This window comes from Pelophylax lessonae, assembly GCF_965119305.1.
Source record: "Pelophylax lessonae genome assembly, chromosome: 1".
Lineage (NCBI taxonomy): Eukaryota > Metazoa > Chordata > Amphibia > Anura > Ranidae > Pelophylax > Pelophylax lessonae.
The window spans coordinates 3,973,261-4,045,349 of record NC_138768.1 but is presented as its reverse complement, the minus strand read 5'-3'; the positions used below and the strand labels follow the sequence as shown (position 1 = coordinate 4,045,349).

The window sequence follows — 72,089 nt, the reverse complement described above, 5'->3', positions numbered from 1 at the left end:
AATGTTGGCTTGCCCCCCGTCCAGTGTCCTGTCCGAAAGGACGTTCAGCGCAGCAGGGGGGATCGTGACCGATAAGCGCACTCACCTAGCTCATGACAGTGTAGAATACCTCACATTTATAAAAATGAATGAGGCATGGATCTCTGAGGAATTCAACACATGTGACCAGTAGACCAGGTTTCCTCAAAATTCCTCATGACAGGCCACAAATATCCACCAGACCGCCATCCACCCACAGCAATTCCTGGTCCTTGGCTTCGCTAAATACAGCGTCATAAAAGGCATTTCATGTCCATTGAATGGCTAATTTTTGCAGCCTATACAGGCTGACACTTACTGTTCTGTGTATGCTGTGAACGCCTACTGTACTACGTTCCAGCCATCATATACTACGTTCTTTGCTGTCAGTTAAACCCATGTGGGCTAATTTTTGGGGTCTTTTATGGCCGATACTTACTTATATATCCTGTGAATGCCTAATGTACCTTCAGCCACAGAATACTACGTTCTTAGCTGTCAGTTAAACCCATGTGGGTTAATTTTTGGGGCCTGTAATGGCCGACAGTTACTTATATATCCTGTGAATGCCTAATTTTCCAGACTGCAAATGAAAATCAATGGGTCTGTAAAGGTTCCGCCAAATTGTGGAATGGATGCGGACCCATTTTACAGATGTGTGAATGGACCCTATATGTATTAGACAATGTATTTACCGGCTGCTGTCAGTTCTGGCTGATTTATGAAAAAATATATACTGTATTTTCTGGCGTATAAGACTACTTTTGAACCTCATAAAAATCGCTCAAAAATGGGGGGTCGTCTTATACGCCGAGTATAATATCTCCAAGGTAACCTAAGTACAAGTATTACCGGTAGATGAAAATTAGGGGGGTCGTCTTATACGCCCAGTCGTCTTATACGCCGGAAAATACGGTATATATTTTTTTTGCTGTAAAAAAAAAAATTTAGGGCAACTTTTTCAATTGCAATACTTCTGTTATGACATTGTCCATGTGCTGGGACTATTTGTGCACAGCTAGTACGTCTTTTGTGGCTGCAAATATGACCTAAAGGTTTTTAAAGTTCGCCTCCCATTAAAGTCAATGGGGCCCGCCGCAAACTCGCGGTTCGCAGACTTTTGAGAAAATTTGCAGCTGGCATTTGCGAACCGCCCCGGCCGATGTTCGTCCATCACTAGTCCCCATCTTCTGATGGCTCCTTCCAGCAGGATAATGCACCATGTCACAAAGCTCCAATCATCTCACCACTGGCTTCTTCACCATGACAATGAGGTCACTGTCCTCCAATGGCCTCCACACTCACCACATCTCATCCAATAGAGTACTTTTGGGATGTGGTGGTGATGCTATCATGTCACTATGGAGGAAAATCTCTGTGGAACGTTTTCAACACCTTGTTGTATCTATGCCACCAAGAATGAAGGCAAAAGGGGGTCCAACCTGCTACTAGCAAGGTGTACCTAATAAAGTGGCCGGTGAGTTGGGGGGGGGGGGGTTGAGTGTATGGGGGGGGGGTGAGTGTATGGGGGGGGGTGAGTGTATGTCCATGAGCAAACAACCTCCATGTGAGTGACGGCCATGGTGGACAGTCTGTAGGACATTGATGGGGCCACAATGGTATACTTCCCCCCCCCCTGTACTATATATATTGCTCACACTGAGACATATTAGAAAACATGATATAAACCACATAAGAAATGACGGCAATGTTCAGGATCAGTCGGTGTGAGATACCCGGAGAATACACCGGGGGCAGCACAGGACAGAGGAATGGAAGTGGGACTGTCACACTGCGATACAATGTATATTTTGTATCCATGGTGCAGAAGAGGGAGTGCTGGGAGGGCGTTACACTCAGGCGGGGGTGGAGATGATGACACAGCAGGAAATCAAAGTTCACTTTGCTGAGAAAAGGGAGGGGGGACACCAAGGGGGGGGAGAGACGAGGGGAGAGGAGGACTGAAGAGGGGGACAGAGGGGACTGGAGAGGGGGGAAGAGGGGGGACTGGAGAGGGGTAAGAGAGGGGGACAGAGGGGACTGGAGAAGGGGACAGAGGGGACTGGAGAGGGGGAAGAAAGGGGGACAGAGGGGACTGGAGAGGGGGACAGAGAGGACTGAAGGGGGGACAGAGAAGACTGGAGAGGGGGAAGAGAGGGGGACAGAGGGGACTGAAGGGGGGACAGAGGGGACTGGAGAGGGGCACGGATCACAGAGGAGACAGCGGAGGAGAGAGAGAAAACTACTCTACAGATTGCTCAATCCATCCGAGAGGAGAAGAGATTCCATCTACAGAGAGAGAGATTAGGAGGAAGAGTCACACCTGACATACAGACAGAGAGTCAGAGAGGAGAGGAGGGGGGCACAGGAGGGGAGAGGAGAAAAGGAAAGAAGGGAGAGAGGAGACAGAGAACAAGAGAGAGAGGAGGGAGGAGAGGAGTGAACAGAGAGGAGAGGAAATAGAGCGGAGGGGGGAAAGGAGCGAGAGGAGTAGGGAAGGAAAGAGAGAGGAGAGAAGAAGGAAGGGGTGTAGGGAGAGGGAGTAGGGACAGGGGAAGGAGAGGAGAAAGAAGGGAGGAGGGAGAGAGGGGAGAAGAGACAGAAGAGGAGAAAGAGGGGGAATAAGAGAAGAGAGGAGGAAAGAGCGAGGAGAGAGAGGTGAAAAGAGGGAAGAGAGGTGAGGTAAGGAGGAGGAAGAGAGAGGAGTGGGGAGAGAGGAGAAGAAAGTAACAGAGGAGAGAGAGGAGTAGGGAAGGAAAGAGAGGCAAAACGAAGTGAGAGGTGTAGGGAGAGAGAGGGGGTAGCAGAGAGAGAAGGAGAGAGAGGGGAGCAGGGCTCTGAGTCCCGGGGAAGGAAGGGATAGCAGAGTGCAGGTAGGGAGGGCGAAGGTCCGGGAGCTCTGGGCGGACACTGAGGACCGGTCATAGAAGGTCGGAGGAGGAGAGAGAGGAGTAGGGGGGTTCAGCAGAGTGAGAGGGAGGAGGGAGAGAGGAGAGAGAGAGGAGCAGGGCTCTGAGTCCGGGGGATAGTAGAGGTATAGCAGGTAGAGAGGGTGAAGTCCGGGAGCTCTGGGCGGACACTGAGGACCGGTCATAGAAGGTTGGAGGAGGAGACCTCATTGGTTCTGGTGAGTGACAGATTCCCCTCCGATATAATACTTTCCTCCTCCTCCTCCATTCATTACACGTAATACAGAGGAGTGTCACCGATACTTCCTCTTCTGTCCTGCCTGCCATAGCTATTACCTTTTGTATCACTTGCCCCTCCCTCCTAGATCGTTAGCTTTGATGACCAGGGTCCTCTGATTCCTCCTGTACTGTCTGCCCTCATGCTGTAAGGCGCTGTGCACACTGCTGCCACTATATAAATCCTGTATAATAATAATAATGATGATGTCACCACATGGTCACCTGTCTGCCGGACTCTGCACATCACCCTCCATCGCCTGCCCCCGAGGAGTCCTGACTGTCTCCCACCTACTTCCTGAATGGAACATTTCCATTTATTGTACATACATTGTATTGTCAAAAGTATCTTTGCAGCTATAACAGCTTCAACTCTTCTGGGAAGGCTGTGCACAAGGTTTAGGAGTGTCTATGGGAAGGTTTCACCATTCTTCCAGAAGCGCGTTTGTGAGGTCAGGCACTGTTATTGGATGAGAAGGCCTGGCTTGCAGTCTCCACTCTTATTCATCTCAAAGGTGTTCTATTGGGTTGAGGTCAGGACTCTGTGCAGCCCAGTCAACTTCCTCCACTCCAAACTCGCTCATCCATTTCTTAATAGAGCTTGCTTTGTGCACTGGTCCAAATCATTCAGGGGAGGGGGGGGGATTATGGTGTGGGGGATGTTTTTCAGGGGTTGGGCTTGGCCCCTTAGTTCCAGTGAAGGGAACTCTTAAGGCATCAGCATACCAAGACATTTTGGACAATTTCATGCTCCCAACTTGGGATGTCCCCTTCCTGTTCCACCATGACTGCCCACCAGTGTCCAAAGCAAGGTCCATAAAAACACGAATGAGCGAGTTTGGGGTGGAGGAACATGACTGACCTGCACAGAGTCCTGACCTCAACCCAACCAACCCAACCAGACAGCGAGCCAGCCTCCCAAATGCGCATCTAGAAGAATGGTCAAACATTCCCATAGACACACTCCTAAACCTTGTGGACGGCCTTCCCAGAAGAGTTGAAGCTGTTATAGCTGCAAAGGGTGGGGGGGGGGGGGGGGCAACTCAATATTGAACCCTACGGACTAAGACTGGGATGCCATTATAGGTCATGTGTGTGTAAAGGCAGGCGTCCCAATACTTTTGGTAATATAATGTACATACAAAAAATCCAAACATTCAGGAAGCAGTTGTGAGTCAGCCAGGAGCCAACCCCTCCACTAGCCTCCATTCAGTATCCTCCACCCCTCTCTGCCAACCCCTCCACTGGCCTCCATTCAGTGTCCTCCACCCCTCTCTGCCAACCCCTCCACTGGCCTCCATTCAGTGTTCTCCACCCCTCTCTGCCAACCCCTCCACTGGCCTCCAATCATTGTCCTCCACCCCTCTCTGCCAATCCCTCCACTGGCCTCCATTCAGTGTCCTCCACCCCTCTCTGCCAATGCCTCCCATGGCCTCCATTCAGTGTCCTCCACCCCTCTCTGCCAATCCCTCCACTGGCCTCCATTCAGTGTCCTCCACCACTCTCTGCCAATCCCTCCACTTGCTTCCATTCAGTGTCCTCCACCCCTCTCTGCCAATCCCTCCACTGGCCTCCATTCAGTGTCCTCCACCCCTCTCTGCCAATCCCTCCACTGACCTCCATTCTGTGTCCTCCACCCCTCTCTGTCAATCCCTCCACTGGCCTCCATTCAGTGTCCTCCACCACTCTCTGCCAATCTCTCCACTGGCTTCCATTCAGTGTCCTCCACCACTCCCTGCCAATCCCTCCACTGGCCTCCATTCAGTGTCCTCCACCACTCTCTGCCAATCCCTCCACTGGCCTCCATTCAGTGTCCTCCACCACTCTCTGCCAACCCCTCCACTGGCCTCCATTCAGTGTCCTCCACCACTCTCTACCAATCCCTCCACTGGCCTTTATTCAGTGTCCTCCACCCCTCTCTGCCAATGCCTCCCATGGCCTCCATTCAGTGTTCTCTATCCCTCTCTGCCAATGCCTCCCCTGGCCTCAATTCAGTGTTCTCTATCCCACTCTGCCATCCCCTCCACTGGCTTCCATTCAGTGTCCTCCACCACTTTCTACCAATCCCTCCACTCAGGGTCCTCCAACCCTCTCTGCCAATCCCTCCACTGGCTTCATTCAGTGTCCTCCACCCCTCTCTGCCAATCCTATCACTAGTCTCCATTTAGTGTCCACCACCCCTCTCTGCCAACCCCTCCACTGGCTTCATTCAGTGTCCTCCACCCCTCACTGCCAATCCCTCCACTGGCGTTCATTCAATGTCCTCCACCCCTCTCTGCCAATCCCTCCACTGTCCTGCATTCAGTCTCCTCCACCGTTCACTGCCAATCCCTCCAATGGCTTCCATTCAGTGTCCTCCACCTCTCTCTGCTGATCGCTCCACTTGCTTCTATTCAGTTCCCTCTCTGCCAAGCCCCTCCACTGGCCTCCATTCAGTATCCTCAACCCCTCTCTGCCAAACCCTCCACTGGCTTCCATTTAGTGTCCTCCCCCCTCTTTACCAATCCCTTTACTGGCTCCTAATCTCCAAAACTATAAATTTCCAAATACGACAACACACAAAGCTACAATACCAACCTCCTCTCCAAATATCATCCAAACCTTCCTCTCCTCTCCTCCTATGACCTCCTGCTTTCTAGCTCCTTACTCCTTATCTCTTTCCATGCTCGCCTCCAGGACTTCTCCAGGGCCTGTCCCGTCCTCTGGAACTCTCTACCCCAATCTGTTCAACTGTCTCCCACTCTGTCCTTCTTTAGGTGATCCCTGAAAACTCATCACTTCAGAGAGGCCTCTCCCACCTCCATGTAACAACTGAACTTTTTCTTCATCAACCTATCCCTCACAGTTATTACCTTTTTGTATCGCTTGCCCCTCATTAGATTGAAAGCTCCCATGATCAGGGTCCTCCTTTTTTCTCTTGAATTATATTATAACTGCCCTGTCTTCCTTTATATTGTAACTGATAGCGCTATATAAGTCAAGTATTATAATAATTTATTAGTCTGAGGCCCCCCAAAAAACAAAAACAAATGTGATCTTCTCCTTATTATACGCTCTAGGTTCCGCTTTCACAACGCTTGGTATTTAGAGAGCTCAGTAGCACAAGCTGAAATTTCTGCCCAGTGAATATTTCAGAACAGTGACTCAACCCACCTATTTATGACTCCGCCCATAGAGTCCCTGAACGGATTCACCTACTGCTGTGCTCTGGGGATCCTTTGTCTTCAGGGTTATTATGAGAAGAGTGAAGTAGACAAAGGCTTCATATGTCCTTGGAGTAGAATTATGGTCACATGACCCTGCCCTTGTGTATTCTGATCTCTCAATACCCTGCACTGCCATCATCTAACCCACTTGTGTTCACCAGGGGTGACCGCCTTGAGTCCGGAGAGCGTAACCACGCCACGCCCAGCGAGTGTGACCACCCCGCGTCCATCGGATCGGACCATGTCTCGGAAGAGGGAGGTGGGGACCCTGACCGGCCTGTGCCTGCAGAACATCGCGGACAACATGCAGAACGTTTGGATGAAGGATTACATGATGAAAAATATGGAGGAATATCATTTCCTCTTCATTGAAGGACCCTTCAACCAGCTGGGTGAGTACCGCCACAGCTAAGGTGAGCGCCGAAAATCCAGAATTTCCCAAAAATCGGCTAGAAGATAGGGTTGTCCTCCATGTATAAATACAGTATGTTCTATATGCGTTCCACTCACCTTCTCTCCCATCATCCTCCCCTCAGCCGGCTCGCTGGTACAGGAACTGATCAGGATTTTGGGAGAGTCCCACAAGCTGAATAAAGGATGCCTCCACCTCCTCCTTCAGCCTCACCTGTTGGAGCTCAGTCTGCGTTCCTGTGCCGGGATTGTCAATGTCGCCATCATGCAGCTCGTCACTGTGCGCTGCAAGGTAAGAGGCTCCATTGTAATATAAACTATATGGAACCCCATTCAAGATTCATCCTCTATCCTCCACATACTAAGGCCTCCCTCCGAACCATCGTCTATCCTCTATCCTCCAGATACTAAGGCCTCCTTCCAAACCATCGTCTATCCTCTATCCTCCAGATACTAAGGCCTCCTTCCGAACCATCGTCTATCCTCCACATACTAAGGCCTCATTCCGAACCATCGTCTATCCTCCACATACTAAGGCCTCCTTCCGAACCATCATCTATCCTCCACATACTAAGGCCTCCTGGTCCATCCTTGAAGATCCATATAATAAGGCCTCCTGATCCATCCTCCAGATGCTAAGGCCTCCTTCCGAACCATCATCTATCCTCCAGATGCTAAGGCCTCCTTCCGAACCATCATCTATCCTCCACATACTAAGGCCTCCTTCTGAGCCATCTGAAGTATAGAGGATGGTTCAGATGGGAGCCTTAATATCTGAAGTTTAGTGGATGGCTCAGAGGGGGGGTTTTAGTATCTGGAGGATAGAGGATGGCTCATAATGGGCGTGTTAGTATCTAGAGGATAGAGGATGGTTCAGATGGAGGCCTTCGTTTCTGGAAGATAGAGGATGGTTCAGAAAGGGGCCTTAGTATCGGGAGGATAAAGGACAGCTCAGAAGGGGGGCCTTAGTATCTGGAGGATAGTTCAGATGGGAGACGGGTATCTGGAGGATAGAGGATGGCTCTGAATGGGGGTCTTAGTATCTGGATGATAGAGGATTGTTCAGAAAGGGGCCCTTAGTATCTGGAGGATAGAGGATGGTTCAGAAGGGGGCCTTAGTATCTGGAGGATAGAGGATGGCTCAGAAGGGGCCCTTAGTATCTGGAGGATAGAGGATGGTTCAGAAGGGGGCCTTAGTATCTGGAGGATAGAGGATGGCTCAGAAGGGGCCCTTAGTATCTGGAGGATAGACGATGGCTCAGAAGGGGGGGTCTTAGTATCTGCAGGATAGACGATGGTTCAGAAGGGGGCCTCAGTATCTGTAGGATAAAGGATGGCTCAGAAGGGGGCCTTAGTATCTGGAGGATAGACGATGGGTCAGAAGGGGGCCTCAGTTCCTGGAGGATAGAGGATGGCTCAGAAGGGGCCCTTAGTATCTGGAGGATAGACGATGGCTCAGAAGGGGGGCCTCAGTATCTGGAGGATAGAGGATGGTTTAGAAGGGGGCCATAGTATCTGGAGGATAGACGATGGCTCAGAAGGGGGCCATAGTATCTGGAGGATAGACGATGGCTCAGAAGGGGGCCTTAGTATCTGGAGGATAGAGGATGGTTCAGAAGGGGGCCATAGTATCTGGAGGATAGACGATGGCTCAGAAGGGGGGCCTTAGTATCTGGAGGATAGAGGATGGTTCAGAAGGGGGCCATAGTATCTGGAGGATAGAGGATGGTTCAGAAGGGGGCCTTAGTATCTGGAGGATAGAGGATGGTTCAGAAGGGGGCCTTAGTATCTGGAGGATAGAAGATGGCTCAGAAGGGGGCCTTAGTATCTGGAGGATAGAGGATGGCTCAGAAGGGGGCCTTAGTATCTGGAGGATAGAGGATGGCTCAGAAGGGGGCCTTAGTATCTGGAGGATAGACGATGGTTCAGAAGGGGGCCTTAGTATCTGGAGGATAGAGGATGGTTCAGAAGGGGGCCTTAGTATCTGGAGGATAGAGGATGGCTCAGAAGGGGGCCTCAGTATCTGCAGTATAGACGATGGCTCAGAAGGGGGCCTTAGTATCTGGAGGATAGAGGATGGCTCAGAATGGGGGCCTTAGTATCTGGAGGATAGACGATGGTTCAGAAGGGGGCCTCAGTTCCTGGAGGATAGACGATGGCTCAGAAGGGGCCCTTAGTATCTGGAGGATAGACGATGGTTCAGAAGGGGGCCTCAGTTCCTGGAGGATAGAGGATGGCTCAGAAGGGGGCCTTAGTATCTGGAGGATAGAGGATGGCTCAGAAGGGGGCCTTAGTATCTGGAGGATAGTCAATGGTTCAGAAGGGGCCCTTAGTATCTGGAGGATAGACGATGGCTCAGAAGGGGGCCTTAGTATCTGCAGGATAGACGATGACTCAGAAGGGGGCCTCAGTTCCTGGAGGATAGAGGATGGCTCAGAAGGGGGCCTTAGTATCTGGAGGATAGAAGATGGCTCAGAAGGGGGCCTTAGTATCTGGAGGATAGAGGATGGCTCAGAAGGGGGGGGTCTTAGTATCTGGAGGATAGACGATGGCTCAGAAGGGGGCCTTAGTATCTGGAGGATAGACGATGGCTCAGAAGGGGGGCCTTAGTATCTGGAGGATAGAGGATGGGTCAGAAGGGGCCTCAGTATCTGGAGGATAGACGATGGTTCAGAAGGGGGTTTTAGTATCTGGAGGATAGACGATGGCTCAGAAGGGGGCCTTAGTATCTGGGGGACAGACGATGGCTTAGAAGGGGGCCTTAGTATCTGGAGGATAGACGATGGTTCAGAAGGGGGCCTTAGTATCTGGAGGATAGACGATGGCTCAGAAGGGGGCCTTAGTATCTGGAGGATAGACGATGGCTCAGAAGGGGGCCTTAGTATCTGGAGGATAGACGATGGCTCAGAAGGGGGGGTCTTTGTATCTGGAGGATAGAGGATGGCTCAGAAGGGGGCCTTAGTATCTGGAGGATAGAGGATGGCTCAGAAGGGGGGGGGGGTCTTAGTATCTGGAGGATAGACGATGGCTCAGAATGGGGACCTTAGTATCTGGAGGATAGAGGATGGCTCAGAAGGGGGGGGGTCTTAGTATCTGGAGGATAGACGATGGCTCAGAAGGGGCCCTTAGTATCTGGAGGATAGACGATGGCTCAGAAGGGGGAGTCTTAGTATCTGGAAGATAGACGATGGCTCAGAAGGGGGCCTTAGTATCTGGAGGATAGACGATGGCTCAGAAGGGGGCCTTAGTATCTGCAGGATAGACGATGGCTCAGAAGGGGGCCTCAGTATCTGGAGGATAGACGATGGCTCAGAAGGGGGCCTTAGTATCTGGAGGATAGACGATGGCTCAGAAGGGGGCCTTAGTATCTGGAGGATAGACGATGGCTCAGAAGGGGGCCTTAGTATCTGCAGGATAGACGATGGCTCAGAAGGGGGGCCTTAGTATCTGGAGGATAGACGATGTCTCAGAAGGGGGGCCTTAGTATCTGGAGGATAGACGATGGTTTAGAAGGGGGGTATTAGTATCTGCAGGATAGAGGATGGCTCAGAAGGGGGCCTCAGTATCTGGAGGATAAACGATGGCTCAGAAGGGGCCCTTAGTATCTGGAGGATAGATGATGGCTCAGAAGGGGGGCCTTAGTATCTGGAGGATAGACGATGGCTCAGAAGGGGGGCCTTAGTATCTGCAGGATAAAGGAGACTTATTGACCTTTAGTGAATAGGACACGCTGTCTGCCAGTCTCATTACTTCTAGTCTCTCTTATCTTCTCACCAGCACTTGACCTCCCTGGACCTGCACTCCTGTAACCGTGTTCCCGCCGCCTCATTGGCCACTCTCATTGAAGGCTTGCCCCGTCTCACCAAGCTTTGTCTGGCAGACACTCAGTGTGACTCACTGGTTTTCACAGCCATTGGAAGGAGTTGCCCACGGCTCTGTGAATTAAATGTATCCCGCTGTAAGAAAGTTTCATCTTCTTCATTGTTGCCCCTGGTCTACGACAGTAAAAGTGCCACCTTCTGCTGCCAAACGCTGAGGGTCCTCCTCCTGCAAGATATGAAACCAAAGGGCAGCATGGAGGAGTGGGTACAGGTGCTGTGCTTTGTACTGCTGGCATTGCCTGGCCTGGAGGAACTCCTCACCCCTTCCCTACCTGCTGCCCTGAGTCTTCTATACAACGGGAGTTTTACCAAACCTGGCACGTGCTTCGATGGGTTCCCTCCATTGGCAGAGGTCGCCCGGTCTAGGACGTTAGGGGAAAGTAAGATAAAGGGAGTGGCAAACATGAGGAACCATCAGTCGAACTCTCCTGCATCTTCACCAAAGGAAACCCACCAGAGAAGTTCTGAGATGTCGGTGATGCCAGAAAGACTGACCCTTCGCTTGAAGAAGCTGGAGGACCTGGAGGAGGATGACGTGTCCGTAGTTGGGTCTCTATGTCCATTGGTGGAAGAGGTGGCCATCTCTCTTGGAAGCCAACCATTGGGTACCTGGAGTTTAGTGCAATGGCCGCAGCTCACTAAGCTGACCCTGCACTGCCCACAGATGCCGGAGAGGACCTTGGAGGAGTTCCTGGCCACACTGCAGGTCATAGGGAAAAGTCTACGGGTTCTGTCCATACAGAACCTCCTGTGGTGTCAGGATGACTCTCTGCCCACTCTGCTGACCATGTGCCCGAATCTCCAGAGCTTCCAGAGTCACTTCACAGTGCTTCGCCAAAACCTAACGCCCAATGAGCCGGAGCTTCCACCCTGGCCCCGGGACCCGTTGCCCCTCCCCCGCCTAAATGCCTTCAGTTTGCTAATAGAAGGGGAAGGCTTATCTCAGGCCTTCTTCCAGCATAAGCTGGGGGGCTTCTTGGTGTCCATCCTAAAGGGGAGCCCCCAGCTGGAATCGCTGTCCCTCTGCGGGGTCCAGTCCCCCCTTGACAGTGTGTTTGAGGTCGTGTATGGGTCAAGTCCTCCCCGACCCTTGCAGAGACTGAGCTCGGTGTCCCTGTGCGGCAGTAATGTCACCCAGTGGGGGGCGTCCCTTGTCGTTCGCTCCGGGAGTGACCTGAGGACTCTGGATTTGTCTCACTGCAAGGAAGTGACCTGCCGGGACCACCACCAGCTTCAGGAGCGGGCACGCAAGGAGAGACTCAACCTCACAATTAGCTGGCTCTGAAGGTGCTGGCTATCCGACTCCCCCAACCTCCAACTTTAAGGAACCATCCAAAACTGAGGTTCCAGTTATGGCTGAACCCTTGGTAATTCCCCATCGGAAGCAGACAGGCGATTCCAACCCAACCAATCCATTGCTTAGTGTTAGAGTGTGGGAGGGTTGGAGCCTTTGTCCTCTGTTTATGTGTGTCTGTGGACTTCCATTCACTTCATGTCCTGGTGACACAACAGGAAGAACCCTTCCCCAATAAAAAACAGCAGAGGCTCTAGCCTCCCCTTCCTCGACTCGATAGCGATTGAGGCTGCCGCTGTCAAACTCTACATCCAAAAATGCTAGTGGTCTGGCTGTGACACGCCTCCTGTGGTGACAACCAGTTCCGAGACAAGGTCATCCAGTGCCCAGGGCAAAGATACCAAAACTTCTCCCCCCTCCTTCCCTTAGGGTTAGGGTCAGGGCGCCCCCATCCCTGCAATTAACCACTGCGCCCAGGGCAGACGTTCTGTGTGAATGGGGCAATATGGAATGTTCTATTTTCTCTACAGGTCGATTGTTATTCATTCATTCAAAAAAAAAAGGAATTGAGTGGTTCTGGAAAATTAAGGCCACTAGATGGAGTAGAGGCTCAATATTTATTTCCTATGATCCTAAGCTCCATCTAGTGGCTATAATGTGGTCTATTTCTGATTTACTCTATGAATTAATAACATTCGACCTGTAGAAGAAATAGAAGGAGAACTCTTTTGAACCAAAAAAATATACCATTTTTTTTTTTATTACTAACAAGCCCCCATAGATTTGCTTTTAACAAAAAGTTGTGGCTATTTTTAAGCATAACTCTACCCAAAACACTTTCCTGGTTCTGTATGGAGTGGGGTCAGGGCTACAGCAAGAACAAGGAGCATGAATTAAAGCTGAATCTGCTTATATTTTGCCCATGGGTGACCCTGCTCCATGTTTCTGACCCTGCTCCCTATGGGTGACCTTGTTCCAACATGTTGAGCAAGCTTCCCCTTGGTTACCCCGCTTCGCATTAGTAACCACACCCTACATGGGTTACCCCGCTCCACATTGCTGACACAGCTCCCCATGGGTGACCCCGCTCCACATTGCAGACTCAGCTCCTCAATGGGTGACCCCTCTCCACATTGCTGACCCAGCTCCCCATGGGTGACCCCTCTCCACATTGCTCACCAAGCTCCCCATGGGTGACCCCTCTCCACATTGCTGACCCTGCTCCCTATGGGTGACCTTGTTCCAACATGTTGAGCAAGCTTCCCCTTGGTTACCCCGCTTCGCATTAGTAACCACACCCTACATGGGTTACCCCGCTCCACATTGCTGACACAGCTCCCCATGGGTGACCCCTCTCCACATTGCAGACCCAGCTCCCCATGGGTGACCCCTCTCCACATTGCTGACCCAGCTCCCCATGGGTGACCCCTCTCCACATTGCTGACCCAGCTCCCCATGGGTGACCCCTCTCCACATTGCTCACCAAGCTCCCCATGGGTGACCCCTCTCCACATTGCAGACTCAGCTCCCCCCCTCTCCACATTGCTGACCCAGCTCCCCATGGGTGACCCCTCTCCACATTGCTGACCCAGCTCCCCAATGGGTGACCCCTCTCCACATTGCAGACCCAGCTCCCCAATGGGTGACCCCTCTCCACATTGCTCACCAAGCTCCCCATGGGTGACCCATCTCCACATTGCAGACTCAGCTCCCCCCCTCTCCACATTGCAGACCCAGCTCCCCAATGGGTGACCCTTTCTCCACATTGCTGACCCAGCTCCCTATGGGTGACCCCACTCCACATTGCTGACCCAGCTCCCCATGGATACTCCTCAACACATTGCTGACCCAGCTCCCCATGGGTGACCCATCTCCACATTGCAGACTCAGCTCCCCCCCTCTCCACATTGCAGACCCAGCTCCCCAATGGGTGACCCTTTCTCCACATTGCTGACTCAGCTCCCTATGGGTGACCCCACTCCACATTGCTGACCCAGCTCCCCATGGATACTCCTCAACACATTGCTGACCCAGCTCCCCATGGGTGGCCCCTCTCCACATTGCAGACCCAGCTCCCCAATGGGTGACCCTTTCTCCACATTGCTGACCCAGCTCCCCATGGGTGACCCCACTCCACATTGCTGACACATCTCACCATGGGTGACCCCACTCCATATGGACAGCCCCGATGCACATGGGTGACCGTGCACCAACTTGTTGAACCAACTCCCCATAGGTGACCCTTTTTCACATTAGTAACCACACCCTACATTTATGACCCCGCTCCAGGGATCCGGCGCAGTGACATGCAGGGCATCGGAGGCCAATACCTGAAATCTGTGGGTTTGTGTTGACAAGTCCTCCATTGTCTCAGGGTGGAAGAGGAGGGAATGGCTCTGCCACACATAGAATTTAATGGTGGAGGAGTCCCTCCCACCCAGTGCCAGGACAAGGCCCTCAGTACCCGGGGTGAAAGGGACAAAGTGTCCCCATCAAATGTTTAATACTGGAGTAGAATAGGTTTTAGGTCTGACCCATTTTGTACTTTCCTCCAGCTAAAGTGCCTAAGGTATCTGTCCCCTCTGCCCACCCCTTGGCCTGGCTGGCTCTGCTCCCACCTCCCTCCCATTGCTGGAATATCTATACACAGAGACTGAGCGGGAGGAACAGTAAAGTGCAGTCACTGTACAGCATTACTAAGCAGCAGTAATATGCAGATATTGTTACCCCAGTACTCACTATACACAGGTAGAAGGGGAATATTGTACATACATTGCACCTGTCACTTTTATGTGTAATACAATAAATAAAAGACTTATCTCTGATTGTAACGTTTCTGTTGTCCGCTTGTATGGATGTCACCATTTATGTTTTAGGTGGAGCGGGGGAAATGTTAAAACCAATGGTATAATAATAGTCATATTGTGACTCCTAGGGAGCACAGCCTGGGGGTGCATAATGCCGGAGGGAGCACAGTCCAGGGGGACACAGTGCCAGCGGGAGAAAAGTTTACCAATGGGACCAAAATGCAGGGGGAAGGGAGCACAGTTCAGAGGTCGCACATTGCTGGGAGGGAGCACAGTCCAGGGGATGCACAGTGCTGGGAGGGAGCACAGTCCAGGGGGTACACAGCGTTGGGAGGGAGCACAGTCCAGGTTTGCACAGCGCTGGGAGGGAACACAGTCCAGAAGGTGCACAGTCTAGGGGGTGCACAGCGCTGGTAGGGAGCACAATCCAGGGGGTGCACGTTGTTGGGAGGGAGCACAGTCCAGGGGGCGCACAGCGCTGAGAGGGAGCACAGTCCAGGGGGCGCACAGCGCTGAGAGGGAACACAGTCCAGGGGGCGCACAGCGCTGAGAGGGAACACAGTCCAGGGGGCGCACAGCGCTGAGAGGGAGCACAGTCCAGGGGGCGCACAGCGCTGAGAGGGAGCACAGTCCAGGGGGCGCACAGTGCTGAGAGGGAACACAGTCCAGGGGGCGCACAGCGCTGAGAGGGAGCACAGTCCAGGGGGCGCACAGCGCTGAGAGGGAGCACAGTCCAGGGGGCGCACAGCGCTGAGTGGGAGCACAGTCCAGGGGGCGCACAGCGCTGAGTGGGAGCACAGTCCAGGGGGCGCACAGCGCTGAGAGGGAGCACAACCTAGGGAGTGCACAATACTGAGAGGGAGCACAGTCCAGGGGGTGCATGTTGTTGGGAGGGAGCACAGTCCAGGGGGCGCACAGTGCTGAGAGGGAGCACAGTCCAGGCTGTGAACAGCGCTGGGGGGAGCACAGTTCTGGGGGTGCACTGCGCTGGGTAGGAGCACAGTCCAGAGGGTACACATTGCTAGGAGGGAGCACAGTGCTGGGAGGTAGCACAGTCAAGGGGGTACACGTGGTTAGGAGGGAGCACAGTCCAGAGGGTGCGCAGCACCAGGGGGGAGCACAGTCCAGAGGGTACATGGTGCTGGGAGGGAGAACACTCCAGAGGGTGGTAATTAATGGGGAGTACTCGGATTGGGTGGGTGTAGAAAGTGGGGTCCCCCAAGGTTCTGTCCTGGGACCAATCCTGTTTAATTTATTCATAAATGATCTAGAGGAGGGGATATCTAGTACAATCTCAGTATTTGCGGATGATACTAAACTCAGCATGCCAATATCTTCTATGCAGGATGTGGAAACCTTACAAGCGGACCTGAACAAAATAACGGGGTGGGGGAGGGGGGCAACCACATGGCAGATGAGGTTCTATGTTGAAAAATGTAAAGTAATGCACTTGGGCAACAGAAACCAGAAAGCAAGCTACTCACTAGGGGGGGAACCTCTGGGTGAGTCTAGGATGGAAAAGGACCTGGGGGCACTGGTAGACAACAGGCTTGGCAGTGGCATGCAATGCCAAGCCGCTGCAAGCAAAGCCAACAGAATACTGGGATGTATAAAAAAGGGGATTCACTCCAGAAATAAAGAGATTATTCTCCCGCTCTACAAGACTCTGGTCCGGCCACATCTGGAGTATGCTGTCCAGTTCTGGGCACCGGTCCTCAGGAAGGATGTGCTGGAACTGGAGAAAGTCCAAAGAAGGGCAACAAAAATAATTAGGGGAATGGAGGACATCAGCTATGAGGAAAGACTACAAGCACTGAACTTATTCTCTCTGGAGAAGAGACGATTGAGGGGGGATATGATATCAATGTACAAATACCGTACTGGTGACCCGAGCATAAGGAACAAACTATTCAGAGAAAGGGAATACAATAAGACACGTGGCCACTCACTAAAACTAGAGGAAAGGCGGTTTAACCTTAAAATACGTAAGGGGTTCTTCACTGTAAGAGCGGTAAGGATGTGGAATTCTCTTCCACAAGCAGTCGTATCAGCAGGGAGCATCGATAGTTTCAAAAAACTATTAGATGGACACCTTAAAGACCACAACATACAGGGGTATACAATGTACAACATACAGGGGGTATACAATGTACAACATACAGGGGGTATACAATGTACAACATACAGGCGTATACAATGTACAACATACAGGGGGTATACAATGTACAACATACAGGGGGTATACAATGTACAACATACAGGCGTATACAATGTACAACATACAGGGGGTATACAATGTACAACATACAGGGGGTATACAATGTACAACATACACGGGTATACAATGTACAACATACAGGGGGTATACAATGTACGGTTAACAACAAACACACACACACATCATAGGTTGAACTGATGTCTTTTTTCAACCTCACAAACTATGTAACAACACTGAGAGGGAACACAGCCTAGGGGGTGCACAGCGCTGAGAGGAAGCACAGTCCAGGGGGTGCACAGCGCTGAGAGGGAGCACAGTCCAGGGGGCGCACAGCGCTGAGAGGAAGCACAGTCCAGGGGGCGCACAGCCTAGGGGGCGCACAGCGCTGAGAGGGAGCACCGCCTAGGGGGCGCACAGCGCTGAGAGGGAACACAGCCCAGGGGGCGCACAGCGCTAAGAGGGAACACAGCCTAGGGGGTGCACAGCGCTGAGAGGGAGCACAGTCCAGGGGGCGCACAGCCTAGGGGGTGCACAGCGCTGAGAGGGAACACAGTCCAGGGGGCGCACAGCACTGAGAGGGAGCACAGTCCAGGGGGCGCACAGCGCTGAGAGGAAGCACAGTCCAGGGGGTGCACAGCGCTGAGAGGGAACACAGTCCAGGGGGCGCACAGCACTGAGAGGGAGCACAGTCCAGGGGGGCGCACAGCGCTGAGAGGGAGCACAGTCCAGGGGGCGCACAGCCTAGGGGGTGCACAGCGCTGAGAGGGAGCACAGCCTAGGGGGTGCACAGCGCTGAGAGGGAGCACAGCCTAGGGGGTGCACAGCGCTGAGAAGGAGCACAGCCTAGGGGGTGCACAGCGCTGAGAGGGAGCACAGTCCAGGGGGTGCACAGCGCTGAGAGGGAGCACAGTCCAGGGGGCGCACAGCGCTGAGAGGAAGCACAGTCCAGGGGGCGCACAGCCTAGGGGGCGCACAGCGCTGAGAGGGAGCACCGCCTAGGGGGCGCACAGCGCTGAGAGGGAACACAGCCCAGGGGGCGCACAGCGCTAAGAGGGAACACAGCCTAGGGGGTGCACAGCGCTGAGAGGGAGCACAGTCCAGGGGGCGCACAGCCTAGGGGGTGCACAGCGCTGAGAGGGAACACAGTCCAGGGGGCGCACAGCACTGAGAGGGAGCACAGTCCAGGGGGCGCACAGCGCTGAGAGGAAGCACAGTCCAGGGGGTGCACAGCGCTGAGAGGGAACACAGTCCAGGGGGCGCACAGCACTGAGAGGGAGCACAGTCCAGGGGGGCGCACAGCGCTGAGAGGGAGCACAGTCCAGGGGGCGCACAGGCTAGGGGGTGCACAGCGCTGAGAGGGAGCACAGCCTAGGGGGTGCACAGCGCTGAGAGGGAGCACAGCCTAGGGGGTGCACAGCGCTGAGAAGGAGCACAGCCTAGGGGGTGCACAGCGCTGAGAGGGAGCACAGTCCAGAGGGTACATGTTTTTACTCCACCCACTCTACTACAACCAATAACTGAAGAGGCCGCTGTATGGCTGAAATATACATCATATAAGCCGCCAAATGCGGCTTTGATCAGGTCTTTGGCAGCCGTGCAGGCTGGCTGACCGGGTCTCCCGGTGGGACGGCCATATCGGTTGTCATTACAAGACAGCCGACTGTCGGCTATGGATGCCGGTACCGGGGTGATGTCTCTAGCTGCAGGCATCACTCCGGTACAGCATTTTCCCGAAATATCAGCAATATCGGTAACCTCCTGGGCGGATTCCGATATATCGGGGAAAGTGCAGATCGGCCCTCAATATATCGGCTTTGCCGATAATCGATCGATCTCTAACATATACACCTGAGACTTCTGTGTTTTGTTTCTTATTTTATAAAGTTATTTTTTTTTTTTGTTGCAAACAATAAAACACACCCAGAGCTCCATGCAGAGTCATTTATTACAGATTACATCTCATATATAAAATTAACCCCGATTATCGTATCGTTCCTGGTGACCAGGAAATGGCGGTCGCTCCAACCTCCCGGCTGGAAATAAACTTCATTCAGAACATGACCGGAGCCCTCTGCTTTAATTTAACACTTTCACGATGTCCCCAGAAGACCCGATCTCTCTGGGGTTAGATATTTTCCTTATACATGTACACATTGCGGTGGGGGTAGGGGGGCGGGGTCTAGGTATGAAATGGTCGTTGAACGAATGTGACCAACATCCGAGCAGTTCCAGTAAAGATTGCCGTATTCTGAGTAATATGAATGTCTCCTGTGATCATCAGCACCATCTAGTGGTCATAATGTACTTAGAGGTATTTAAAACAAAAAAAACTGTATTATGACCACTAGATGGCGCCTACAAACATAGTAATGGATGAGTTACACTGTGAGGTGAGACAGGTCCTCATGTAAGTTAAGAAAGACAGAGGAGTCTTTATGGTGAATGGGGGAGGGGGGGGAGGTGTATGCAGATCTGGGGGTCACAGTAACCCTCAGCTTTAGCCCTGAGTTATGACTTTTCAGATACAAGATTGCTGGTGTCAGTCGCCATCATTGTCCAGGTCCACCAATCTTATTGGTTGCAGCCTCACACGCCTCCCACAACTTCCTATTTACAGCCGGATCCAGAGCTTTCTCCGAGAGAAGTTCAATCAGACAATCGCTGTCCACATACTTCCCAGTCAGACCTTCGGCCTCCTCCGACACCGCACAGAATATGGTGCTGACCGCCCCCTCCTCCGCCGTCTAGAATGGGGGGAGAAATAGGAGAGTGAGGGGGAATATTATAGATTGAGATGGGGAAGAGAGGGGGTGAGACAGGACGGGAAACGGAAGAGACGGGACGGGGAACGGAAGGGAAGAGACGGGACGGGGAACGGAAGGGAAGAGACGGGACGGGGAACGGAAGGGAAGAGACGGGACGGGGAACGGAAGGGGTGAGACGGGACGGGGAACGGAAGGGAAGAGACGGGACGGGGAACGGAAGAGGTGAAACAGGACGGGGAACACAAGAGGTGAGACGGGACAGGGAACGGAAGGGAAGAGACGGGACGGGGAACGGAAGGGAAGAGACGGGACGGGGAACGGAAGGGAAGAGACGGGACGGGGAACGGAAGGGAAGAGACGGGACGGGGAACGGAAGGGAAGAGACGGGACGGGGAACGGAAGGGAAGAGACGGGACGGGGAACGGAAGGGAAGAGACGGGACGGGGGAACGGAAGGGAAGAGACGGGACGGGGGAACGGAAGGGAAGAGACGGGACGGGGGAACGGAAGGGAAGAGACGGGACGGGGAACGGAAGAGGTGAAACAGGACGGGGAACACAAGAGGTGAGACGGGACAGGGAACGGAAGGGAAGAGACGGGACGGGGAACGGAAGGGAAGAGACGGGACGGGGAACGGAAGGGAAGAGACGGGATGGGGAACGGAAGGGAAGAGACGGGACGGGGGAACGGAAGGGAAGAGACGGGACGGGGGAACGGAAGGGAAGAGACGGGACGGGGAACGGAGGGGGTGAGACGGGACAGGGAACGGAGGGGGTGAGACGGGACGGGGAACGGAAGGGAAGAGACGGGACGGGGAACGGAAGGGAAGAGACGGGACGGGGAACGGAAGGGAAGAGACGGGACGGGGAACGGAAGGGAAGAGACGGGACGGGGAACGGAAGGGAAGAGACGGGACGGGGAACGGAAGGGAAGAGACGGGACGGGGAACGGAAGGGAAGAGACGGGACGGGGAACGGAAGGGAAGAGACGGGACGGGGAACGGAAGGGAAGAGACGGGACGGGGAACGGAAGGGAAGAGACGGGACGGGGGAACGGAAGGGAAGAGACGGGACGGGGGAACGGAAGGGGTGAGACGGGACAGGGAACGGAGGGGGTGAGACGGGACAGGGAACGGAGGGGGTGAGACGGGACAGGGAACGGAGGGGGTGAGACGGGACAGGGAACGGAGGGGGTGAGACGGGACAGGGAACGGAAGGGGTGAGACGGGACAGGGAACGGAAGGGGTGAGACGGGACAGGGAACGGAGGGGGTGAGACGGGACAGGGAACGGAGGGGGTGAGACGGGACAGGGAACGGAGGGGGTGAGACGGGACAGGGAACGGAGGGGGTGAGACGGGACAGGGAACGGAGGGGGTGAGACGGGACAGGGAACGGAAGGGGTGAGACGGGACAGGGAACGGAAGGGGTGAGACGGGACAGGGAACGGAAGGGGTGAGACGGGACTGGGAACGGAAGGGGTGAGACGGGACTGGGAACGGAAGGGCAATAAAATGATAAAATGGGGGGGGGGGCAGGAAGACAAGCGATATGAGCATAGCTGAGAGATATGGTGTGGAGCAGTGGGAGTGTCCGGGAGAAGGGTGAATGGACAGTCATAGTGGACCTCATATCAGTAATATATTAAAGAGGAGACGGATATTAGAAACTCTACCAACCTTGAAGAAGAAGAATCCGATGATGTTGAAGATGACTCGGAATAACAGGTTGTAGTAGCGCATGGCGTCTGTCATCACAATGCCGGGATTAACGCTCGTCACCGTCACACCTGCATTCATATCAAACAGTCACTTAAAATCATCAACATTTTCTATCAATATTGAATTTAATTTCATATTTATTCTGTAAATTACTTTCTTTATATATTTGTGCCCCAGGGATGACTATACAGCTACATGCATTTGCTATTTCCCTCTAGCGTTCTCTAGAATTGTTAGATTGTATCTCAAATTACGTATTACCCATGCTCCATCTAGTGGCCATAATGTGGTATTTTACTACCGCCGATAATAAAAGAAAACTTGTTGCCCAATGTGCACAGAGCCAAAGTACATGTAGAGTCAAGTAGAGGCCCCCATACCTCAGACAATTAAAACGATTCCTTCCCCGCAACCCTGCGGAGGGGTTCTTTGCGTGCCATAGAGGAGAAGGAACTTCCATCCAAAATTTTTTACATTTTTTAGTCTTTTTTGTACCAATTTCCATTCTGATATTTTTTTTATATAGCTTAAGTTTAGCAGTAAAACTGGTGACCTAAAACAATTACTTCATCAGCGCCCCCTCATGGTCATCTCCACGGCCGGGGGGGGGGGGCATCACTCACCAGTGGTCTTCAGCCTCTCGGCCAGCTCTCTGGCACAGATGACATTCATGAGTTTGGTGCAGTTGTAGGAGTCGTTATGTCTGTGTTTCTCCAGGTTCTTTCCATACAGGTTGCTGATGTCTATGTGGCCCTTGTTGTGCATGAAGGAACCCAAGAAGACGATACGGCTCGGTGCTGAACGTTTCATGAGGTCTGCAGGGAAGGTGGAATATGGATAGTTATAGTCTATGAAGATCAGGCAGTACCAGGACAAGGTCATCTAGCACCCAGGGCAAGGCTGTAGAACTGCACCCCTTCCCCCAGTGTTAATGCAGGCCGTAGAATGGGTTTACTGCCCTGTGTCCTTTCTCTGCTTCCTTGCTTTACTGTGCCCAGGGCAGCTGCCCCTCCTGCCCACCTCTTGTCCCGGCCCTGACATCAGGCCATTAACTCTGATTGCTATGCTGCAAAAATATCCTCACCGATGGCCCTGATGGATTGAGAGGCAAGATCACTTAAAGGGTAACGCCACTTTGGTCTACAGAACAACCCCAGATATGTCATTTTCTACTTGTGTGATTGGCTCACTGATTTTCCCAGAAGTCTGCACTAAGATACAGGTCAGATTTTAGGCATCCCCTGCAATAAGAATCCCCTGCAATAGGAAATTTTAGTTTTGATCAGTTACTTCCCCAAGGGTTAAATACTTCTAAAAGGATGCAGACCCTGCAACTTTCCTCACACTGGAGAGTGCACCGGGTGATTATATAGAACTACCCATTGAGAAATCAGACCCTCCCATTCAGGAATCAGACCCTCCCATTGAAAAGTTAGACCTTTCCATTCAGGAATCAGACCCTCCCATTGAAATGTTAGACCTTTCCATTCAGGAATCAGACCCTCCCATTCAGGAATCAGACCCTCCCATTCAGGAATCAGACCCTCCCATTGAAAAGTTAGACCCTCCCATTCAGGAATCAGACCCTCCCATTGAAATGTTAGACCTTTCCATTTAGGAATCAGACCCTCCCATTGAAATGTTAGACCTTTCCATTTAGGAATCAGACTGTCAGGAGACTAGCCAGAGTTGAGTTGACTGTAGGCCTGGCATGGTGGCCATTGTCCAATATGGCGGCACTCGCAGAAATGCACGCACACGTATTGCGAACGCACGTTCAACAAGGCAAAGACGTGTATGTACTGGCTCATGCAGAGCTTGTCTGCAGCACGTGGACATTGCTGACTGGTCTTCTGCCTCCTGGTTCCTGTTCCTGTGTGTGCACCTATGCTTCTGATCTCCTGTTACTGACCCGTCCTGCCTTTGGATACCTCTGGTTTCTCCCCCAGCTCTGACCTTGGATTGCCCATGGATCTGCTCTTGTCTCCTGTCCTGTGTACTGAGCATTTCCTCAGTCTCCTCTTCCCCAGTGACTTTACCTTGGCTGAGGTGACATTATCAGTCTGCTCCAGGCAGGAGGAAGCATTTCTTTAGTCCCCTCTCTCCCTGTGATCAGACTACAACAACATTGTAACTTTATCCTAGGCAGAGATGATGCCATCAGTCTGCTGCAGGCAGAGAGAAGAATTTCCTCAGTCTCCTCTCCCCTAGAATATGTGCCTAGGCAGAGATGATGCCATCAGTCTGCTGCAGGCAGAGAAAAGCATTTCCTCAGTCTCCTCCCCCCAGAAACTTTGCCTAAGCTAAGATGATATCAGTCTGCTGCAGGCAGAAAGAAGCATTTCCTCAGTCTCCTCTCCCCCAGCAACTTTGCCAAAGCTAAGATGATATCAGTCTGCTGCAGGCAGAAGGAAGCATTTCCTCAGTTTTCTCTCCCCCAGTGATCAGACTGCAACATTGTAACTTTGCCTAGGCTGGTATGATGTAATCAGTCGGCTGCAGGCAGGAGGTAGCATTTCCTCAGTCCCCCCTCCCCCAGTGATCAGACTGAAACATTGTAACTTTTTAGCAGGTGACAAGGGGAGTGCCTGCAGCAGGGGCTGATCTGTGCCAGACATTTGTCATTTCTCATTCCAGGAAGTGGATGGTGACCCTGGATGGTGGCTGCACAGAGGATGTACATAGGAAGGATGGCAGGACTTACCCACGAGCAGGTTGGTGAGCAGGAAAGGGCCCAGGTGGTTGGTGGCATAGGTGACCTCCAGTCCCTCTGATGTTATGGCGTACGGCATTCCTGGAAGGGGACATCAATCTCTTAGCCATTTAAGAAAAAATCATAGAAGTCTCCAAGCAGATTTATCACTACACCGGCTAGAGATGTGTTTTTTACTCATCATCGCCCCCTTCAGAACAAAGCTCAGTTACCAGGCTTAAATCTTCCCAGCATTCCCGCAACATAGGGGCAGTCTATAAACTGCTATAATCTCAGGCTACATGCACCCCGTTCATTCGGAGTTCATTGCTGCTCAGTGCATTACAGGATATGCAAATTCAACAAAAGTTGCAAGAACATCTAGCACTCCTGCTCCCCATTCCAGCATCCTGGTTCTGGCTGCGCCATTCTCCCGGTCTCTGTGTCCACCTGCAAGGTGAGTAATGTGGTCGGTCTCTGGGTGGAGACCAAACCTGATATAAGCCAGCCAAGCCTGCAGTCTCATGCTGGTGATAGAGAGTGATAAAGTGTGTAATATCTAGTTAGATTGGATTTCACTGTGTATGACCTCGGATCGGATAACGACTACTCCCTAAACTCTTCCTGCCTTTTACTTGAATTATCATTGAACCGCTCTGCCTGTCCATTTTCTGCCGTGTATCCTTACTGGAAGATATAGCGTTCTTCTCCTTCTATCTTGCAAGCCTGACTACAGCTATGTTACCACAGAATTGAGGCTCTCCCTCTTTACTCTCATACTACAGCTTTCATTGCCCAGGACCGATTTCTGGGTGTAGAATTGAGTCTTCAAGGCCTCAGTGTTAGCCTCTTATGGGTTGAGGTTGAGCCCCCCCCCCCCCCCTCCCTCCTCCCAGTATTTGTCTTTAAAGCACAATGATACACACTACTCTGAAGGGTGGGCTGAAGAGCAGAACTTTCAAACTTTGTTTTTAATTGAAACATTGAATGTCTATCTAGAACACTATTTGATTGATTATCAAGGATACCTCTCATATCCCTGATGAAGGAGATGTAGTCTCTGAAACGCGTCGGGTGGAGAAAGCCATATTGTATCATCATTATCTCTCACAGTTGGTGTATCATACCATTTACACACTGTTTTCATGTTTCTTTTATCTAATGATGTACCAATAAAATTTGCTTTAATGAACTTTACTCTCTACTTAGTATGTGATTGAATTGCCGGAAAAGTCCCAATATTAGGGGAATTTTTGCTTTTTGTATTAAGGTATTCAAATTCAATAAAAGTTGTGTTGTGTCTAGCTCTCCTGCTCCCCATTCCAGCATTCTGGTTCTGGCTGTGCCATTCTCCCTGTCTCTGTGTCTACCTGCAAGGTGAGTAATGTGGTCGGTCTCTGGGTGGAGACCAAACCCGATATAAGCCAGCCAAGCCTGCAGTCTCATGCTGGTGATAGAGAGTGATAAAGTGTGTAATATCTAGTTAGATTGGATTTCCCTGTGTATGACCTCGGATCGGATAACAACTTTTCTCTGAACTCTTCCTGCTTTTTACCTGAATTGTCATTGAACCGCACTGCCTGTCCATTTTCTGCCGTGTATTCTTACTGGAAGACACAACATTCTTCTATCTTGCAAGCCTGACTACAGCTATGTTACCACAGAATTGAGGCTCTCTCTCTCTTTACTCTCATGCTTTGGCTTTCATTGCCCAGGAATGATTTCTGGGTGCAGAATTGAGTCTTCAAGGCCTCAGTGTTAGTCTCTTATGGGTTGAGCCCTTTCCCCCAGTATCTGTCTTTAAAGCACAATGATACACACTACTCTGAAGGTTGGGCAAAAGACCATAACTTTCAAACCTTGTTTTTAGATGAAACATTAAATGTCTATCTAGAACACTATTTAATTGATTATTAATGATACCTCTCATACCCCTGATGAAGGAGATGTATATTCTTTGAAACGCGTCGGGTGGAGGAAGCCATATTGTATCATTATCTCTTACAGCTGGTGTATCAATTGTTGTTCATACCATGTACACACTGTTTTCGTGTTTCTTTTATCTAGTGATGTACCAATAAAATTCGTTTTTATGAACTTTACTCTCTACTTAGTATGTGATTGAGCTGCCGGAAAAGTCCCAATATTAGGGGAATTTTTGCTTTTTGTATTAAGGTATTCAAATTCAACAAAAGTTGTGTTGTGTCTAGCTTTCCTGCTCCCCATTTCAGCATCCCGGTTCTGGCTGTGCCATTCTCCCTGTCTCTGTGTCCACCTGCAAGGTGAGTAATGTGGTCGGTCTCTGGGTGGAGACCAAACCCGATATAAGCCAGCCAAGCCTGCAGTCTCATGCTGGTGATAGAGAGTGATAAAGTGTGTAATATCTAGTTAGATTGGATTTCCCTGTGTATGACCTCGGATCGGATAACGACTTTTCTCTGAACTCCTTTTTACCTGAATTGTCATTGAACCGCTCTGCCTGTCCGTTTTCTGTCGTGTATCCTTACTGGAAGATACAACATTCTTCGATCTTGCAAGCCTGACTACAGCTATGTTACCACAGAATTGGGGCTCTCTTTACTCTCATACTTTGGCTTTCATTGCCCAGGACTGATTTCTGGGTGCAGAATGGAGTCTTCAAGGCCTCAGGGTTACCCATTTCCCTCTTATAGGTGGAGCCCCCCCCCCCCCCCAGTATCTGTCTTTAAAGTACAGTGATACACACTACTCTGAAGATTGGGCCGAAGAGCAGAACTTTCAAATTTTGTTTTTAGATGAAGCATTGAATATCTATCGATAATACCATTTGATTGATTATAAATGATACCCCTGATGAAGAAGATGTACAGTGAGTGAAAAAAGTATTTAACCCCCTGCTGATTTTGTACGTTTGCCACACTGACAAAGAAATGATCGGTCTATAAATTTTATTGGTCGGTTTATTTTACCAGTGAGAGACGGAATAACTACAAAAATATCCAGAAAAACGCATTTCAGAAAAATTATAAATAGATTTGCATTTTAATGAGTGAAATACGTATTTGATCCCCTATCAATCAGCAGATTTCTGGTATCTTCTATACAGGTAACAGTCTGAGATTAGGAGGACTCTCTTAAAGGGAGTGCTCCTAATCTCAGCTTGCTACCTGTATAAAAGACACCTGTCCACACAATCAGATTCCAAACTCTTCACCATGACCAAGACCAAAGAGCTGTCCAAGGATGTCAGGGAGAAGATTGGAGACCTACACAAGGCTGGAATGGCTACAAGACCATCGCCAAGCAGCTTGGTGAGATGGTGACAACAGTTGGTGCGATTATTCGTAAATGGAAGAAACAGAAAATAACTGTCAGTCTCCCTCAGTCTGGGGCTCCATGGAAGATCTCACCTCATGGAGGTTCAATGATGATGGAGAACGGTGAGGAATCAGCCCAGAACTACACAGGAGAATCTTCTCAATGATCTCAGCTGGGACCATCGTCACCAAGGAAACAATTGGTAACACACTACACCGTGAAGGACTGAAATCCTGCAGCCCCCGCAAGGTCCCCCTGCTCAGGAAATCACATGTACAGCCCGTCTGATGTCTGCTAATGAACATCTGAATGATTCAGATGAGAACTGGGTGAAAGTGTTGTGGTCAGATGAGACCAAAATCAAACTCTTTGGCATCAACTCAACTCGTCGTGTTTGGAAGAGGAGGAGGAATGCTGCCTATGACCCCAAGAACACCATCCCCACTGTTACACATGGAGGTGGAAACATGCTTTGGGTGTGTTTTTCTGCTAAGGGGACAACTTCACCCCCTTAAAGGGGACGATGGACGGGGCCATGTACCATCAAATCTTGAGTGAGAACCTCCTTCCCTCAGCCCGGGCATTGAAAATGGGACGTGGGTGGGTATTCCAGCATGATAATGACCCAAAACAAAATGACCAAGGAAACAAAGGAGTGACCCAAGAAGAAGTACATTAAGGTCCTGGAGTGGCCTAGCAAGACTCTAGACCTTAAACCCATAGAAAATATGTGGAGGGAGCTGAAGGTTGGAGTTACCAACATCAGCCTCGAAACCTTAATGACTTGGAGAGGATCTGCAAAGAGGAGTGTGATAAAATCCCTCCTGAGATGTGTGCAAACCTGGTGGCCAACTACAAGAAACGTCTGACCTCTGTGATTGTCAACACGGGCTTTGCCACCAACTACTAAATCATGTTCTGTGAAGGGGTCAAATATTTATTTCACTCATTAAAATGCAAATCAATTGATAACTCTTTTGAAATAGCTGTTCATACCATGTACACACTGATTTCATGTTTCTTTTATCTAGTGATGTTCCAATAAAATTTGTTTTTATGAACCTTTCTCTCTCTCTATATATATACTATGTAACTGATGTGACGGAAAAGTCCCAATGTTAGGGGAATTTTTGCTTTTTGTATTGAGATATGCAAATTCAACAAAAGTTGGTTTGTTTAGCGCTCCTAATTCCAGTTCCGGCATCCTGGTTTCTACCCGACTCTATATCCACCAGCAAGGTGAGTAATGTGATCGGTCTCTGGGTGGAGACCAAACCTGATATAAGCCAGCCAAGCCTGCAGTCTCATGCTTATGATAGAGAGTGATAACGTGTGGAATATCTGATCAAGCCCCCCTGTCTGTCTTCCCAAATGGATTTCCCTGTGTATGACCTCGGATTGGATAATAACTATTCCCCCGAAATCTGCCTGCCTTGTACCTGGACCGTCATTGAACTGCTCTGTCTGTCTGCCACGCTCAGTTCTTGCCTGCCCCGGTGTGGTGGCCAGGCACTATGGCATTGTGTATTAGACCTGGGGGCAGCCGAGCACCGGTAGGCCTGCTTGCCTTATGGGAACGGGGTCTTTCCATAGGTGAAGAACACAGAAGCCAGCTATAGTGTCTGACCACCTGTGTCCGGGGTAAGCAGGACAAGGTGCTTCCTAAGGACCTACTGCACCGGAGGTGCAAGCCTGATTGGTAGGCAGTGTTTCCAATGACAGCCTGGGGATTGATCATGTGATTATTGGAAAAGTAGTGATTATTTTGAAAGATTTCACTTGACTGATACGACCCATCACCTTAGTGGAACTCTTGGCCAAACCTTGGTTTAGTGTTGGAGTGGTGAAGTATGCCGGTGATTTATTGATCCAGGAAATGGTTTCAGGTTTTTAATTCTTCTAGAAAAGGGAATCAATAAAAGTAAAAATTTTATACATGGGGAGGGGTTTTTACCCTCCCATCCCGGGGTCACCGCGCCATATATCTGTACCTGACGCTCCGGCGTTATTCACCAGGATATCCAGTTTCTTCTCATTTCGCAGTATGCGGTCAGCGAAGGCCCGGACGGAGGACATGCTGCTGGTGTCCAGGATCTCCAGGACCACATTCCGGTTCCCCGTCTCCCTCTGAATCTCTTCCACCGCCTTCTGACCGCGTTCCTGACTGCGACACGCCAAGATGACCCGGCCGTTCCTCCGGGCAAAGTCCAACGCTATGTACTTCCCAATTCCTGCAAACCAATTCAGAGAGTTATTACTGGTACTGGGGGATGGGGGGGAAGGGAGAGATGTGGGCACCGTGTACCAGACACTGGGGGGGGGGGGGAGGGATGTGCGCACCGTGTACCAGACACTGGGGGGGGGGATGTGTGCACCATGTACCAGACACTGGGGGGGGGGGATGTGTGCACCATGTACCAGACACTGGGGGGGGGGGAGGGATGTGTGCACCATGTACCAGACACTGGGGGGGGGGGAGGGATGTGCGCACCGTGTACCAGACACTGGGGGGGGGGGAGGGATGTGTGCACCATGTACCAGACACTGGGGGGGGGGGGAGGGATGTGCGCACCGTGTACCAGACACGGGGGGGGGGGAGAGGATGTGCGCACCGCGTACCAGACACTGGGGGGGGGGGAGAGGACGTGCGCACCGTGTACCAGACACTGGGGGAATATGTGTACTGTGTACCAGACACTGGGGGAATATGTGTACCGTGTACCAGACACTGGGGGGGGGGGGGGGGGAGAGGATGTGCGCACCGTGTACCAGACACTGGGGGGGGGGAGAGGATGTGCGCACTGTGTACCAGACACTGGGGGGGGGGGGGGAATGTGTGCACCATGTACCAGACACTGGGGGGGGGGGGAATGTGTGAACCATGTACCAGACACTGGGGGGGGGGGATGTGCGCACCGTGTACCAGACACTGGGGGGGGGATGTGTGCACCATGTACCAGACACTGGGGGGGATGTGCGCACCGTGTACCAGACACTTGTGCGCACCGTGTACCAGACACTGGGGGGGGGAGGGATGTGCGCACCGTGTACCAGACACTGGGGGGGGGGGGAGGGATGTGTGCACCATGTACCAGACACTGGGGGAATATGTGTACCGTGTACCAGACACTGGGGGGGGGGGGGAGAGAGGATGTGCGCACCGTGTACCAGACACTGGGGGAATATGTGTACTGTGTACCAGACACTGGGGGGGGGATGTGCGCACTGTGTACCAGACACTGGGGGGGGGGAGGATGTGCGCACCGTGTACCAGACACTGGGGGGGGGGGGAGGATGTGCGCACCGTGTACCAGACACTGGGGGGGGGGGGATGTGCGCACCGTGTACCAGACACTGGGGGGGATGTGCGCACCGTGTACCAGACACTTGTGCGCACCGTGTACCAGACACTGGGGGGGGGGGGATGTGTGCACCATGTACCAGACACTGGGGGAATATGTGTACTGTGTACCAGACACTGGGGGGGGGGGGGATGTGCGCACCGTGTACCAGACCCTGGGGGAATATGTGTACTGTGTACCAGACACTGGGGGGGGGGGGATGTGCGCACTGTGTACCAGACACTGGGGGGGGGGGGGGATGTGCGCACCGTGTACCAGACACTGGGGGGGGGATGTGCGCACCGTGTACCAGACACTGGGGGGGGGATGTGCGCACCATGTACCAGACACTGGGGGGGGGGGGATGTGCGCTCCGTGTACCAGACACTGGGGGGGGGGATGTGCGCACCGTGTACCAGACACTGGGGGGGGGGGGATGTGCGCACCGTGTACCAGACACTGGGGGGGGATGTGTGCACCGTGTACCAGACACTGGGGGGGGGGGATGTGCGCACTGTGTACCAGACACTGGGGGGGGAGGGATGTGCGCACCGTGTACCAGACACTGGGGGGGGGAGGGATGTGCGCACCGTGTACCAGACACTGGGGGGGGGGAGGGATGTGCGCACCATGTACCAGACACTGGGGGGGGATGTGTGCACCGTGTACCAGACACTGGGGGGGGAGGGATGTGCGCACCGTGTACCAGACACTGGGGGGGGGGGAGGGATGTGCGCACCGTGTACCAGACACTGGGGGGGGGGAGGGATGTGCGCACCATGTACCAGACACTGGGGGGGGATGTGTGCACCGTGTACCAGACACTGGGGGGGGAGGGATGTGCGCACCGTGTACCAGACACTGGGGGGGGGAGGGATCTGTGCACCATGTACCAGACACTGGGGGGGGGGGGGAGGGATGTGCGCACCGTGTACCAGACATTGGGGGGGGGGGGATGTGTGCACCGTGTACCAGACACTGGGGGGGGGATCTGCGCACCGTGTACCAGACACTGGGGGGGGGGGATGTGCGCACCGTGTACTAGACACTGGGGGGGGGGATGTGCGCACCGTGTACCAGACACTGGGGGGGGGGGGGGGGGATGTGCGCACCATGTACCAGACACTGGGGGGGGGGGATGTGCGCACCATGTACCAGACACTGGGGGGGGGGGGATGTGCGCACCGTGTACCAGACACTGGGGGGGGGGGATGTGCGCACCATGTACCAGACACCGGGGGGGGGGGGGACACCGGAGTTAACAATTATAAGCTGAATATTGTGATTGTTCAGTGACTGGAATGGCGCCCCCATGAGAGACATTGTATAGTGCAGTACAGGGGGGATAGATGTCCTATGAAGGAGGCGTCCAGTTATTATCCTCCATACAGAGCGGATTACAGATCACAGATCCAACCACTCAGCCAATCAATAGGTTGCTGACCACTGGAGGCGATCACTCCGCCTCGCCACCCAACAATGCAAAGCACAGAAGATGGCGGCACGCTGCAGTGAAGGTAAAAATCAACAATAAAGCAGAACCCCGTCCCAACCAGGAGGACATTAATGACATGAGACCAACCCAACATATAGAAAAGTATCAAAAAGTATTTTATTTAAACAAGAAGCATCACATAACATCCAAAATGCATAAGAATAAATAATTCAAATCATATACAAAAGAGACAGCAAGAAGAAAATATAACCCTAAACCAGCCCCTCCCCCATACATGGATGTTGGGTCGGTCTCATGTTCATGCCATTAATGTCCTCCTGGTCAGGACGGGGGTTCTGCTTTGTTGTCTTAAGATTTTTAACTTCACTGCAGTGTGCCGCCATCTTCCGTGCCCTCACCTACCACACAATCTATTCCCACCCCCACCCCGTCACATGGACTTCATTACACCTTCTATTATCTACTAATCCCGTTATGGGGATCAAGTGACCAGGAAACAGGAAGAACATACACACAGATCACAAATGCTGGATTTACATTGATTTACAAAATATTTCCAGAGCCATTCATCCTGCAAAAAAAAAAAAAAAAAAAAAGCACATTCATTCTGTGCAAATGGAGGCAAAAACGAATGTTATGAAGCTATTTGCTCTCCAGGTCAAAAGTTTTTCATTCATACAGAATACAGGGAATCAGGAAAACATCATTATGTCCACTAGATGGTGCTGACGACCATAGCAAATAAGTATTTATGCCTTGACCCCTGCACTTTGATCTCGACTTACTCTTGGCCACTGCACTCGGTGCCTTAAATACCTCTGCGTGACACACTCCTGACCCCTGTACTCTGCGCGTGACACACTCCTGGCCCCTGCCCTCTGCGCGTGACACACTCCTGGCCCCTGCCCTCTGCGCGTGACACACTCCTGGCCCCTGCCCTCTGCGCGTGACACACTCCTGGCCCCTGCACTCTGCGCGTGACACACTCCTGACCCCTGCACTCTGCGCGTGACACACTCCTGACCCCTGCACTCTGCGCGTGACACACTCCTGGCCCCTGCGCTCTGCGCGTGACACACTCCTGACCCCTGTACTCTGCGCGTGACACACTCCTGGCCCCTGCACTCTGCGCGTGACACACTCCTGGCCCCTGTACTCTGCGCGTGACACACTCCTGGCCCCTGCGCTCTGCGCGTGACACACTCCTGACCCCTGTACTCTGCGCGTGACACACTCCTGGCCCCTGCGCTCTGCGCGTGACACACTCCTGACCCCTGTACTCTGCGCGTGACACACTCCTGGCCCCTGCACTCTGCGCGTGACACACTCCTGGCCCCTGCGCGTGACACACTCCTGACCCCTGCACTCTGCGCGTGACACATTTCTTCCCCTTCGGAAGGAGACGAACACAGGAGGAGACCCCAAACGGGTTGACTTCAAAGTTAGTCCTTAATTCCAGTCCCCCAAACAAAATTGTCCGGAACAGAGCGTTACTCACCCAGCCAACCTCTGCCTCTCTCGTTGAACACAACCCCTGCCGGGGAGAAGTGTGGACTGGCGCTTCTCTCTGGAGTCCTTTTAGCCGCTGGAGAGAGGACAGGGTGGCTGGGATCACTCCGTCATGCTGTTGGGGATCTGGGCCAACTGCCGGCATCCCTGGGGTATCCAGGTGGAGAACGTAGTTCCATCCACTTTTTCTAGATGAAAATCCCCCAGTGATTGTACAGCAAGGCTGACATCCTCCTGTCCCAATGCCAGACCTTTTTCTGGGGTTGTGTAAGTGGAAATCAAAGTCCAATCCACTACCACAGGAAATCCATCTTCTGTTAGTTGTGGGCAGAGGCCGGTAACGTTCTGCCCAGCTGCCAGCTGTTCCACTGGGAAGTGAAACTTCGGTGGCCTTGCACAAATCCTTCAGGGCCGCCGATTGTTGTATGCAGAGATTAACAGCGCCATGCTCTGAAGTCGGCTCTTCTGCTGAAGGCTCACCAGATTCTTCCTCCTCAGAAGAAAAGTCTAATAAATCCCCAGTCTCTGGTGGTGTCTGGGGATCGAGATTCACCATCTCCTGTCTGTGGAACCCAGAAGATGTTACTGGTGCTGGGCAGAAGCTAGCAGAGCTCTGCCCTGTTGTCAGCCAGGGCCGGCTCTACCATGGGTCCCAGGCGGCATTTAGAGAGGGGCGGCCCCCGGCCGCCTCTTTACTTCTAAGCCTATCGCAAAAAAAAAAAAAAAAAAAAGGTCCGCGGCTGGCCCGACATGCACACTGCGCATGCGCCCCTGCTCGGCAAAGCCCGTAAATGTTCGGCTATTTCCGGGAATAGCCGAACATGCGTTAGCTTTCCCGAGCAGCAGCGGCGGCGCAGTATGCATGTCAGGCCGGCCGCGGACGTGTTGACGTGTGGCGCCGGGCAGCGCCATTTTTAAATTCTAAAGAGCCCTTTAGGAACAGGTAAGTGAGACTGCACACTACCTGTCATTATGCGGGGCTGCAGGCATACTACAGAAGATGCAGTGCTGCAGGCATGGTACATGCCCACAGCACTGCATCTCCTGTAGTATGCCCACAGCCCCGCATTCTCTTGTACCATGTCCGTCTCCTGTACCATGCCCACAGCCCTGCATTCTCCCGTACCATGCTCGCAGCCCTGCATTTTCCCGAACCATGCCCGCAGCCCTGCATTCTGCTGTACCATGCCCGCAGCCCCGCATTCTTCTGTACCATGCCCGCAGCACTGGATTCTCCTGTACCATGCCCGCAGCACTGGATTCTCCTGTACCATGCCTGCAGCACTGCATTCTCCTGTACCATGCCTGCAGCACTGCATTCTCCTGTACCATGCCTGCAGCACTGCATTCTCCTGTACCATGCCCTCAGCCCCGCATTCTCCTGTACCATGCCCGCAGCCCCGCATTCTCCTGTACCATGCCCGCAGCCCCGCACTCTCCTGTACCATGCCCGCAGCCCCGCACTCTCCTGTACCATGCTGACAGCCCCGCATTCTCCTGTACCATGCCCGCAGCCCCGCATTCTCCAGCACCATGCCCGCAGCCCCGCATTCTTCTGTACCATGCCCGCAGCACTGGATTCTCCTGTACCATGCCCGCAGCACTGCATTCTCCTGTACCATGCCCGCAGCCCTGCATTCTGCTGTACCATGCCCGCAGCCCCGCATTCTCCTGTACCATGCCTGCAGCACTGCATTCTCCTGTACCATGCCTGCAGCACTGCATTCTCCTGTACCATGCCTGCAGCACTGCATTCTCCTGTACCATGCCTGCAGCACTGCATTCTCCTGTACCATGCCTGCAGCACTGCATTCTCCTGTACCATGCCCTCAGCCCCGCATTCTCCTGTACCATGCCCTCAGCCCCGCATTCTCCTGTACCATGCCCGCAGCCCCGCACTCTCCTGTACCATGCCCGCAGCCCCGCACTCTCCTGTACCATGCTGACAGCCCCGCATTCTCCTGTACCATGCCCGCAGCCCCGCATTCTTCTGTACCATGCCCGCAGCCCCGCATTCTCCTGTACCATGCCCGCAGCCCCGCATTCTCCTGTACCATGCCTGCAGCCCCGCATTCTCCTGTACCATGCCTGCAGCCCCACATTCTCCTGTACCATGCTGACAGCCCCGCATTCTCCTGTACCATGCTGACAGCCCCGCATTCTCCTGTACCATGCCCGCAGCCCCGCATTCTTCTGTACCATGCCCGCAGCACTGGATTCTCCTGTACCATGCCCGCAGCACTGCATTCTCCTGTACCATGCCCGCAGCCCCGCATTCTCCTGTACCATGCCCGCAGCCCCGCATTCTCCTGTACCATGCCTGCAGCCCCGCATTCTCCTGTACCATGCCTGCAGCCCCGCATTCTCCTGTACCATGCCTGCAGCCCCACATTCTCCTGTACCATGCTGACAGCCCCGCATTCTCCTGTACCATGCCCGCAGCACTGCATTCTCCTGTACCATGCCCGCAGCCCTGCATTCATTCTCCTGTACCATGCCCGCAGCACCTCAGTCTCCTGTACCATGCCCGCAGCCCTGCAGGGCACTGTGGCACTATAGACAGTAGAAAGTCTGGTGCGCTCATCTGCCCAGTGTCTACTGCTCTGTACACACTCACACCCCTTTGACTGCTTTCATAGTCCTATAGAATGTGGGGGCATCTTGGAGGGCGTGAATTTTTTTTTTTGGGGGGGGGGCAGCATTTCATTCTCGGACCCAGGCAGCACAATGTCTTGAGCCAGCCCTGTTGTCAGCACTTCCGCTTTGGGGACAGAAATCTCCAGAATTTCCGCTGCCGATTCTAAGGCATGCTGCTGAACGTGTTCTAGCAGTTTCCTGTATGCCCTTTCCTTAACAAGTGTTCTAGATCAGATTTAAACTCTTGAGACCCCAGCGACAACGAGCATAACCTCTCTGTATTCTCATAGGTCCTCAAGGGTAGGTTCCCCTTCATCGCCAAACACAAACACATCTGTAAGGCTCTCCCACAGCAATCCAGGGCTGCCAAAGTCATATCCCTCCGAAGAGCATTCGGTTGTCTCTTCTAAATATTCCGGCTCTGCTTGCCATTTCAGAGCGCGATACTGATTGTCCAGCTCTATCTCCTGCTGGACCAGCCTGTCCAAATCGGATACCCATCGCTCCTGGGGCCGCTCTCCCAGGAATGCCATCCGCAACTCCCATTGGCCACTGGCCCGTTGCCCCGGGGTTGGAAAGCAATTGCCCTGGTGCATGACTAGGGTATAAAAGATGATTTTGTCTCTGTGAACTGCTTGACCAACAATCTACCTTATTTCTTTACCCAAGTAAAACACTGGACACCATAATTGGAGTTTAATGGCCAAAGCAGCCTTTTATTAAACCAAATTGTATAAATAACATATATAAATCATACCAGCAACAGTAAGTACATTCTGAAATCTGGAGCCCCCAAGGTCCTTGTAGGCACCACTACTTCACGTACCTGCTTCACCAAACTTAGGCCTCCAGACGCAAAACACCGACTCGGAGACAACACCACTATTAGCAGGTACAACCCAGACAAACCACAGGGAGCCGTACGGTCACGTACCTGCTTAACCAAACGTAGGCCTCCAGACGCAAAACACCGACTCGGAGACAACACCACTATTAGCAGGTACAACCCAGACAAACCACAGGGAGCCGTACCCAAGACGGGTCCCTACCAATTTTTATTTATCAAATAAAGCACATACAAGGACCTTGTACCCCGCCACCGGCGCACAAACATGACACCTCGTGTTTGAGCGCACCACCACACCCGCAGGGCTCTCTGCTCGCCCTTTACCCATCAATACACCTTGTGAACCGGTGAACACCATCGCCACATAATTACCATCAGGTGTCCTACTCCAACTCCCGGGTCTGACCCCCAGACCACCCCCACTCACCACGATAACCGACTCCGAAGAGATATCACCCACACCCTTTGTAACTATCAACTAATGGAGTCACGCCCAATGAGTATGTGTTACCGTCTATGACCATGAAAGAGAGGGAGCAGGGAAGGAGAAACAAGGAAGTAGAAAACGTATAGGAAGACCCCCATCAGCTCCGACATGGAGAAAAGACCCCCAACATCGTCCCCCTCGTGTGCCGGTAACCTGTCAGTAGCTCCGAGGAGGCCCAGGAATTGAGGAAAAACTCTCCCACCACACGGCCGCACAACCCTCCCGGCACTCCCTTGTGGAGAACATTCCCCCTCAAAAGGATAAAACGGCCGGTTCGGCCTGTTATTAAACAAAACCTGAAATCACCTAATGGCCAAAACAGTCAAGACCAATCCAGATAAAAGAATGGTTTGCCAGATCCTCAATGAGACCACCTCCCCCAACTACGGGGTATGCGGTACCATTAAAGTAGATTCTTTCCCCCAGACGCAGAACGCCGCCCCTGGGACAATTCTACACTGACCATGGGCCCCTGGCACCTATGCAACCCGGTAGGTCTGGACCGAACCAGACCACCCATGGGACTCTGTGCCTGAGATGAGGCCCCACCATGAGCTTGGTCAACACCATGTTCCTGGAACCCCTGCCATGACCCCAACTGCCCAGCAGCGCAAGTTTGAAATGTACCACCGGACTTAAGGCGCACCCCGCCAGCAACAGCACCTCCTAATGCCGAAAACCCAAAGTTTTTGTTTCCCACAGCCGCGCAGGCACTACCTAGCCCCCCAAAACAAAGGAATGCCCCTTGAAACAGCGAAACCAAAAAAGGGGGGGGGGGGTTGGGATCACAACCAAGCACCCAAAGTACTAGGTGTGCCAAAATGAAAAGAAGGCTCTCCCCTACCAAAATCGAAACAGATCGGGGCAACACACGACCAGCGATACCCGGACCGCCCTCTATGACCACAAGTAAATAAAGCCGCTGTAATTGCCCCACCCTGAAATATCCTAGAGATATTGGGTGCAGCCGCCACAGCCTGACACCCCCTGGTAACCCCCCTTAACTGGCATTCCACAGTGGACGCCATCCCTTAGAGGGGTCGATGAACTGATAAACATGGCCTGTGATTGTGCCCGCCTCCAAAGACCCCAAACGCCAGGGACAAGACATGTTGATACCCTGGAATGGATGTGTTCCCGTCATTGGTGGACTCAAGTACGCATAAACAAAGAGGTAACCCCCAACGCAGGATGGGCATCGGAACCCAGATCCGCACAAAACATGCCCGCCACCCGCGTTCACTTTGTAAACCCAGTATGCCCCCAGGCCGAAGCACCAGAGCGAGCTACCGGGTTCTGCAAACTGGCCTGCCACGTTAAGGGGCACTAACCACTGGTAACAATGCAACATGCCAGCCGCCTGAAACCACACCACAACCTAAGGTGCTGAACCGCCATCCTCCAATGCACGCTACAAAGGACGTTCACAATAGAAACGGCCCCCGCGAAGGCCAGGAATAAAACAACCGCCCCGAGTAAACCCTTTATAAGTCGCAGGGCCAAGAGCTCCACGCTGTCTCAGCAGTCACAGACCCGAGCAGGACCATGACTGCCCAAAATTAGCAAAAGTAGAGAAGGACCTGGTCCGCATGGACAACACCACCCCCACCCCATGAAACCCAATGAACACTCTCACTCCACCCGGGAAACTGACCAGAAATGCTGCCGACCGATTACAAATCAGCTCCAGCGTCTCTGACAGTCCAAGCAAGATACCCCCCCGGTCCCCACCAAGGACCCTGACTGCCCGATGCCACCCCCCAAACCTGGGCTCACGGAAACCGAGAAAGACACACACCTGAGAGCTAGTACCACCAGGCGTAGGTGAGGCGTGAAAAGGCATCGATATACAAGCGAGACAGAACAATATGGCACAATGAGGGAAACCATAGAGGAGAAGATGCCGAAACTCTGGCACTTGCAACCACAGCGACCTCAGTAACCCAATTAAAACAGGCCTGCGGATTACCAAAACAATCGCCAAAACGGCAGCAAGCATAATGGAGAAAAACCCTCCCTGGGAACTGGTAGGAAACCCCCACCCCTCATGGAGGCCCGGGGAAAGAGTCCCAACACCCAATAGTTGCCCACCATGACACGCTGCTCCCCACGAACCATACCAGATGAAAATGCTGGAAGCCTCCCCTAATCATGCCGACCCAACCATTGTATGAATGCGGTATGCAGGATGGAACCAGCAAACTCTGGTGTGGCCAACGGAACGGAAACCGCTGTAAGCAACGGCACTGCTCTAATGATTGTCCCCCGCAGAGCCTAGCAAGGCAAAGAGTGTATACTCCGCAGGGCCGCCGTCCATGGCCCCGGGTTGAGTACAATGCCTAGAAAGCATAAAAAGTGGCAAATGAAAACTAAGGAATGAAACAGTGGTCACCCGCAGAACAGGTGGGAGAAGCCACCACCCCCCAAACTAGGACCAGGGAAGGATCCCCAGTCCAGACAAAACAAAGGCACTACCAATGCTCCCCTCCACGCACGAACCTGCAAGGCAGTGCACCCAAAAACATAGCCAGACCTGCAAAAGACCCACCAAGGATACATAGAGAATCCCTGGTGCAGTGGGCGCAACCCTCCCTGCAAGGAATTAAAAAATTGCAAAAAAGGACAAGAAGGCAAACCCCCGCCGTGGCAAGGCCAGGCTGCAAGCACCTAGCCATCACGCCCACCAAAGATGAACTCCCCGGTCGAACCGGCAAGTAATAGGATGGAGTCCGACATATACCGAACATTGCACGGAACCTTGCCGGGGGGGGAGTTGAAACGATACAGCACACGGGCAAGATAAACGATGAGTCAACCATGGTTTTTTTTTTGTTTTTTTTAAATCATTAAGGTACACAACTAAGGACGACACCCCAAAAAGAGGGGCCTAGAAACCGTCCCAGCAAGGGGTAAGAATTGGACCGGCCATGTGACCCAAGTGACTGTCCTGTGGACAGCTCGGCCAAATCAAAAAAGGCCCCCGGGCATAACCGCAGAACATCAAGAGCCTGCAGGAAAGGAACAAAAGCAGGACACACGAACTGACTGAACCCTAAACCCAAACGCCGGCCACCGAAGGACCTGCACAGTGATCCGGTTCACCGCATCGCAAAAGAATCATCCGCGGCACCTGCTGCACACTCCTCCCTGTTGGCCTAAGGATCCCCAGACACATTGTGACCCCGTAGATGACCCCTAAACCCGGCGGGCCGCTGCGCAGGGGCCCAAAAAAGCGTAAAACCATGTGGAACGGTGTTCCGTGTTCATCACCCCCACGCCCTAGTAAAGATGGCAACTGCGTGTAACACTAATATCTACCTTCCCATGTAGTCTTCCTTGAGCTTGGCATACTTACCCTAGTTCTGGTTGCACTGTTCCCGCAGAATCAACGGAAAAATACCAAGTACTCACCCTTTCTATTCCAATGTCCAACGCCCGCTTGAGACAGGGCCCCCCGAAGCACCCGAACACTGCATGTCCCACGAATCAGCAAAACGGGTCAAATGTGCAGCCCAATTGTGCCCCAGGCATCCCCCAAGCAACACAGCGCCAGGCGCCGCCATGATGCATGTCACCGAAACTAATAGTGGGAATCGGATCCGACAAGAAATGCCCCTCAGCCCGCCACCCGGAATACAAACCCCACGTGAGACAGGGCATAGCCCAAACCCATGCAAGCGATAAATGCAATGTCTGCAGACCTAGCTGAGAGGGCGTCCCCTGCGGGCTGTTACCACGACCCTCTAAAGAAAACACTGATCCCCCACACAATGCATAGGTCCTAGAAAACCACCACCCACTGCCCCAGTAACCTGAAATAATCCCCAGTAAGAAAAGAAGAGAGAAAACCTACACACAAGGCTGCCCAGGACACTAAGCCCCACCAGCCGCAGATCCAAGCTGACAGCGCCGGGTCCTCGCCTCCAAAGTCACCGATCCCCTTCCACTGTAATGATGCAGTCCGCCATCTGCAGTGCACTCACAGGAGCCACCGAGCGATCTGCTGCCAGAGACATCGCAGGGCCCTCGCTCTGCCCCATCCCGACATCATCACCGGCCGCCCCACGCTCAGTCCTCCGCAGAGTGCCCAGAGACTAGCCTGGGCTCTGTCCCCAGCTAGTGTTATGCAGCCTAAGGAGCCGCACCGCTGCACTCCGGATGTTTAGAGACACTGGCACAGGCCAGTTCCCGCCCCCACAACACACACACGCTGGCCCAGCCGAATGTCCGCCTGCCGTTCCCGCCATGCGGAGGGCGGAGGGGGGGGGGGAGGTTAGAGAGAACAAAGAAGACTCACCCCCCTGCAGGCTCTGCAGACTATTCCTCCCTAGCCGATCACGCTGTGTCGAGGTGAGGGACTAAAAAATCCCCGCGCTGCTTAGACCCCAGAGAGTCAAACAGCCAGCACGCGTAGCCGTACAGGGGCTACAGGAGAAGCCCGGAGCCTGCTTTCCCCCAGCAGGCAGACCTGGGCATAAGTTGTTTCAATGCTGTCTCTCTCGTGACTGAAGACCTCTCCAGGACCCTCCTACTGTTTGAGCCCTAAAGCCCCACCTATTCCCTACGCTCCACCAATCCAGTAAGTTTCCCTTATTTCCTTTTACCCTCCTTGAATTGCCACTCCAAACCCCCTTTTAACCCTGTCATGTTGGCCCTCCGTCTAGGTTCTTCTTCCCTTACTCCGGGCCTTGCTTACCAGCAACCTGGAGGGCTCCAATCCAGACCTCCACCTGAATCTGCTGCCTGATCTCCAGGTATTGATCTGCAGACACAGTCCTGGGGATTACTTTAAGGGTGATCCGCAGCAGCCCATGGAACTCTGATGCCAGGTCCATATCTCCGCTGGGGTGACCAAAGTCTGCTATCCCAATCGTAGATCTCGGTGGTGGTTTGGAACGTGTTCACAGGAAGGAAGTACTATCCCACCGCTTGCCACCAATGTGATGGACCCTGTACTCAAGAAGAGTATGTCTGCCGTATAAGCTTTCCTTGCCCGGTACCAGCACGATCCAAGATCCCTTAGCCCACCCAGTCACTTGTCGAGACATCAGTGTAGGGTGGTAAGAAGCATAAAAGACTGTTTATTCAAACACATGCACAAAGAGATATACACTGTGGGACGATCCCCCCTCCCCTTTAGCAGCTAATCCACATACACATATACATCCCATAATAGGTTAATCCCAAGCAGGGCTGCCATCAGGCGGGTACAGGTGATACACCTGTATGGGGCCTGAGCATCAGGAGGAGCCCGGGCCACGGCAACCAAGAAGTGTGCACAGTTCAAGGGAGAGGAGATGGGATTGGAGGAGGAGTACGTGGGATGGAGGAGATGAGACTGCAGGAGGAGGACATGGGATTGGGGAGATGGGATGGAGAAGGAAGAGGGCATGGGATGGAAAAGGACATGAGATGGAGGAGGACATGGGATGGGACTCGTTGGAACAGCCAGTGGGGGGGCCCTGGGTTAATGTTGATGGTCAGGTCCGGGGGGGGGGCAGACCTAAAGCTGTGTAAGGGGCCCCAAAATTTCTGATGGTTGCCCTGAACCCAAGGCAGACAGAAACAATAGAACAATGGAATACAGGCACTTAACAATAATAAACCCCACCCCACCTCAAACTATCTAGCAATTTGAAAAGTGAAAATGTTTATCTTCATATATTTCCTGAGGGATACTGTTCAGAAATATTATTGTCCCAAGTGAAAGAGCCCCTCACTCCCCCAACACAAACCACACATATAGAACCCAGGATAACCGGGGTAACACCAAATGCTGAGTCCGGGGTAGTTGTACAGCGAGTGGGATTAGTGCAGACCCGACTGGGGTTCTTGGTCACCCTGTGCCCCTAATAGACACAGGGCAACTTGCACATAAGAGGGGCCGGGGAATCTGGATAAGGAGTCTCCCAACCCCTCTAAGGTAATCTGGGTTCCACAAGCCCCCCAACCAAAATGGCACTTTTCCACTGCAAGAACCGGCTCGGCTCTACTTGGCCCTGCTTGGCCCGGTTTGCTTTTCCACTGCTGGTACCCCATGGTACGGTGTTGGAACGGTTCGGTACAGTACGGTATGGTTTGATTTTCCACTAAAGTAGTACTAAAGTTAAGCGGGTGGGATAACAACGGGGTGGGTGGGATTCTCTGACCAATCAGTGGCTAGTAGTGACTGCATGCAAAGGATTGTGGGATATGGTACCTCTTGGAATCACAATCGAGGTGGTACTGTTTTGAGAGCCGAACCGTTCGGTTCCATGCAGTGGAAAAGCGTCAGGGATAGAAAAAGGAGAGGCCGTTTGGTACGGTGGCTTCCCCGCATCCTTTCGAGTGTTTAAGGCTTGGTTGAAAATGGGCTCCCAATGTAGCAAATATGCACCTCCGATTTATGGAGACGATTGTAAAGATTATGTAGGCAGAGTGTCATCAACTAATTATTACTATGCTATCCCTTGGGTTAGTGGTCTGGACAGAGGCTGTGAGAAGTAGTAATCCTTTCCCTAGGGATGGGGCTAATGAGTATGATTAGAGGACTTTGTCTGGGAGACACAAGTGCCTACGATGCATTTGGCCCCGATCCCACGTGGGATATGGAAGATATGAAGGTAATGGAGAAGGATGTAGCAGGTTGTTTTGAATTTAAAACACCTAAGAAGGCATTTTTTGGTGACAAAGGATTACAGCACTGTGATCCTGGGCAAGCAAGGGGAAGAGATATGACCGGCCACGACTATAGAGGATCCACATCCCCAATACGTTTATTGCACCACAACTCCTCCTTCTTGGGGAAGAGTCTGTGGATGAATGTTCTGCTGTGGTCCCTTCGAATATTTTTTGAGTGGTCTCTGCCTCCGTGTATCTGTGCCTCTCTAATTGGTTAGGACCTTCCCTCCAAAAATTAATTTTTGGATGTTGTGGATCCCCCCTGGGCTCCCATATCCGCCTGGGAGGCGTTTTTTTGTTGCCTGCTCACCTTTGTCTGTTGCCTTCCTCCTCATCTTTGGATAAGGCTGCCATGGGAACTATGTTATCATAGGAGTTGCATCATATTTGGAATCAAGTCTTTTATATAAACATACAGGATAACGCTCTTAAAAAAAAAAAACCCTGAGGAAGCGGCTGAGATCCCGCGAAACATGTCGGGCAATACCCATTAGGATGGAGTTTATTGTGGTTTCATACTGCTTATCACAAGTCCCTTGTGGTATTATTAGAGAATTCCTCCATTGCTTTTTTTGAAGAGATATGACCGATGAAAGGAGGCCTTGGAGAGGAAGAGGGAATTTCAACAATACAGGAAGACGCACTCACTGCTTTGGATGTGGACGAAGAAGGTCACTGGAAGAATCAGAAACCCCCACCTCTAACAACAGGGTAATGCTCCTTTGGGTAATCAACAACAAGGTCAGGTGGTACCTCAGCATCAGCCCCAGTATGCCTCAGTATGCCTCAGTATGCCCCAGTATGCCCCTGCACTTCAGCAAACTCAAGCACCAGTGAGACACCACCTGCAATGGCAAAATCAGACTCAACAGCCATAGGTGCAAATATGCAGTTCTACACTCTTAGAGATCTACCATCCTTGAACTGGAGAGAAAATCTGTAAACACAGATTTTAGGTTAATTTCTGGCTGTCTGGTGAACTTATTGGGTACAGACCAGTGGCGGCTGGTGCATTGGGGGCGCCGCCCCCCTGCCCATGCGTCCGGCCCCCTAATCTACATGTGGGGCGCCGGACGCATGGATTCTAATGGGGTTGTTTTTTTTTTTTTTAAGCACGTGATTAGAGCCAGAGACTTTAATAGGCTTCAAAAAAGGGTGGACTGGGGGCGCCCTGAGCCCACCCAGTTGTGTGACAATAGCGAATGAATATTCGCTATTATCACGCGGATCCTCCTCCCAGCCAATCAGGAAGTGGGTCCTGAGACCCGTTTCCCGATGGGCTGAAAGGAGAGGCCATGCTATTGGCCAAGGAGGAGGGAGGAGACGCAGGGGAAGCCACCTCTGCAAAGTTCCCCCTTTACCAGACTCTGATGCAAGAGGGGCTCTGGAACAATGATGTAAGGGGGGGGGGGGTTCTGGTTACCAGATACTCCCTTACATCAGAGTTCCCCTTTACACCAGAGCCTGCAGAGCCCCCCTTACATTGTAAAGGAACTCTTGCGGTTCAGGTGGAAAGGGGGGGGGGGGGTCACACCAAGTATTGATTTGATTTTTCTTCTGTTCGCTCACTTTGCATTTTGTAAATTGATAAAAATAAAAAAAACTGAATTAAAATATAAGAATTCTAACTTTCAGGCATTTCTGCTGCCTAAAACTTTTGCACAGTACCGTATACAGTATGGTGTGTATATATATTATATATAATTTATTTATTTGTATTCCATAAAGACATGGATGAGCGAGTTTGGGGTGGAGGAACTTGACTGGCCTGACCTCAACCCAATAGAACACCTTTGGGATGAATAAGAGCGGAGACTGCGAGCCAGGCCTTCTCATCCAACATCAGTGCCTGACCTCAAAAATGAGCTTCTGGAAGAATGGTCAAACATTCCCATAGACACTCCTAAACCTTGTGGACAGCCTTCCCAGAATAGTTGAAGCTGTTAAAACTGCAAAGGGTGGGCCAACTCAATATTGAACCCTACGGACTAAGACTGGGATGCCATTAAAGGTCATGTGTGTGTAAAGGAGGCGTCCCAATACTTTTGACAATATAGTGTAAATATATATATATATGGAGTATTTTTGTTGTATGGAATGTCAGTTATGCTGTATGTATGTGTATATATATATATATATATATATTACTGTATATGGAGTATTCTTGTGTGATGAGTCATTGACCTTCAGAGCGTCAGCTCCTGGCACACACTCAGCACTTTGTTATCTCTCGGTGGCCATGAACTGATGGTGGCGGCGGCCATGAACTGATGGTGGCGGCTGGATGGGCCCCTCTTATCTCTTCTCAGATCGGGGGGGGGGGGGGGGCCCTATACATGGAGAGGACGGGATCCCGTTTCCCTCTCCTCCTGGAAGTCAGGAATTAACTCCAAACTTCCCAACGGCAGGAAAATCGTACTGTATATGTACTGCGCCACTGCAGATGGTGGCGTCACACAGAATCTTGTTATTTGTTACAATGAAATTCCAACTTGTAACACAATGATAATATAAGTCCCCCCCACCCCCCACACTCAGCCCCCGGCTTTCCCCTTATTCCCGGGATCACTCCATGATTATCATTCTCACGGAATCGTCGCACTCATTCACAATCACACTTTCCTTCTGTTAGAATTATTTGGGGGATTTTTAGGTTGATATTAAAAAAAATATTAAAATAAATAAATTAGTAGATACAGTATTGGGGGGTGACAGGCGGGAGCTCCAGGTGCAGTGTTTTCATGTGGGGGACACACTAAACTGCGCCATCCTTTTTACAAGGTCCAATGAAATCACTGCGCACCTCCAGGTGAAATCAGATTGGCTGGATGATTATTATAGGAAATGTACGGTGTGCACAGTGACGAGACGCAGCGTTGTATAGGAGACGTGCGGTGTGCGCAGTGACGGGATGCGGCGTTGTATAGGAGACGTGCGGTGTGCGCAGTGACGGGATGCGGCGTTGTATAGGAGACGTGCGGTGTGCGCAGTGATAGGATGCGGTGTTGTATAGGAGACGTGCGGTGTGTGCAGTGACGGGATGCGGCGTTGTATAGGAGACGTGCGGTGTGCGCAGTGACGGGATGCGGCGTTGTATAGGAGACGTGCGGTGTGCGCAGTGACGGGATGCGGCGTTGTATAGGAGATGTGCGGTGTGCGCAGTGACGGGATGCGGCGTTGTATAGGAGATGTGCGGTGTGTGCAGTGACGGGATGCGGCGTTGTATATGAGACGTGCGGTGTGCGCAGTGACGGGATGCGGGGCTGTATAGGAGACGTGCGGTGTGCGCAGTGACGGGATGTGGCGTTGTATAGGAGACGTGCGGTGTGCACAGTGACGAGACGCAGCGTTGTATAGGAGACGTGCGGTGTGCACAGTGACGAGACGCAGCGTTGTATAGGAGACGTGCGGTGTGCACAGTGACGGGATGCGGCGCTGTATAGGAGACGTGCGGTGTGCACAGTGACGAGACGCAGCGTTGTATAGGAGACATGCGGTGTGCACAGTGACGGGATGCGGCGCTGTATAGGAGACGTGCGGTGTGCACAGTGACGAGACGCAGCGTTGTATAGGAGACGTGCGGTGTGCACAGTGACGGGATGCGGCGCTGTATAGGAGACGTGCGGTGTGCACAGTGACGAGACGCAGCGTTGTATAGGAGATGTGCGGTGTGCGCAGTGACGGGATGCAGCGTTGTATAGGAGATGTGCGGTGTGCGCAGTGACGGAATGCGGCGTTGTATAGGAGATGTGCGGTGTGCGCAGTGACGGGACGAGGCGTTGTATAGGAGACGTGCGGTGTGCGCAGTGACGGGATGTGGCGCTGTATAGGAGACGTGCGGTGTGCACAGTGACGAGACGCAACGTTGTATAGGAGACGTGCGGTGTGCGCAGTGACGGGATGTGGCGCTGTATAGGAGACGTGCGGTGTGCGCAGTGACGGGATGCGGCGCTGTATAGGAGACGTGCGGTGTGCACAGTGACGAGACGCAGCGTTGTATAGGAGACGTGCGGTGTGCACAGTGACGGAATGCGGCATTGTATAGGAGATGTGCGGTGTGCGCAGTGACGGGACGAGGCGTTGTATAGGAGACGTGCGGTGTGCACAGTGACGAGACGCAGCGTTGTATAGGAGACGTGCGGTGTGCACAGTGACGAGACGCAGCGTTGTATAGGAGACGTGCGGTGTGCGCAGTGACGGAATGCGGCATTGTATAGGAGATGTGCGGTGTGCGCAGTGACGGGATGTGGCATTGTATAGGAGACATACGATGTGCGCAGTGACGGGATGTGGCATTGTATAGGAGACGTGCGGTGTGCGCAGTGACGGGATGTGGCGCTGTATAGGAGACGTGCGGTGTGCGCAGTGACGGGATGCGGCGTTGTATAGGAGACGTGCGGTGTGCGCAGTGACGGAATGCGGCGTTGTATAGGAGACGTGCGGTGTGCGCAGTGACGGGATGCGGCGCTGTATAGGAGACGTGCGGTGTGCGCAGTGACGGGATGCAGCGTTGTATAGGAGACGTGCGGTGTGCACAGTGACGAGACGCAGCGCTGTATAGGAGACGTGCGGTGTGTGCAGTGACGGGATGCTGCGTTGTATAGGAGACATGCGGTGTGCGCAGTGACGGGATGTGGCGTTGTATAGGAGACGTGCGGTGTGCACAGTGACGAGACACAACGTTGTATAGGAGACGTGCGGTGTGCGCAGTGACGGGATGTGGCGCTGTATAGGAGACGTGCGGTGTGCGCAGTGACGGGATGTGGCGCTGTATAGGAGACGTGCGGTGTGCGCAGTGACGGGATGTGGCGCTGTATAGGAGACGTGCGGTGTGCACAGTGACGAGACGCAACGTTGTATAGGAGACGTGCGGTGTGCGCAGTGACGGGATTCGGCGTTGTATAGGAGACGTGCGGTGTGCGCAGTGACGGGATGTGGCGCTGTATAGGAGACGTGCGGTGTGCACAGTGACGAGACGCAACGTTGTATAGGAGACGTGCGGTGTGCGCAGTGACGGGATGTGGCGCTGTATAGGAGACGTGCGGTGTGCGCAGTGACGGGACGAGGCGTTGTATAGGAGATGTGCGGTGTGCGCAGTGACGGGATGCGGCGCTGTATAGGAGACGTGCGGTGTGCACAGTGACGAGACGCAGCGTTGTATAGGAGACGTGCGGTGTGCGCAGTGACGGGATGCGGCGTTGTATAGGAGACGTGCGGTGTGCGCAGTGATGGGATGCGGCATTGTATAGGAGACGCGCGGTGTGCGCAGTGACGGGATGCGGCGTTGTATAGGAGACGTGCGGTGTGCGCAGTGACGGGATGCGGCGTTGTATAGGAGACGTGCGGTGTGCGCAGTGATGGGATGCGGCATTGTATAGGAGACGTGCGGTGTGCGCAGTGACGGGATGCGGCGTTGTATAGGAGACGTGCGGTGTGCACAGTGACGAGACGCAGCGTTGTATAGGAGACGTGCGGTGTGCACAGTGACGGGATGCAGCGTTGTATAGGAGATGTGTGGTGTGCGCAGTGACGGGATGCAGCGTTGTATAGGAGACGTGCGGTGTGTGCAGTGACGGGATGCGGCGTTGTATAGGAGACGTGCGGTTTGCGCAGTGACGGGATGCGGCGTTGTATAGGAGACGTGCGGTGTGTGCAGTGACGGGATGCGGCGTTGTATAGGAGACGTGCGGTGTGTGCAGTGACGGGATGCGGCATTGTATAGGAGACGTGCGGTGTGCGCAGTGACGGGATGCGGCGTTGTATAGGAGACGTGCGGTGTGTGCAGTGACGGGATGCGGCGTTGTATAGGAGACGTGCGGTGTGCGCAGTGACAGGATGCGGCGTTGTATAGGAGATGTGCGGTGTGCGCAGTGACAGGATGCGGCGTTGTATAGGAGATGTGCGGTGTGCGCAGTGACGGGATGCGGCGTTGTATAGGAGACGTGCGGTGTGCGCAGTGACGAGACGCAGCGTTGTATATGAGACGTGCGGTGTGCGCAGTGACGGGATGCGGCGTTGTATAGGAGATGAAATGCATATAAATTGTATCCAATCTGGATCAATGGAGAAGTGACACTCAGCACTCACCTCGCTCGCTCTGCTCGGGTTGCACTCACCTGTGTTGGCTCCGGTCACAATGGCAGTTTTCCCAGTCAGGTCCACGCGGCACTTTTTGGGGTCCCATCTGCCTTTCCTCTGCATGCGGAGGACCACCGCCAGGACCAGGGAGCAGAGGAACCACAGCGGGTGACTGAGGAGGGACAGCATGTCTGGGACACCTGGGGGGAGGGAGAGGACTGACACCTTGCACTACACCTACTCCCTGCACTGACACCTTGCACTTCACAGACACCCTGCACAGACACCTTGCACTACACCTATACCCTGCCCAGACACCTTGCACAGACAGACACTGTGCACAGACACCTTGCACAGACAACCTGCACTTCACTGACACCCTGCACTGACACCTTGCACTACACTGATACTCTGCACTAAATAGCCCACACCTGGCTGCACCACCCCCCTCGGGCTGCCGTCAGGGACTGTACGACACCACTGCTATGTCAGCGCTCCTCTAATGACTGACATTTAGGAAGTGACAACCGCACACACCTACCCTGCACCACCCCAGGGTCCTAGTGCCTGCAGCACACCACCACCCTCAACTCCACCCAACCTAAATACTGTATACAGCTGTGATCCCTTATACACAGGGGTGCCCACCTCATCCCTATAATCCGGGACACATATAATCACATGGGTTCTGAGAGGCTGATATAATGCACATTATGTCCCTTTCACACGGGGCTTTCCGATCCGGTCCCTGTCAGTTTTTCAGACAGACCGGATCAGAAGCTCCATGTACCTCTATGGAGCAGTGGATGTCAGTGGTGACATGTTTGCTAACACCCGCTGCTATCCGATCCGCTCAGTGAAATCCGGACAGATGGAAACCCTATTTGAGAGATCGGATCGGATCGGAGGGGGACAGGCGGTCCATTCTCAGCTGATCTCCCATAGAGGAGAGCCGGGATCTGACGTCTCTGCAAAGTAAGCGGGGACAGAGCTGTCATCAGTTGGGGATCAGCAGATCGATCCCTACTGAGAAAAATGGAGTCCGGCGGGTGCACCGCCCGTGTGAAAGGAGCCGGAGGCACTAAGTGAGTGTAATCAGCCCCAGAACCCCAATAATTGTATGTGTCCTGGATTAGAGGGACGAGGAGCCACCCTCTAATTATACCTCCAATATAGATCACTGGGATGTAACATATGTAGCCCTGCCCCCAAGGGAGGGGCTTATTGCATGGGTATCCTCTTCACTTCTTGTGCCTTGAGCCTGCTCCAACCCATCTGACACTATTAGCTCTGTCATCTTGAATGATTGAGACCACAAATATTGCAGTGAATATTCAGTTTACTGCTTTTGACTTTGAGGCTCCGTTCACATGTAAGCGTATGGATCACGGGCAGAACAGCCGCGGTTCCGCCCGCGATCCGGAGATTATTGCAAATCGCGGGACGCCTGTGCGTTGCCCGTTGATTTGCAATAGACCCCCAAACGCTGAGCGATGTTGCCGCGATTTCCGCCTGCCGAATCGCGGTAACATCGAGCAAAAAAAAATCGCGGGACGCATTACGACCAAAAAAGTACAAGAGCTTCTTTGGATCGTATTGCGTCCCGCGATTTTTTTTTGCGCGATGTTACTGCGATTCGGCAGGCGGAAATCGCGGCAACATCGCTCAGCGTTTGGGGGTCTATTGCAAATCAACGGGCAACGCACAGGCGTCCCACGATTTGCAATAATCTCCGGATCGTGGGCGGAAACGCGGCGGTTCTGCCCGTGATCCATACGCTTATATGTGAACGGAGCCTGAAGAAAAACAAGTGTAGCCCCCTACAGGTAGGTGCTAGGTAAAACATAGTGGGCCTTGTCTGCCTAACAGCAGAGCCATGTTTTCTTTTGTGCAGGTAGGTTGTCAGGGCTACCAAGTGTGTCTGCTGAGAGGGGAGTCTCCTCACTGGCTCTGTGAGAGGCTTCTCATTGGACAGTGGAGGAAACCCAATCAGGGGACACATCCGAGCTTGTAACTACCCCAGAAGGCAGATTATGCTGCAAAGGATTCTGGGAGTGGGTATACGTTTGGGGGGAAGTGCGTGACAGGGTGTCTTTGGGGGGAGCAGAGTCCCAGGAAGAAGAGTGCGGCTGTCTCTCCTCCGGTCTGAGGAAGGTGGATGTCTCGGGGTGTCACCTGAGTGTCCAGAGAGTGCTGAGTTGAGCTGAGGGGGATCCGGTGTGCCAAGAACCTGAGAGAGAGAGAGAGGGTCCTCTACCTAGGTACCCCCTTTAGCTGGCACTGGATCCCCGAACCTCTTTTCCGGAGTGGTCCCCACTGACTCTAGGCAGACCCCCAGGGGCAATCCTCAGTACTCACGACCTGGACCCAGGAAAGCCTACACAGGTCGTGAGTACTGAGGATTGCCCCTGGGGGTCTGCCTAGAGTCAGAGGGGACCACTCCGGAAAAGAGGTTCTGGAATCCAGTGCCAGCTAGCTGATAAAGGGGGTACCTAGGTAGAGGACCCTGAAGCTACAGAGGGGTACATAGTCAGTGGACCCTGAAGAGTTCAATGGTAAAGGGGGCACCTGCAGTCTGGGCCCTGAATTGCACAGAGTGTGCCAGTTACAGTGCCAGTTACACAGAGTTCTACTACATACTACCTCAAGCTGTGCCAAGCGGGGGGAAAATATTCAGTGACTTTCACAGTACATCAGTGTCGGGAGTTCTACAGTTCTCAGTCTTGGATCTACTGGACTATAAGTCGAGGATTCAACACTTCTTCTGTTATACAGAGGGTTCTCAGAGTCAGTGAGCGTTGGCTGGCGCCGGCTGGCATCAGGGAAGCGCCAACGGGCACAGTCCCAATTGTAATTAGTTCAAGCCTCAAGGAGTATTTCACTCATTCCCTTCTCCCATCCCCTAATTCCAATAAAACTGCAAACAAAGATGCCAGAGTTGTCGTTACTTCAGTTGTCACACCCAGGGACTCAGCTCACATGGGTTGGAGAGGATTCCGGTACTAATGGCAGACCCACATCAGGCCATAGGCCTGGAAACCTTGCTACACAAGAATATGCAAACAGAATCAGAAATGACACGAATGTTACTAATGAGGTAGATCCTGAATTCCCAACCAAAGATTTCGGTTTAGTTCAGCACTCAGGATCCCGGAACACAGGCCACACATACAAATAAGTGCATGTGTATGCTACAGAGGATTGCATTCAGCAATAGTAAAACAACACTTTGAATAATCTGGTGTAATTAGAGAGTGACCACAGATAAGAGTGACTACACCGGATAACTTAATGTAGAATAAACAATATAACAATACTAAAGTAGCTATCAGAGTGCACTCTGTATACCAACGGGGGCCCCCTTTATGATGAATTGCAAGAATCTCCTGGAGAGTGAGGCCTCACTTGTCTTCACCAGCAAGGAATTCCCAATAATCCAATGAAAGTATTTGTAATCCAATAAAGTTAAGGATGATGAACTGTATTCCCCAAGGTGATCAATAGTTGTAATCCACAGAGAAGTAAACGTAACAAATCTTGATGCGTCACAACAGGTTAGCACCCTAGGACTGAATAGAGGGCTTAAGGCCTAGTTCACCCACCTCACACTATATGTATATCTGCAGTGTCCAGGGGTTTAGCTATATGTCAGTATGGCCCTTTGTAAGCAAACAGTTCAATTGTCCCGCCCTGATTCAGCCTAGGTCTGTGATTTATGGAGGTGTAGATACTGAATGTCTCTCACCCAAACCGGGAGCTCCACTCTTCGCCGTGGCCAGGCCCCGCTCTGTTCAGCATCTCCGTCTGCCTGTCAGCAACCTTTCACTCGGTCCCGCCACCGAGACTCCTCCGCTCACTCACACCACCGTCTTCAACTTCGGTGTCCACCACTAGGCCTCGGCCTAATCTCCTGCGATCTGCAGCAGCTCTTCCCCTTCTTTCCAGTACGCTGTCCTCGAGGCAAGAGAGCGAAGTTGAGTCCCGCCCTCCTTTATAAAGCCACTCCCAGCAAGCCCCGCGTGACCTAGTGCTCCCTGGGAGAAGGGTCTCTCTCTCTCTCACAGCAGTCTATGATCCTGGCTCCTCCAGTACTACATCCCCCATAGTTCCAAAGTCACTGTCTTTGCAGAACTTTAATAACAACAACAGTTTGAACAATGCCAGCCGTGCGACCCAGCTACATACTCCCCCCACTTGAACATCTTTGGTCCTCCTAAGATAAGGAGATTCTTCTCCGGAGAAAACAAAGGCTGATTCATATGAAAAGTCTTCATCAATAGGGTTGAGCGGACACCTAGATGTCCGTGTTCGACGGGTTCGGCCGAACTTTAAAAAAAAGTCCGGGTCCGTGTCCCGGACTTTTACCGAACTTTTCCCGGACACCGAACCCCATTGAAGTCAATGGGGACCCGAACTTTAAGGCACTAAAATGGCTCTAAAACACCAAAGGAAAGGGCTAGAGTGCTGCAAATGGCAGCAAAACGTAATTAAGAGCATGGCAAGTGCTCTGCAAACAAATGTGGATAGGGAAATAACTTAAAACAACAAAAAAAAACAGAAAAATAAAACAATGTTCTTCTTCATCTCTGAAGGACGAGGCCCATATGGAGTAGGAGGGAGGTTGAGGTGGTGGTGGATGTGGCGGTGACATAGGCGTGCGCACAGGGTGTGCTGGGTGTGCCTGGGCACACCCTAATCACCTAGGGCACATAGCATTGCCAGTGAGGAGATGGGAAAGATCTCCCTGGGACCTGCTCTGCTCTATTTCTCCTTGCCTACAGGTACATGGCCCCGATACATTACTCTCCCTGCTGGCAAACACATGCATGTGTATTTCAACTTTGGGGTGCACACCTTAATGCAATAGGCTGCGCACACCTATGGGCGGTGTAGGTGGAAGCGGCGGTGGAGGAGGACCAGGGCCGGATTAACAGCATCATGGGCTTGGTGCTGAGGATTTTGAAGGGCCTTAAGGGCCGTGCCTTGCCATGCACCCAGAGGAGGAAGGGTGCAGCCATGCATGCCTAATTCAACATGGGATGCTGTCTCTGAAGCCCATAAACACATCCATGCATCGCCAACTGTCCCTCCTTGTCCGGCCTTCACGCTGTGTGGGGAGGTTCTGAGGGTGCTGCCTGGGGAAGCGAGCATAGAAGCCAGACTTCTGTGTTTACAAGTGACAGAAGAGCGGTAACAGTGAATATGGCCAACCCGGGGCCTATATAAAAGGTAGGGGCCTGGAGCTGCAGCTCCAATAGCCCCTACATTAATCTGGCCCTGAGGAGGAGGACGAGGTAGCCAACACTGCTTCTTTTCAAAAATTTTAAATGAGGGTACACCCCAAAAGAGTGAGAAAGAGCAAAAATGGAACAATGGGTGGGTAAGGTCGGTATCCATTGCTATTCTGCATAAGGTACGGAAAAGTCCCGTGGGATCCATGCCTGGTTCATTTTAATGAACGTGAGCTTGTCCACATTGTCTCTGGACAGGCGGCTGCGCTTGTCTGTTATAACGCCCCCAGCCGTGCTAAATACCCGTTCAGATAATACACTGGCTGCAGGGCACGCCAGCACCTCCAAGGCGTAAAGGGCAAGCTCAGGCCATGTGCCCAATTTGGAGACCCAGAAGTTGAAGGGGGCAGACCCGTCATTCACTACATGTAGGCGTGTGCACACATACTGCTCCACCATGTTGGTAAAATGCTGCCTCCTGCTAAGACGTTCCATCTGAGCTGCTGGTGCTGCTGTTTGTTGTGGCGTGCTGACAAAGCTTTTCCACATTTCGGCCATGCTAACCCTGCCTTCTGAGGTGCTGGCGGTGCCCTGGTTGCGTTGGCGACCTCCTCCTCCTCCTCCTCTGCCTTGTGCTTCCACTGTGGCCCCGCTGTCAGATGGGAATGCCAGCAGCATGGCGTCTACCAGCGTGCGCTTGTACTCGCGCATCTTGCGATCGCGCTCCAGTGAGTGAATTAAGGACGGTACGTTGTCCTTGTAACGGGGATCCAGCAGCGTGGCCACCCAGTAATCAGCACAAGTTAGAATGTGGGCAACTCGGCGGCCGTTGTGGAGACACTGCAGCATGTAATCGCTCATGTGTGCCAGGCTGCCCAGAGGCAACGAAAGGCTGTCCTCTGTGGGAGGTGTATCGTCCGTGTCCTCTGTATCCCCCCAGCCACGCACCAGTGATGGCCATGAGCTGGCCTGGGTGCCACCCTGCTGTGAACATGGTTCCATCTCCTCCTCCAGCTCCTCCTCCTCCTCATCCTCCTCATCCTCCAGAACTGTGCCCCTGCTGGACAATTGCGTCCCTGGCGTTTGCGTGTGCAGGAACCCACCCTCGGAGCCCCTTGCGAATGACTGCCCTGAAAGCCTTGGAAATGTTACCTCTTCATCCTCCTCCTCCTCCTCATCCTGTGCCACATCCTCTTCCATCATCGCCCGAATTGTTTTTTCAAGGAGGCATAGAAGTGGGATAGTTAAGCTGAGAACGGCGTCATTGCCACTGGCCATGTTGGTGGAGTACTCAAAACAGCGCAACAAGGCACACAGGTCTCGCATGGAGGCCCAGTTATTGGTGGTGAAGTGGTGCTGTTCCGCAGAGCGACTCACGCGTGCGTGCTGCAGCTGAAACTCCACTATGGCCTGCTGCTGCTCGCACAGTCTTTCCAGCATGTGCAAGGTGGAGTTCCACCTTGTGGGCACGTCACATATGAGGCGGTGAGCGGGAAGGCCGAAGTTACGCTGCAGCGCTGCCAGGCGAGCAGCAGCAGGGTGAGAACGCCGAAAGTGCGCACAAACGGCCCGCACTTTCTGCAGCAGCTCTGACATATCGGGGTAGTTTTTAAGGAACCTCTGCACCACCAAATTCAGCACATGCGCCAGGCAAGGGATGTGCGTCAAACCGGCTAGGCCCAGAGCTGCTATGAGATTTCGCCCGTTATCGCACACCACCAGGCCGGGCTTGAGGCTCGCTGGCAGCAACCACTCATTTGTCTGCTGTTCCATGCTCCTCCACAACTCCTGCGCGGTGTGTGGTTTGTCCCCCAAACAGGCAAGTTGTAAAACTGCCTGCTGTCGTTTACCCCTGGCCGTGCTGAAGTTGGTGGTGAAGGTGTTACGCTGTCCGGATGAGGAGGCGGTAGAGGATGAGGAAGCGGAGTAGGAGGAGTTAGGAACAGGAGGCAAACTGAAGCGCCCTGCAATCCTCGGTGGTGGAAGGACATGCGCCAAATTGCTATCCGCCTCAGGCCCATCCGCCACTGCATTTACCCAGTGTGCCGTTAGGGAGATATAACGCCCCTGACCGTGCTTACTGGTCCACGTATCCGTAGTTAGGTGGACCTTGGCACAGATGGCGTTGCGCAGTGCACACCTGATATTTTCCCCCACTTGGTTGTGCAGGGAAGGGATGGCTTGCCTGGAAAAGTAGTGGCGGCTGGGCACGACGTACTGTGGGACAGCCACCGACATAAGGTTTTTAAAACTGTGCGTCTCCACCAGACGGAATGACAGCATTTCAAAGGCCAATAATTTTGAAATGCTGGCATTCAGGGCCAGGGATCGCGGGTGGGTAGGGGGGTACTTCCTCTTCCTCTCAAGTGTTTGGGAGATGGAAAGCTGAACGCTTCCACGGGACATTGTGGAGATGGTTGTTGGTGACCCAGGTGGTGGTGTTGCTGACAGATCGTCTGTTTGCGGGGTGGCAGGTGCCGGTATCACTACAGATGTGGCTGGAGCGGCCGAGACTGCAGCAGAAGAGGAAGCAGGATGAGCCAGAGACGTTTCTTGGTTTTGAAGGTGTGTACTCCACTGCAGCTCGTGCTTTGCACTTAGATGCCTGATCATGCAGGTTGTGCTCAGGTTGAGAAGGTTTATGCCTCGCTTCAAGCTCTGATTGCACAGGGTGCAAACCACTCGTGTCCTGTCATCAGCACATTTTCTAAAGAACTTCCACGCTAGAGAACTCCTTTGAGCTGACTTTGGTGCGCTCGTTCCCTTGCTGCGTTGGGCAGTAGCGGGCGTAGTGTCTAGGGCACGGCCGCTCCGCTTCTGCACCCTGCTCCCTCTTCTGCTGTGCTGGTGGCTCTGTGCGACCACCGCCTCTTCCTCCAAACTACTCAGGTCACCTGCATGACGTTCATTCCATGTGGGGTCGAGGACCTCATCGTCCTCCACATCATCTTCCACCCAGTCTTCACCCCTGCCCTCCTTGTCGGTCTCCACAATGCTGAACGCCGCAGCAGTTGGCACCTGCGTTTCGTCATCATCGGAGACGTGCTGCGATGATCCTTGCATGTACTCATCTTGAGAAATAAGTGGTTGGGCATCGCTGCACTCAATCTCTTCCACTTCTGGGGCAGGACTAGGTGGATGGCCCTGGGAAACCCTGCTGACAGAGTCCTCAAAAAGAATAAGAGACTGCTGTATGGCTTGGGGCTCAGACTGCTGGCCTGATTTGCAAGGGGGTGAGGTGAAAGACGGTTGGACATTGGCTGCAGGTGCCAACTCTGACCTTTCTGCAGTAGACTGGGTGGGAGACAATGTGAAGGAACTGGAGGCACTGTCAGCAGCAAACCAATCTACTATCGCCTCAACTTGTTCTGGCCTCATCACTTCTAGGGGCGTTTGATGCCCTACCAAATACTGATGCAGGTTCTGTCGCCTACTCACACTTGAGGAAGGTGTTTCACTTGTGCGTGTAGCTGGCACAGATCGACCACGTCCTCTCCTTGCAACAGGAGCTCTACCAGCAGCACCACGACCCAGGCCACGGCCCTTATTTGACGGTCTCCTCATATTTCTGTAATTTAAGATCTTGCCCTAGAAAGGTTTTTATTGAATAGCGGAATAGGAAATATGATCCAAAAAAGTGTATGTATCTCGCACGTACAAAACCACACTAGGCCCCAATTACTATTGTTTCTACCCCTAAAAGGATGGATGAGGAGTAGGAGGAGTATGGAACAGACAGCACCCTCAAATCTTCAGAAGTATGAGATGAACCCCAAAAACTTGGAAAGGTGGATCTCACACGTACCGACACAGACTATCCCGCAATTCAATTGATCCTCAAAGGTTTTTATTGAATAGCGGAATAGGAAATATGATCAAAAAAAGTGTATGTATCTCGCACGTACACAACCACACTAGGCCCCAATTACTATTGTTTGTACCCCTAAAAGGATGGATGAGGAGTAGGAGGAGGAGTATGGAACAGGCAGCACCCTCAAATCTTCAGAAGTATGAGATGAACCCCAAAAACTTGGAAAGGTGGATCTCACACGTACCGACACAGACTATCCCGCAATTCAATTGATCCTCAAAGGTTTTTATTGAATAGCGGAATAGGAAATATGATCAAAAAAAGTGTATGTATCTCGCACGTACACAACCACACTAGGCCCCAATTACTATTGTTTGTACCCCTAAAAGGATGGTTGAGCAGTAGGAGCAGGAGTATGGAACAGGCAGCACCCTCAAATCTTCAGAAGTATGAGATGAACCCCAACAACTTGGAAAGGTGGATCTCACACGTACCGACACAGACTATCTCGCAATTGAATTGATCCCCAAAGGTTTTAATTGAATAGCGGAATAGAAAATATGATCAAAAAGAAAGTGTATGTATCTCGCACGTACACCACCACACTAGGCCCCAACTACTATTGTTTGTACCCCTAAAAGGATGGTTGAGCAGTAGGAGGAGGAGTATGGAACAGGCAGCACCCTCAAATCTTCAGAAGTATGAGATGAACCCCAAAAACTTGGAAAGGTGGATCTCTCTCACACGTACCAACACAGACTATCCCCCAATTTAACTGATCCCCAAAGGTTTTTGATTAAATAGCGGAATAGAAAATATGATCCAAAAAAAGTGTATGTATATCACACGTACACAACCACACTAGGCCCCAATTACTATTGTTTGTACCCCTAAAAGGCTAGATGAGGAGTAGGGGGGGTATGGAACAGGCAGCACCCTCAAACCTTCAGAAGTATGAGATGAACCCCAACAACTTGGAAAGGTGGATCTCTCTCACACGTACCAACACAGACTATCCCCCAATTTAACTGATCCCCAAAGGTTTTTGATTAAATAGCGGAATAGAAAATATGATCCAAAAAAAGTGTATGTATATCACACGTACACAACCACACTAGGCCCCAATTACTATTGTTTGTACCCCTAAAAGGCTAGATGAGGAGTAGGGGGGGTATGGAACAGGCAGCACCCTCAAACCTTCAGAAGTATGAGATGAACCCCAACAACTTGGAAAGGTGGATCTCTCTCACACGTACCAACACAGACTATCCCCCAATTTAACTGATCCCCAAAGGTTTTTGATTAAATAGCGGAATAGAAAATATGATCCAAAAAAAGTGTATGTATATCACACGTACACAACCACACTGGGCCCCAATTACTATTGTTTGTACCCCTAAAAGGCTAGATGAGGAGTAGGGGGGGTATGGAACAGGCAGCACCCTCAAACCTTCAGAAGTATGAGATGAACCCCAAAAACTTGGAAAGGTGGATCTCTCTCACACGTACCAACACAGACTATCCCCCAATTTAACTGATCCCCAAAGGTTTTTGATTAAATAGCGGAATAGAAAATATGATCCAAAAAAAGTGTATGTATATCACACGTACACAACCACACTAGGCCCCAATTACTATTGTTTGTACCCCTAAAAGGCTAGATGAGGAGTAGGGGGGGTATGGAACAGGCAGCACCCTCAAACCTTCAGAAGTATGAGATGAACCCCAACAACTTGGAAAGGTGGATCTCTCTCACACGTACCAACACAGACTATCCCCCAATTTAACTGATCCCCAAAGGTTTTTGATTAAATAGCGGAATAGAAAATATGATCCAAAAAAAGTGTATGTATATCACACGTACACAACCACACTGGGCCCCAATTACTATTGTTTGTACCCCTAAAAGGCTAGATGAGGAGTAGGGGGAGTATGGAACAGGCAGCACCCTCAAACCTTCAGAAGTATGAGATGAACCCCAACAACTTGGAAAGGTGGATCTCTCTCACACGTACCAACACAGACTATCCCCCAATTTAACTGATCCCCAAAGGTTTTTGATTAAATAGCGGAATAGAAAATATGATCCAAAAAAAGTGTATGTATATCACACGTACACAACCACACTAGGCCCCAATTACTATTGTTTGTACCCCTAAAAGGCTAGGAGTAGGGGGAGTATGGAACAGGCAGCACCCTCAAACCTTCAGAAGTATGAGATGAACCCCAACAACTTGGAAAGGTGGATCTCTCTCACACGTACCAACACAGACTATCCCCCAATTTAACTGATCCCCAAAGGTTTTTGATTAAATAGCGGAATAGAAAATATGATCCAAAAAAAGTGTATGTATATCACACGTACACAACCACACTAGGCCCCAATTACTATTGTTTGTACCCCTAAAAGGCTAGATGAGGAGTAGGGGGGGTATGGAACAGGCAGCACCCTCAAACCTTCAGAAGTATGAGATGAACCCCAACAACTTGGAAAGGTGGATCTCTCTCACACGTACCAACACAGACTATCCCCCAATTTAACTGATCCCCAAAAGTTTTTGATTAAATAGCGGAATAGAAAATATGATCCAAAAAAAGTGTATGTATATCACACGTACACAACCACACTAGGCCCCAATTACTATTGTTTGTACCCCTAAAAGGCTAGGAGTAGGGGGAGTATGGAACAGGCAGCACCCTCAAACCTTCAGAAGTATGAGATGAACCCCAACAACTTGGAAAGGTGGATCTCTCTCACACGTACCAACACAGACTATCCCCCAATTTAACTGATCCCCAAAGGTTTTTGATTAAATAGCGGAATAGAAAATATGATCCAAAAAAAGTGTATGTATATCACACGTACACAACCACACTAGGCCCCAATTACTATTGTTTGTACCCCTAAAAGGCTAGGAGTAGGGGGAGTATGGAACAGGCAGCACCCTCAAACCTTCAGAAGTATGAGATGAACCCCAACAACTTGGAAAGGTGGATCTCTCTCACACGTACCAACACAGACTATCCCCCAATTTAACTGATCCCCAAAGGTTTTTGATTAAATAGCGGAATAGAAAATATGATCCAAAAAAAGTGTATGTATATCACACGTACACAACCACACTAGGCCCCAATTACTATTGTTTGTACCCCTAAAAGGCTAGATGAGGAGTAGGGGGAGTATGGAACAGGCAGCACCCTCAAACCTTCAGAAGTATGAGATGAACCCCAACAACTTGGAAAGGTGGATCTCTCTCACACGTACCAACACAGACTATCCCCCAATTTAACTGATCCCCAAAGGTTTTTGATTAAATAGCGGAATAGAAAATATGATCCAAAAAAAGTGTATGTATATCACACGTACACAACCACACTAGGCCCCAATTACTATTGTTTGTACCCCTAAAAGGCTAGATGAGGAGTAGGGGGGGTATGGAACAGGCAGCACCCTCAAATCTTCAGAAGTATGAGATGAACCCCAAAAACTTGGAAAGGTGGATCTCTCTCACACGTACCAACACAGACTATCCCCCAATTTAACTGATCCCCAAAGGTTTTTGATTAAATAGTGGAATAGAAAATATGATCCAAAAAAAGTGTATGTATATCACACGTACACAACCACACTGGGCCCCAATTACTATTGTTTGTACCCCTAAAAGGCTAGATGAGGAGTAGGGGGAGTATGGAACAGGCAGCACCCTCAAATCTTCAGAAGTATGAGATTGTGTTCACTGTACCCCACAAAGATTGAGTTCACTGCACCCCACAATGATTGTGTTCACTGCACCCCACAAAGATTGTGTTCACTGTACCCCCCAAAGATTGTGTTCACTGCACCCCACAAAGATTCTGTTCACTGTACCCCACAAAGATTGTGTTCACTGCACCCTAAAAGGATGTTGTTCACTGCACCCCACAAAGATTGTGTTCACTGCACCCTAAAAGGATGTTGTTCACTGCACCCCAAAAAGATTGTGTTCACTGTACCCCCCCAAAGATTGTGTTCACTGCACCCCACAAAGATTGTGTTCACTGCACCCCAAAAAGATTGTGTTCACTGTACCCCCCAAAGATTGTGTTCACTGCACCCCAAAAAGATTGTGTTCACTGTACCCCCCAAAGATTGTGTTCACTGCACCCCAAAAAGATTGTGTTCACTGTACCCCCCCAAAGATTGTGTTCACTGCACCCCACAAAGATTCTGTTCACTGCACCCCACAAAGGATTTTGTTCACTGCACCCCAAAAAGATTGTGTTCACTGCACCCCAAAAAGGATTTTGATCACTGCACCCCAAAAAGGATGTTGTTCACTCCACCCCAAAAAGATTGTGTTCACTGCACCCCACAAAGATTGTGTTCACTGCACCCCAAAAAGATTGTGTTCACTGTACCCCCCAAAGATTGTGTTCACTGCACCCCACAAAGATTCTGTTCACTGTACCCCACAAAGATTGTGTTCACTGCACCCCAAAAAGATTGTGTTCACTGCACCCCAAAAAGGATGTTGTTCACTGCACCCCAAAAAGGATGTTGTTCACTCCACCCCAAAAAGATTGTGTTCACTGCACCCCACAAAGATTGTGTTCACTGCACCCCAAAAAGATTGTGTTCACTGCACCCCAAAAATGATTTTGTTCACTGCACCCCAAAAAGGATGTTGTTCACTCCACCCCAAAAAGATTGTGTTCACTGCAGCCCAAAAAGATTGTGTTCACTGCAGCCCAAAAAGATTGTGTTCACTGCAGCTCACACACAGAAAAATGGATGTGGATCACTGACACCTGCCTATCTCCAATCCCACACCACACAGCAATATCGATTGTAGTTTGTAGAACACAGTTTCCCTAAAATTCAGCAGCAGCCTCTCCCTAACAGGATTGAGAAGAGATCGTAGATCAGGATTGAGTGCAGATTCACCCCACCCCCCACACAGCAATATCGATTGTAGTTTGTAGAAGACACTGACCCTATAATTCAGCAGACTCTATCCCTAAAATGCCTACAACTCGCCCTGCCTAAACACTCCGACCTGTCCCTCAATTCTATCCGGACACAAATGGTTTTTTCCTGCCTATCTTTCCCTAATCAGCAGCCAGCACATTGATGTGTGCTCTGTCCCTGATCTAAGCAGCATAATGACGCCGCTGCGGCTGCCTCGAACTTATAAAGACTTGGTCACATGCTTCAGACGGCCAATCACAGCTACTAAGACATTTGCAGGCATGGCTGGGATGGCTTAAGGCACACCAGTTAAACGATTGTTGATTGGCTGTTGAAAGCCCGCCATGAAAAGAGCGCCAAAGCATGCAAAACCCGGAAATAAAACGACCGAACACGGATTTTTACCCGAACATACAGTAAAGTGTCCGTGTCCGTGTTCGGGTAAAAAAAATCCAATTATTCGGTACGAACACGAATAATACAGTCCGTGTTCGCTCAACACTATTCATCAACCATCTAAAATAGCATTCATTGCAACTGGAAAAGATTAATGAAATCACTATCTAATAACTTACTGCACATATTATCAAATAAATCTGGGTCACTCTCACAGAGTGATTGTATATCACCGGGATCTATAAGAGAGAGATTTTATATCACTGGGATCTATTAGAGAGAGATTGTATATCACCGGGATCTATTAGAGAGCGATTGTATATCACCAGAAATCTATTAGAGAGTGATTGTATATCACCGGGATCTATAAGAGAGAGATTTTATATCACTGGGATCCATTAGAGAGCGATTGTATATCACCGGGATCTATTAGAGAGTGATTTTATATCACTGGGATCTTTTAGAGAGTGATTGTATGTCACTGGGATCTATAAGAGAGAGATTTTATATCACTGGGATCCATTAGAGAGCGATTGTATATCACCAGAAATCTATTAGAGAGTGATTTTATATCACTGGGATCTTTTAGAGAGTGATTGTATGTCACTGGGATCTATTAGAGAGAGATTGTATATCACTGGGATCTATTAGAGAGTGATTGTATATCACTGGGATCTATTAGAGAGTGATTGTATATCATCGGGATCTATTAGAGAGAGATTGTATATCACCTGGATCTATTAGAGAGCGATTGTATATCACTGGGATCTATTAGAGAGTGATTGTATATCACCGGGATCTATTAGAGAGAGACTGTATATCACCGAGATCTATTAGAGAGGGATTGTATATCACTGGGATCTATTAGAGAGGGATTGTATATCACCGGCATCTATTAGAGAGCGATTGGATATCACCGGGATGTATAAGAGAGGGATTGTATGTCACTGGGATCTATTAGAGAGATATTTTATATCACTGGGATCTATTAGAGAGAAATTGTATATCACTGGGATCTATTAGAGAGCGATTGTATGTCACTGGGATCTGTCAGAGAGCGATTGTATATCACCGGCATCTATTAGAGAGGGATTGTATATCCCTGGGATCTATTAGAGAGAGATTGTATATCACTGGGATCTATTAGAGAGGGATTGTATATCACTGGGATCTATCAGAGAGAGATTTTATATCACTTGGATCTATTCGATAGAGATTGTATGTCACTGGGATCTATTAGAGAGAGATTTTATATCACTTGGATCTATTCGATAGAGATTGTATATCACTGGGATCTATTAGAGAGTGATTGTATATCACTGGGATCTATTAGAGAGCGATTGTATATCACTGGGATCTATTAGAGAGCGATTGTATATCACAGGGATCTTTTAGAGAGTGATTGTATGTCACTGGGATCTATTAGAGAGAGATTGTATATCACTGGGATCTATTAGAGAGCGATTGTATATCACAGGGATCTTTTAGAGAGTGATTGTATGTCACTGGGATCTATTAGAGAGAGATTGTATATCACTGGGATCTATTAGAGAGCGATTGTATATCACAGGGATCTTTTAGAGAGTGATTGTATGTCACTGGGATCTATTAGAGAGAGATTGTATATCACCGGCATCTATTAGAGAGGGATTGTATATCCCTGGGATCTATTAGAGAGAGATTGTATATCACTGGGATCTATTAGAGAGGGATTGTATATCACTTGGATCTATTAGAGAGAAATTGTATATCACTGGGATTTATTAGAGAGCGATTGTATATCACTGGGATCTGTCAGAGAGTGATTGTATATCACCGGGATCTATTAGAGAGGGATTGTATATCCCTGGGATCTATTAGAGAGCGATTGTATATCACTGGGATCTATTAGAGAGTGATTGTATATCACTGGGATCTATTAGAGAGTGATTGTATATCACCGGGATCTATTAGAGAGGGATTGTATATCACTGGGATCTATTAGAGAGCGATTGTATATCACAGGGATCTATTAGAGAGTGATTGGATATCACTGGGATCTATTAGAGAGTGATTGTATATCACAGGGATCTTTTAGAGAGTGATTGTATGTCACTGGGATCTATTAGAGAGCGATTGTATATTACCGGGATCTATTAGAGAGTGATTGTATATCTCAGGGATCTTTTAGAGAGTGATTGGATATCACTGGGATCTATTAGAGAGCGATTGTATATCTCAGGGATCTTTTAGAGAGTGATTGTATGTCACTGGGATATAGTAGAGAGCGATTGTATATCACTGGGATCTATTAGAGAGTGATTGTATATCACTGGGATCTATTAGAGAGTGATTGTATATCACTGGGATCTAATAGGGAGCGATTGTATGTCACTGGGATCTATTAGAGAGCAATTGGATATCACTGGGATCTATTAGAGAGTGATTGTATATCACTGGGATCTATTAGAAAGTGATTGTATGTCACTGGGATCTATTAGAGAGCGATTGTATATCACTGGGATCTAGTAGAGAGCGATTGTATATCACTGGGATCTATTAGAGAGCGATTGTATGTCACTGGGATCTATTAGAGAGCGATTGTATATCCCTGGGATCTATTAGAGAGTGATTGGATATCACTGGGATCTATTAGAGAGTGATTGGATATCACTGGGATCTATTAGAGAGTGATTGTATGTCACTGGGATCTATTAGAGAGTGATTGGCTATCACAGGGATCTATTAGAGAGCGATTGGATATCACTGGGATCTATTAGAGAGCGATTGTATATCACAGGGATCTATTAGAGAGTGATTGTATGTCACTGGGATCTATTAGAGAGCGATTGGATATCACTGGGATCTATTAGAGAGTGATTGTATGTCACTGGGATCTATTAGAGAGCGATTGTATGCCACTGGGATCTATTAGAGAGCAATTGGATATCACTGGGATCTATTAGAGAGCAATTGGATATCACTGGGATCTATTAGAGAGTGATTGTATATCACTGGGATCTATTAGAGAGTGATTGTATGTCACTGGGATCTATTAGAGAGTGATTGTATATCCCTGGGATCTATTAGAGAGCGATTGTATGTCACTGGGATCTATTAGAGAGTGATTGTATGTCACTGGGATCTATTAGAGAGTGATTGTATATCCCTGGGATCTATTAGAGAGCGATTGTATATCACTGGGATCTATTAGAGAGTGATTGTATATCACTGGGATCTATTAGAGAGTGATTGTATGTCACTGGGATCTATTAGAGAGTGATTTATGTCACTGGGATCTATTAGAGAGTGATTGTATGTCACTGGGATCTATTAGAGAGTGATTGTATGTCACTGGGATCTATTAGAGAGTGATTGTATGTCACTGGGATCTATTAGAGAGTGATTGTATATCCCTGGGATCTATTAGAGAGTGATTGTATATCACTGGGATCTATTAGAGAGTGATTGGATATCACTGGGATCTATTAGAGAGTGATTGTATGTCACTGGGATCTATTAGAGAGTGAGTGGATATCACAGGGATCTATTAGAGAGTGATTGGATATCACTGGGATCTATTAGAGAGTGATTGTATGTCACTGGGATCTATTAGAGAGTGATTGTATATCCCTGGGATCTATTAGAGAGTGATTGTATGTCACTGGGATCTATTAGAGAGTGATTGTATATCCCTGGGATCTATTAGAGAGTGATTGTATGTCACTGGGATCTATTAGAGAGTGATTGTATATCCCTGGGATCTATTAGAGAGTGATTGTATATCACTGGGATCTATTAGAGAGTGATTGTATGTCACTGGGATCTATTAGAGAGTGATTGTATGTCACTGGGATCTATTAGAGAGTGATTGTATATCCCTGGGATCTATTAGAGAGTGATTGTATATCACTGGGATCTATTAGAGAGTGATTGTATGTCACTGGGATCTATTAGAGAGTGATTGTATGTCACTGGGATCTATTAGAGAGCGATTGTATGTCACTGGGATCTATTAGAGAGTGATTGTATATCCCTGGGATCTATTAGAGAGTGATTGTATATCACTGGGATCTATCAGAGAGTGATTGGATATCACTGGGATCTATTAGAGAGTGATTGTATGTCACTGGGATCTATTAGAGAGTGATTGGATATCACAGGGATCTATTAGAGAGTGATTGGATATCACAGGGATCTATTAGAGAGTGATTGTATATCACTGGGATCTATTAGAGAGTGATTGTATATCACTGGGATCTATTAGAGAGTGATTGTATGTCACTGGGATCTATTAGAGAGTGATTGTATGTCACTGGGATCTATTAGAGAGTGATTGTATATCCCTGGGATCTATTAGAGAGTGATTGTATATCACTGGGATCTATTAGAGAGTGATTGTATGTCACTGGGATCTATTAGAGAGTGATTGTATGTCACTGGGATCTATTAGAGAGTGATTGTATATCACTGGGATCTATTAGAGAGTGATTGGATATCACTGGGATCTATTAGAGAGTGATTGTATGTCACTGGGATCTATTAGAGAGTGATTGGATATCACAGGGATCTATTAGAGAGTGATTGGATATCACTGGGATCTATTAGAGAGTGATTGTATATCACTGGGATCTATTAGAGAGTGATTGTATGTCACTTGGATCTATTAGAGAGTGATTGTATGTCACTGGGATCTATTAGAGAGTGATTGTATGTCACTGGGATCTATTAGAGAGTGATTGTATATCCCTGGGATCTATTGGAGAGTGATTGTATATCACTGGGATCTATCAGAGAGTGATTGGATATCACTGGGATCTATTAGAGAGTGATTGTATGTCACTGGGATCTATTAGAGAGTGATTGGATATCACAGGGATCTATTAGAGAGTGATTGGATATCACTGGGATCTATTAGAGAGTGATTGTATATCACTGGGATCTATTAGAGAGTGATTGTATGTCACTTGGATCTATTAGAGAGTGATTGTATGTCACTGGGATCTATTAGAGAGTAATTGTATATCCCTGGGATCTATTAGAGAGTGATTGTATATCACTGGGATCTATTAGAGAGTGATTGTATGTCACTGGGATCTATTAGAGAGTGATTGTATGTCACTGGGATCTATTAGAGAGTGATTGTATATTCCTGGGATCTATTAGAGAGTGATTGTATATCACTGGGATCTATCAGAGAGTGATTGGATATCACTGGGATCTATTAGAGAGTGATTGTATGTCACTGGGATCTATTAGAGAGTGATTGGATATCACAGGGATCAATTAGAGAGTGATTGGATATCACTGGGATCTATTAGAGAGTGATTGGATATCACTGGGATCTATTAGAGAGTGATTGTATGTCACTGGGATCTATTAGAGAGTGATTGTATGTCACTGGGATCTATTAGAGAGTGATTGTATATCCCTGGGATCTTTTAGAGAGTGATTGTATATCCCTATGATCTATTAGAGAGTGATTGTATGTCACTGGGATCTATTAGAGAGTGATTGTATATCACTGGGATCTATTAGAGAGTGATTGTATGTCAATGGGATCTATTAGAGAGTGATTGTATGTCACTGGGATCTATTAGAGAGTGATTGTATATCCCTGGGATCTATTAGAGAGTGATTGTATATCACTGGGATCTGTTAGAGAGTGATTGGATATCACTGGGATCTATTAGAGAGTGATTGTATGTCACTGGGATCTATTAGAGAGTGATTGTATGTCACTGGGATCTATTAGAGAGTGATTGTATGTCACTGGGATCTATTAGAGAGTGATTGTATGTCACTGGGATCTATTAGAGAGTGATTGTATGTCACTGGGATCTATTAGAGAGTGATTGTATATCCCTGGGATCTATTAGAGAGTGATTGTATATCACTGGGATCTATCAGAGAGTGATTGGATATCACTGGGATCTATTAGAGAGTGATTGTATGTCACTGGGATCTATTAGAGAGTGATTGGATATCACTGGGATCTATTAGAGAGTGATTGTATATCACTGGGATCTATTAGAGAGTGATTGTATGTCACTTGGATCTATTAGAGAGTGATTGTATGTCACTGGGATCTATTAGAGAGTGATTGTATGTCACTGGGATCTATTAGAGAGTGATTGTATATCCCTGGGATCTATTAGAGAGTGATTGTATGTCACTGGGATCTATTAGAGAGTGATTGGATATCACAGGGATCTATTAGAGAGTGATTGGATATCACTGGGATCTATTAGAGAGTGATTGTATATCCCTGGGATCTATTAGAGAGGGATTGTATATTACCGGGATCTATTAGAGAGTGATTGTATGTCACTGGGATCTATTAGAGAGTGATTGTATATCACTGGGATCTATCAGAGAGTGATTGGATATCACTGGGATCTATTAGAGAGTGATTGGATATCACAGGGATCTATTGGAGAGTGATTGTATGTCACTGGGATCTATTAGAGAGTGATTGGATATCACAGGGATCTATTAGAGAGTGATTGGATATCACTGGGATCTATTAGAGAGTGATTGTATATCACTGGGATCTATTAGAGAGTGATTGTATGTCACTTGGATCTATTAGAGAGTGATTGTATGTCACTGGGATCTATTAGAGAGTAATTGTATATCCCTGGGATCTATTAGAGAGTGATTGTATATCACTGGGATCTATTAGAGAGTGATTGTATGTCACTGGGATCTATTAGAGAGTGATTGTATGTCACTGGGATCTATTAGAGAGTGATTGTATATTCCTGGGATCTATTAGAGAGTGATTGTATATCACTGGGATCTATCAGAGAGTGATTGGATATCACTGGGATCTATTAGAGAGTGATTGTATGTCACTGGGATCTATTAGAGAGTGATTGGATATCACAGGGATCAATTAGAGAGTGATTGGATATCACTGGGATCTATTAGAGAGTGATTGGATATCACTGGGATCTATTAGAGAGTGATTGTATGTCACTGGGATCTATTAGAGAGTGATTGTATGTCACTGGGATCTATTAGAGAGTGATTGTATATCCCTGGGATCTTTTAGAGAGTGATTGTATATCCCTATGATCTATTAGAGAGTGATTGTATGTCACTGGGATCTATTAGAGAGTGATTGTATATCACTGGGATCTATTAGAGAGTGATTGTATGTCAATGGGATCTATTAGAGAGTGATTGTATGTCACTGGGATCTATTAGAGAGTG

The 72,089-nt window shown here is 50.6% G+C and overlaps 2 protein-coding genes across 2 annotated transcripts; one reads left to right on the top strand and one right to left on the bottom strand.

Annotated features, from left to right (window-relative positions):
• The first annotated feature begins 6,575 nt into the window (after window positions 1-6,575).
• On the top strand, window positions 6,576-12,047 carry LOC309544553 (uncharacterized protein). The gene is made up of 3 exons (XM_082243458.1): window positions 6,576-6,801; window positions 6,946-7,112; window positions 10,598-12,047. The coding sequence occupies exons 1-3, from the start codon at window positions 6,651-6,653 to the stop codon at window positions 11,984-11,986; spliced, it is 1,707 nt and encodes a 568-aa protein (XP_082099584.1). The 5' UTR covers window positions 6,576-6,650; the 3' UTR covers window positions 11,987-12,047.
• A 7,438-nt stretch (window positions 12,048-19,485) lies between these two features.
• On the bottom strand, window positions 19,486-50,894 carry LOC309544445 (retinol dehydrogenase 14-like). The gene is made up of 7 exons (XM_082243358.1): window positions 50,880-50,894; window positions 50,545-50,731; window positions 29,483-29,722; window positions 24,207-24,296; window positions 22,126-22,317; window positions 21,461-21,570; window positions 19,486-19,764 (listed from the first exon to the last, which is right to left on the bottom strand). The coding sequence occupies exons 2-7, from the start codon at window positions 50,693-50,695 to the stop codon at window positions 19,570-19,572; spliced, it is 978 nt and encodes a 325-aa protein (XP_082099484.1). The 5' UTR covers window positions 50,696-50,731; window positions 50,880-50,894; the 3' UTR covers window positions 19,486-19,569.
• Between the last annotated feature and the right edge of the window lie 21,195 nt (window positions 50,895-72,089).

Coding starts and splice junctions, on each gene's coding strand:
- LOC309544553 (XM_082243458.1), top strand. CDS start 6,651: ATGTCTCGGAAGAGGGAGGTGGGGACCCTGACCGGCCTGTGCCTGCAG. Junction 6,802..6,945: donor AGGACCCTTCAACCAGCTGG/GTGAGTACCGCC, acceptor TCCTCCCCTCAG/CCGGCTCGCTGGTACAGGAA. Junction 7,113..10,597: donor TCGTCACTGTGCGCTGCAAG/GTAAGAGGCTCC, acceptor TCTTCTCACCAG/CACTTGACCTCCCTGGACCT.
- LOC309544445 (XM_082243358.1), bottom strand. CDS start 50,695: ATGCTGTCCCTCCTCAGTCACCCGCTGTGGTTCCTCTGCTCCCTGGTC. Junction 22,318..24,206: donor GCTCACCAACCTGCTCGTGG/GTAAGTCCTGCC, acceptor CCTTCCCTGCAG/ACCTCATGAAACGTTCAGCA. Junction 19,765..21,460: donor TCGGATTCTTCTTCTTCAAG/GTTGGTAGAGTT, acceptor CCCCCATTCTAG/ACGGCGGAGGAGGGGGCGGT.